Source organism: Bos indicus, chromosome 13, assembly GCF_029378745.1.
Source record: "Bos indicus isolate NIAB-ARS_2022 breed Sahiwal x Tharparkar chromosome 13, NIAB-ARS_B.indTharparkar_mat_pri_1.0, whole genome shotgun sequence".
Taxonomy (NCBI): Eukaryota; Metazoa; Chordata; class Mammalia; order Artiodactyla; family Bovidae; genus Bos; species Bos indicus.
This window is the reverse complement of record NC_091772.1, coordinates 78,224,986-78,296,169: the sequence shown is the minus strand read 5'-3', so window position 1 is coordinate 78,296,169 and position 71,184 is coordinate 78,224,986. Positions and strand designations below refer to the sequence as shown.

General features: G+C 52.5%; 1 protein-coding gene and 1 long non-coding RNA gene across 3 annotated transcripts in view; both read right to left on the bottom strand.

Annotated features, from left to right (window-relative positions):
* Positions 1-37,312: 37,312 nt before the first annotated feature.
* On the bottom strand, positions 37,313-43,776 carry LOC109567797 (uncharacterized). 2 transcript variants are annotated; one of them, XR_002182107.2, is made up of 3 exons: positions 42,121-43,776; positions 40,120-40,347; positions 37,313-37,602 (listed from the first exon to the last, which is right to left on the bottom strand). It is a non-coding gene; the product is annotated as an uncharacterized lncRNA (long non-coding RNA). The 2 variants fall into 2 exon arrangements; XR_011570279.1 differs by having other exon boundaries at positions 40,120-40,236.
* Positions 43,777-71,183: 27,407 nt separating this feature from the next.
* Position 71,184, bottom strand: part of CEBPB (CCAAT enhancer binding protein beta) — a 2,024-nt gene continuing 2,023 nt past the window's right edge. The window contains exon 1 of the mRNA XM_070801874.1: position 71,184. This exon is cut by the window's right edge and continues 2,023 nt beyond it. The gene's annotated coding sequence lies outside the window, so the exon portion shown is untranslated.

The window sequence follows — 71,184 nt, the reverse complement described above, 5'->3', positions numbered from 1 at the left end:
CAGTCTTCTTACCTGAGGAATCCCATGGACAGAGGACCCTAGCAGGCTACAGTCCATGGGGTCACAAAAAGTCAGATAAGACTGATTAAGCAATAACAAGAATACTGTATACACTGTATTTTCCTTGAAATTTTTCAGTTAAAAAATAAACCCTAGGGAGAAAAATGCCTGTGTAACTAAGAATGTTTAAAAACAAACAGAAAAGATTAGCCACACAAGGCACCTGGGAAAACCATGAGTCATTCTTTTTAACGGCTGCATGGTAGTCCATGGTGTGGCCAGACCAGAATGGACTCACCCATTTCTCCAAAACAAGGAATGATGAGTTTTCATTTTCATTCTTTTTTTTCCCTCCTTTTTTCCCTCACACACAGGATTTTATTTCACCCTCACTCCAATTCTAGGTTTTTGTTCCCATTCCTCAGGTGAGAAAACCAAGACCCAGAAAGAAGAAAGTCAAGAAGTGACTGAGCCAGAACTCAAAACCAGGACTATCTGGCCCCACAGCCACACAGCCCTGGGCCCACTGCTTGCCGGGGATACAGCAGGGAACAATACTGACCAAGGACCTGCCCCTGAGAGCTGGCAGCTCCCTCACTCTCACGAGGGAGAGAGATGAGAAGGAAGATGAACTGGTGACCTGTGTGCCCTGTCCCGGGCGTCAAGGTTACAGGAAGAAGAAAGGGAGGGACGGGGGAAGGGAATAGTTCAGTCAGGAAAGGCCTCGCCGGGAAGATCACCTGGGCAAAGGCCTGGAGCAGGTCAGAGAGAGTGAACCTTGCAGCTCTCATCCATCTGGGGGAACAGTGTTCAAACTGGAGGGAACAGCAAGTGCAAAGATCTGGAGACAGGGAGAGACAAGGAGCTGGGTATTGCTGGTGTGTGAAGGGAAAGAAGCAAGATCAGGCCACAGAGGGCTTGTAGACCCCCTGAGGAGGCTGGACTTTATTCTGGGAGTCATGGAAGATTTCGTAGCAAGACAGATTGGAAGTTAAATCTGGCTTGTGAAAAGCTCCCTCTGGCCTCTCTGGGTGGAGCAGGAAGACCAGGAGAGCATGTCAATGGTGGCTCAGGCAGGTAGGGGTTGTCATGGAGATGAAGATGGAGAAAAGCTGTCTGGGGCTGAGTGACTGGTCCAGCGGCCGGGGAGAGGCCCTGTCCACCTCCCCTCTACCTATGCATCCTTGAACTTACTCCCCCTTGGAGGAAGCCAGCTCCCTATTTCCCCAGAGAAAGTGCCAAGAGAGGAAGGAGAATTTTGCTGACTCACCGGCAGGGGCCTCCCAACTTCCCATGCGGAAGGATGGACAGGGGAATCTAAGTGCAGATGGTGGGGTGGGGAGCCTTGTGGGGGCTGAAAGCAAATAAATAATTACAACTGTGCTAAGTGATGGCAAATAGGGAGAACTTCCTGGTGGAGGCAGTTGTCTGGGCAAGACTCAGAAGAAGCAGTAGTTTAAGTAGGCCAAAGATAGAAGGAAGAGCATCCCAGATTACACTGCTGAGACTGGAGGCAGCCTAGTGAGTTCATGTTCCTGAAACGAGGCCTGGCGGGGCAGATACAGCCCTGCGTGCTGAGCTCAGGACAGACAGTGGCGTCAGCCAGGGAACATACCCAACCTGGTGCCACATGCGGTCAGCTCCCGGAAAAGGACCGCTCCTGCCGCCATGGAAACCATGTGGGTAAAGATCCGCCCGCCATAAACTTCTCTGAGCATCACCACAAGCCAATAAATAAGAAGAAGATTGGAAGACCAATAAAAGAAGTCCCTGAGATTGTTCTTCTCTTCGGAGAGACAAGAAGAACAGGGCCCAGGGAACAGCCAGGTTGTCGCCTTCGACGAGTCACTTGGTGAGAAGGTTGCTGAGAGCTTCCCTGCCCGGCACCAGGCTTCCTGGCTCCCTTATGTGCCTCGCAGGACTACAGGACAGACCAACTTTGTCACCCTTGGAGGGGGCCCCTTGGTGGTGCAGATGGCAGCTGGAAAAGCGGGAAAGCAACCTGCAACAGGAGCTGGCTTGCTGCCCGAGGAGGGGAGCTTCAGAGAGGACAGACAGAGATACCGAGAGAGACACAGGACAGAGACAGAACAAACAGAGAGAAGACAGACGAGAGGAGGGAGCGGAGGGGAGGAGAGGAAAGAAAAGGCAGAGAGCAGAGAGAGACAGAGAAGGGGAGCGATGAGACCACGGAGAGACAGAGAGAAGGGGAGAGGTGGCGGGAGGGAGGGGAACGAGACAGACAGACAGACGCTGAGACGGAGCAACAAAGAGGAAGACCCAGCGACGGAGGGAGACAGAGAGGGGCCCACCGAGCCGGGCTTGGGGAAGGGGGCAGAGGGACCCCAGAGCCCCTGAGTCTCCGTGCCTCCGAGTCTCCAACTCTCCACTGTGGGAGAGATTTTAAGAACCTTGCAAAGATTGCACGGTCTGACTTTACAGCACTAACGCTCACTCATTCGACAAGCACCCACTGAGCGCCTGCTGTATGCTGAGTGCCAAAAACCGTTCCAGGCACCGGGGTACAGCCCCCAGGCCCAGCTCCCCTCCTGGAGCGGATAGCCTGAGGGGACACAGGCATTCTTCACGTGAGCGGATCCATGGCTGTGTTTCTCCAAACTGAGATAAAGGGCTTGGAGGGTAGAGACAGGGAGCCGTGGGCAGGGCAGGTTGCTGGGGGCCAGCTGACCCCCAACCCGGAGCCCCAAGAAGGCGAGGTGGGGATGGTGGTGGGGGAGGCCTGCTCAGAGTGGCGACACGACCTGGTCACACCAGGCCTCACAGGACCTGGTGGAGCTTCCTAGTGAGGTGGGGTCCTGGGAGAGCGCTGAGCAGGGCAGGGACACGGACTGCCTCGGTTCCAAGGGGCACCTCTGGCTGCGGGTAGAGAACCAACCAAGGGGCCCAGGGTGGAAGCAGGGGACCCAGGGAAGGGGCGACCACCACGATCAGGGCAGGAGAGGATGGGGTGTGAACGATCAGGCGGAGTCTGTGGAGGTGGGGAGATGGGAAGGAGCCTGGAAGTCCCGCCCTGGTGACACAGGAGGGACTGCAGGGGGGACCGGGAGCCTGTTTTAGGGCTCAGCCTCAAGCGCCCTGAGAACCCCCCTTTCTGATACAATGAACTGCTCCTCCCCCCAGCCCCCACCCATATCATACACGCCAGAGGACTCACACGTTCTCAGTGTCCCTGAAACAAGACCTTCGGAATCTGGGTGCTTCCTTCTGCTGAAGAGTCTGCAGATAGAAAGAAGCGGGGTGGGTGGGGGGCGGGGAAGAGAAGGAAGCGGCACCTGCCCTCATCACAGACCCATGGACGCCCACCCCACACACTCACCTTCCAGAATCCCTAAGAATGATGGGGAAGGGACTTGCCTGGCAGTCCAGTGGCTAAGACTCCACACTTGCACCACAGAAGGTATGGATTTGATCCCTGGGGAACTAAGATCCCGAATGCCACTCCAAGCGACCAAAGAGGGAAAAACAACAACCAGAAAGAATGATGAGACAGAAGAAAGGCCTCCACCGGAGGTGCGAGCTGAGCCTCTGGTGGCAATCATTTTGAGATCTATAAGTATATCCAATCAACACACGAAAGTCACGCAGTCATGTCCGACTCTTGGCGACCCCAGAACTGTGGCCCTTCAGGCTCCTCTGGTGAATCAACACGGGATCGACACGGGGTTCACCTTAAATTTACCCGGTGTTATGGGTCAATGACACCGAAATGAAGCTGGAAAGAGAGAAGAAGAAGAAAGGCATGCCAGAGCTGGGCAAGGGCTCCAGGGTCCACTGCCTCTTTAGGAAACTTCAGGAGTAAGTGATTCACTCCTACCAGAAATGAGAAGAAGACATGATAATAATAGCAGTCACTGTTCCTGCATACCAACATGCCAACGGCTTCCCAGACATTACTTCTATTTTTATAAATTATTGTGTATTTGGATTACAAAACTAAGAGACTCACTATAAAAAAAAAAAAAAAAAAAAAACAATGAGAGAGGAGGAAGGGAAGGAAAGGAGGAAGAGAGGGAGGGGAGGAATTCGCACATCGCGGAAATACGTACCTCACTGTCCCCTGGTCACGCTGGCCTTCTCACTGCCTTGCAAGCACCCAGGCTGTGCCTGCCTCAGGGCCTTCGCACTTGCTGTCCTCTCTGTCTGGAATGCTCTTGAATCAGGGAGCCAGGCACACGGCTCTCTCCCTCCCTTCCCACAGCAGCACGTCCATCACGCCGACCGTTCTTCACAGAACTCAGTGCTGCCTGACCCTGTATTGTTTCGTGGTCCCTGAGCGGCCACCAGAAGGCCAGCTCCACGACGGCAGGGACTTTTGTCTGTTTTGTTTGCTGCTGTGTCCTCTGTCTTCTGAATAACTCCTGGCACACTGTGGGTGTTCAATGAATTGCAGTACAGGTGAATGAATAAGTAAATGAATGTGCGCATGAATGAAACAGCTCTCTCTTCACCTAGGCCAGGAAGAGGAGCTCTCTGAGGGCAGCAGCTAGAGCTCGTGTGTCCGGCACCCGGTAGGCATTTGTGGGTTGAACAGGTGGCGAATGCGGTCATTGGGAAATGGGAAGAAGGAAGGAAAGGAAATATTTATCCAGGCTCCCTGAGAGCCTACCCCGTCCTAAGCCCACCCCATGTGTTAGTCCACTTCAACACCACAACCACCCTATGAAGTTTATTTCAAGCCCATTCTCCAGATGAGGAAAAACTGAGGCTGAGGGAGAAGAAACCATTTCCTCCCCAGGTTCCACAGCCAGAAAGGACGGGCTGAAAGTCGATCCCGTCTGCCTCTAAAGCCAGGGTTCCAAGCCGAATGCATCTGGCCTGTTCATGTTTTCAGCGGTGGCTGAGCACCTGCTCCGTGCCAGGCACCGGGCTGAACCAGCTGGGGGATGCGAGTTCAGGGCTGCCAAGCTTTCAACCTTTGTAAGAGAACCTGGGTGTCCATGTTTTCCCGTGAAACCTTTTGCCCTTCAACGCTAGCTACCAAATCAAAATGTTAGAAAGCACTGTGCAGGCAAAAGAAAGCGTGTCTGAGAGCCCCTCGCTGGAGACCCCTAGTCTGGGCCCGGAATCTCCAAGAACAGGGACATCATTGACGGTGAAGTAGGCAGAGAAGGCTTCCTGGGAAAGGCAGCATCAGCCTGGTCCTGGGCTGGAGGAGGGTGGGGCTGCTGAGAGAAGGAAGCCTGCATGCGGAGAGGCGGGAGGGGCTTGGGCTGCCCTCAGGCCACGCTGGGGGTCAGGGCAGTCTCCTGTCCAAGACTCCCCTCTGAAGATGCCCAGCAGGTCGGACCAGACTGACACCAGGAACCCCTGGGGGTCAGAATGCCACGGCCGCCCGACTCCTCCCCGCACCCACGCCCCCTCTCCACCTTCCTCGGGCCCTCTGGGATCTGAGCCACCTAGCACATGCTTCCCTGAAGACTCTGTGTCCTTGCAAATTTCCCACCAGGCCGGCTGGAGGGAGACCCTGAGGACGGCCCAGCAGGGCGACTGGGTGGATGTGCCTGAGCTCTTTCATCTGTCTGTCCTCAGATACAGCAGAACTTCACGAAGAAAAAGTCTGAGATCCAAAATACTGTATTGGCTTCAAAGGAAGTCATGACATTGACGTGAAATGTCTTTGAAATATAATACTATATCAACCAGTCGAAAGGGTAAGACAATGTCTCTTCCTTTCTTTTTGGCTGTATATAAACGCTCTGTAACGGAAGATGTGGATGCACTTTATGCTTGACATGACTGAACCAGGGTTTGACACCGACTCCATCACTTACTGCGTGGGAGACTTTCAGCGAGATCCTGACTTGTCTGTGCCTCTAATACCTCGCTGGTAAAATGAGGTTGAGGGGAATAACTAGGGCCTGGGGCTGACAAGTAGCCTAAAGGAGATAATGCTCGTTATACACTTAGAAAGTAAGTAGCACATAGTAAGCACAAAGTAAATGGCACTGATGATTATCGTTATCAATATAGTGACTCATCGCTATTTCAAATCACATTGTAAAACACACTGGATTCTGGAGATATCAGTATGAACTCATGTCTAGTGAAATATAGATACAGCTGGTCACATGTAGAAATATTTGTAGATAAAATCATATACATGAGTTAGTAAATAGACACATATTTACACATATATTGGGTTGGTCAAAAAGTCCATTTGTATTTTCCTGTAAGCTGGTATGAAAAACACAAATGAACTTTTTGGCCAACTCAATGTTTTTTTTTTTCCTGTTACTTTTGAGAAGGCCTAAAAGAAATGCCACCCACTAGCAGTGGACACGCATGGCACCCAGATGAGACTTCCCTGGTGGCATCTTAGTTTCTAACACCACACTCCAGAGAGGAACAGGGGCTCCATGGAGAAATGACTGAGTCTAAGTTTGGAACAAGAAATACACAAGACGAGCCTCGCACACTGGTGGCACCGGAAGTCAGCAAATGCTCAGAGAAAGAAAGAAAGAAAAGAAAAGAAACCTACGCTGATGGGGGTCCATCAGTGGGCAAGGGAACCAACCCAAAGAACTTCTGCTGGCCAAAGCGGCAACAATTTGAATAACAAGATGAATTAGTATTGAATTATAACTCAGAGTATAAATGAAATAAATAGCCAGGAGTCCATGCTAATACGACTGAATAAACCGATATGTAAAAGAGAACAGACAGATGTGGGCAGAAGAACTCTGAATCATTTTTACAGCAGACAGTAACTGCCTACTCCTTGGGTGGAGGCTAACAGAGTGACTTCCTTCTTCCCTTTCTTCCCAGGTGGCTCAGTGGTTAAAGAATCCACCTGCCAATGCAGGAGACGCTGAAACACGGGTTCAGTCCCTGGTTGGGGAGATCCCCTGGAGGAGGAAATGGCAACCACTCCAGCATTCTTGCCTGGGAAACTCCCATGAACAGAGGAGCCTGGCGGGCTGCAGTCCCTGGGGTCACCAAAGAGCTGGACGTGGCTGAGCACAAGCACTTGCTTCCCAAGAGCACGATGTCGAGGCGGGCGGGGCTGGGGGAGAAGCATGACGTCACGGTGGAGAAACCTGACAAGCACAGCCTGAGCCCGGTGATCAAGGTCAGCATCAGCAGCAAGGAATCCTGTTGACAGTATGCACTCTTGATGGGATACGATAAAAATGGCACTTTACTGCTGAGAGCTTCCTCCTCAAAACCCATAACCCCCACCTAGCCGTGTCAAAAACAGCCAACCGGTTCTGCCCATAGAGGAGCAGCTACAGAAAAACGTCACAGGTATTCCTCAAAACTGTCACTTCACCGAAAAGAAGGCACGTCTGACAAACCGTCACAGCCGAGAGGAGCCTAAAGGACATGATAACAAAATGTGATGTGGAATCCTAAATGGGACTCTCAAACAGAGAAGAAAAAGACACTGGGTAAAAAACTTTTACAAACCTGAATAAATTGCGGACTTTAGTTAATAATAATGCATCAACACGGGTGCGTTCACCGTAACAGATGCGCTAGACGAACGTTAAAGTGTCCATCGTTGAAGAAGCTAGGTGTAGGGTGCTATCTTTTTCATTTTTCTGTAAATCTAAAATGGTTGTAAAAAATAAAGTCATCCTTAAAAACTAGTATCTTTTTCCAATATGGTCTCTTGCACATTCTTTTTTAAAATATTTATTTATTTATTTGGCTGGGCCAGATCCGAGTTGGGGCAGGCAGGATCTTTAGCTACAGTGTGTGAAATCGTAGTTCCCCGACCAGGGATGGAACCCAGGCCCCTGCATTGAGATCATAGAGTCTTAACCACTGGACTACCAGGGAAGTCCCTTATACACTCGTCTAAGTCATGGAATGACTTTGTCCAAACCCAACTGACGCTTTCTATAACAGGAGCTTTATTTTTCTATTTTACTATCCAACTTGTGAGCTTCAGACCTCACGGTTCCAGAACATGGCCTGTTCATCTCCACGTGACACCCTTTCTGTCTGGAAATTGCGCCTGAAACCAAAGGACCTGTCCTCCTGACCCGGGAGAAGTTCTTTGTTAATTCATCCTGTTGATGTCTGTGTTTAAGCTGAATACCCCGCAAATGCCGCTGTGGGTTGAACCCTCAGGAGTCATCACTAACTCTGAGTTAAACTGCTTTCTCTCCTCCCTCTTTCCAGTTCTATGACCTTAAGAGGCCCTCCCAGGACCCTGTGTCCAGCTGAGAAGTGGTCTGAAGGCTCCACTCGGGACATTCCCCACGACAGAGAATGATCTGCTTCAAATGTCAGCGGTGCTGCGGATGAGAAGCTCTGTGATCGAGTAAGGGTGGGCCCCGACCCCCGACCCCCGACCCCTGACCCCTCTGGACCCCTGCTCCCAGCGTCCCCCTCCCCTGCTCCCAGCTTTCCCCCTGGCCCCGAGGGCAGCTGACACTGTCTGGGAGGAAAGAGCAAAGGGGAAGCCCCTGGCAAGACACCCATTTCTCAGAAGCTCTGGGTTGGAAGTCAGGGGGCCTGGGTTCAAGTCCAGCGTCTGCCTCTGACTCATAACGTCACCTTTGGCCACTCACTTCCCCTCGTCTGGACCTCAGGTTCCTCATCGGGGAGTCAGGGGGTGGACCAGCTGGTCTGCCGAGCCTTCCCCATTTGACAGGCGCTGTTGAAATTGGGGCAGGTGATACCATTCCCCTTCCCAGCACCCCCGCTCCCGACTCTCCCAATAAGCGCCAAAGTCCAGAGACATTCCCAGCTGACAAACTCACATTCCCATCTAACAGACTGCGATGACCTGTCCCCTTTGTATTTCTTGAAAACAGAAAAGCTCAGGGAGGGGTGGGCAGGTGCTTTTCTCTAAGGTGCCAGTTCCAGAGGGCCCGGGCTCTGGGCTGGAAGTGAATCACCATGAGTTTGCACTTCGTATACTGTAGTCGCTCATAACTGCAGCCTTTGTTTATAATAATCACCGTTGGAATGAAATTCAGAGTCCTCCTGCCTCCGAGGCCCTGAAGGACCCACCCGCCTCCTCCTCCTCTGACCCTCTCCCTTTCCCTCGCTCTGACGCACCTTCCTGTACTTGGAGCCCCTAACTTGTTCCCACCTCAGGGCCCTGGCCTCTGGGGTTTGCTTCACCATCAATAGCCCTCTTTCAGGTCACAGCTGCTTCTTGGGGAGACACTCTCTGACCACCCTACTTCAGGAAGCCCCTGGCCACTGTCTGTCACACCAGCCTGCCGTGTTTCTCCTAAACGGGCACCACGGTCTGAAATGATGCTGTTCGCTCACTCACGCACTGTCTGTCCAAAGGCGGGGATTGTTTTGTCTGTTCTGTGATTGGACCGCGACCTCTTGCCCAGGACCTGATGCACAGTAGGGTCTCAGTACATCCTGGTGGAATGAATGAGCAAATGAAACACGAGTCATAGAACTCGTCGGCAGCGGAGTCTGCAGTCCAAAGAGCTGGCATTTGGTGAGCATCTACTGAAGCGCCAATACTCTGGCCACCTGATGCGAAGAACTGACTCCTTGGAAAAGACCCTGAAGCTGGGAAAGATTGAAGGCAAGAGCAGAAGGGGACGACAGAGGATGAGATGGTTGGATGGCGTCACCAACTTGATGGACATGGGTTTGAGCAAGCTCCCAGAGATGGTGATGGACAGGGAGGCCGGCATGCTGCAGTCCATGGGGTCACAAAGAGCCAGACACTACTGAGCAACTGAACTGAACTGTGTGCCAGTCACCACACTGCTGTCTCATCCTCCAACGGTGGCTTTATGGTGCCCATTTTGCAGTTAAGATCAGGAGTCCCAGGCTTTAGGGCCTTCAAAAGGACAGAGCTGGCCTTGAGCTCAGCCTGGGGCCCCAGTGCCTGGGCTCTGTCCTCTCCACTCAGCTCCCCACTGGTGAGAGAGCTGGGGGAGGGGAGCTGAGCCCCACAGTGCACACGCACCCCTTGTCTCAGACAGAGCCTCCTGAGGACCTCGCTGTCCCCGCCACCTGGTGGAGCCCTGGGAACCAAGCTGGGAGCCAGGTGTGCGGGCAGCCTGGCCTTACGCCTGTCGGTGCCGGGAACCAGCTAGGGGAGCAAAGAGTCTGGACCCGTCCCAGGGCCGCTGAAGGGGGCCACTGGCCCCAGGTGAGCTCCTGGGGGTCCCTGGGGCTCGGACAGCAGCAGTGGGCACAGGGTGCTTCTGGGGGCCCAGAGGCTCGGGTCCCACCTGCCTTCCCCTGAGGGCAGAGCTAACCTCTGGGGTTCTGAGTGGAGGAGGCAGGTAAGCAGGGGCCAACAGGCAGCCTGTAAATGCCCAGGGCAGACCCCCTCCTGCGCTTGCTAGCTGTGTGTCCTTGGGCAGGTCTCTTCACCTCTCTGGGCCTCCATCTCTGGCGAGCGGGTGGTGCGACTGATTCTAATGGAGCCACTATATTTAAGGTCTGCTCGGGCAACAGGGAGGAAAGAAGACAGCTGAGGGGTTGGAGGACAGGCTCCTGCTCAGGTCGAGGAAGCCCCCCCTCCAGTCCACCTCCCACCCCCGGAGGAGGAGTCTGCCCAGCCAGACCTGGAACAGGGAGTGGGAGTTTGGCGCAGAGAAGTAGAGAGAAGGGCGCTCCGGGCAGAAGGCACAGCCTGGGCAGACAGCGGGCATTCTGCCCGGGGAGCCTCCTTCCTTGCTCAGGTCTCAGCTCAAACGCCACCTCCTCAGAGGGGCCTCCTGCTATCTCCAAGGGAGGGAGCCTCCCCGCCTGCCTGCCATCAGAGCAGCTTCCTTTCCTCCTCGCACTTAGGGCCGTCTCAAGCGTTAGTTTATTACTTGTGTGCCCTGCCAACTCCGCCCGGACAGGGACGCGTCTGTCCTGCTTGCCGCTCTGCCCGGGGGCCCAGCACAGCAGCTGGCACATGGCAGACACCGGCCCCCGCTCCGTGCCTCGCTCTCCTCGCCCGCGAAATGAGCGCCATGACAGCACACCCCTTACTGCGGTGTTGTAAGAACTCAATAGTTCGCATTTATGGAGCCCTTAGAAAATCCAGGCCCCCAGGAGGTGCTCTGCATAAGTGTATAAATTAAAAATACCGTCACTGCCTTAAGACAATCAGGGATGTGTAGATTAGAAAGTCATAATACTGAAGATCCCCAAAGCTGTGTAACCCAATATGCTACAGTTTATGTTTAATTCCAGGCTCTATTTTACCTTTTGCCCAGCTTTTTATTTTGACAAATTTTAAATGCATAGGAAATAAATAAATAAATAAAAAGAAAACATGGGGCCATGAAAGCCTACAATCTCACCAGTCAATTGACGTGGCTCAGATGGTAATGAATCCACCCACGATGTGAGAGACATGGGTTCGATCCCTGGGTCGGGAAGATCCCCTGGAGGAGGGCATGGCAACCCACTCCAGTATCCTTGCCTGGAGAAGCCCCTGGACAGAGGAGCCTGGTGGGCTACAGTCCATGGGGTCACAAAGAGTCAGGCACGACTGAGTGGTTAACGCTTTCAACACTGACTCCCTCTCACTAGATAGAACGAGAAAGATGGATATTTATACTTTTATTTTCTTGTCTTATTCTTCCTTTCTGACCCATATGGGAGCCAGTTGAAGACACCAAGATAATTTATGCCTAAATTCTTCAGCTGTTGTAATTTTTTTTTTTAATCTCTTGCTCAAAGAATGTATGAATTCTCTGGAACCAATTGTAACCAATTCCCTTACATATTTGTAATTCTGCAAACCTGCTAACATGTGAATCCTTGAACCTGGGAACATTTGGTTCTAGAAACCATCATCTGCGGCTTCTTGGAGTCCACGCATGCTTGAGGCTGTACCTCTTGCTCCCCTGGGATTCCCGGAGCCCTGCCGCTGTGGTTCAGGAAATCTGCAAGGCGTCTGATGCCTCTGAAGCCAGATTCCCACTTCCCAGAAGCCAATGCCCGGGACTGAGCAAGGGGAAAACCCAGCCAGCCCTGACACGATGCCAAGCCCCAGGGATGTCAAGTGGCACAGGGCCTGGGTCACAAGCCCAGGGGTGAGACCCCGACCTGGCCGCACCCACTAGCCCTGCAGAGCCTCCCCGGGGTGCTCAGGCCTCCTCAGGCCAGCCTGGTGAGGGGCAGATGGGCGGCCCCCACCCCCGCCCTGCTCATGGAGCAATCTTCTGAGTCACCCCCACCTCATGACTGGCCTGCCCGCCACCACGGAGGCCTGTAATTAGCCTCCTCCGAGGCTGGGTCTTATCGGCCCATCGGGGCAGACCAGGGAGGGGACGCCCCAGAGGTCCCCACAGACGCGGCCTGTCCCGGGGCTTGGTGGCACGCAATCCGGGTGTCAGCCAGTCCCACGTCCAGAGGCCCACTTCAGGCTCCCAGCATACCCCCAAGTCTGTTCCCCAAAACTCGGCCTCAATTTCCACCATTCAAGCCATGTTCCTGCAAAATGTACATGGATCACTCATGTGTCAGAGAGATTTTGCCAAAGCCCACCTAAAGAACCATAGCCGTTAAGCACCTGAGGGGTCAAGGAAGACCCACTGGGGAGCTGCCTGGGGTCGTGACTGTCAGGCAGCCCTTGCAGGGGGTGCTGGAGAAGAGAGGAAAGAAAGGATGTCTCCTTCCCTCCTCCCCTGGTTGGAGGCCCTAACCCTGGTGCCTATTCTACAGATGAGGAGACTGAGGTCCAGAGACGCTCCAGACCAACTCCCACCTGCCGGGGTGTGCTAATGTTGAGGGAGTGGATAGGGGCCTCTTCCAGGGAAGGGGGAGCCCTCTACTCCCAGCAGAGAGGACAGCAAGGGCAGTCAGGCTGCGACCCAACACGCTGAGTACAAATCCACTTAAACCTTTGTGCCTCAGTTTCTTCAACAGCGTCAGCTGCAGATAAAAACACCATCCTCCTCGTGTGACGCTGTGAGAATTAAATCTGGCGCAGACTGAGGCTCCTCCTGAAGACCCAGAGTGGGCTTTGTCCTGCCTCCTCTTGAGACTGGCAGACCCCTCCTAACTTGGGCTGAAGGGAGGCAGGGAGGCCGAAGTGTGCCTCAACCCAGGGAGGCTAACTGTGTCCCCCGTCACCTCACCTCCCACACACGTCCCCGGAGACTGCAGCTGATCCCCAGATTGTCCCCCACTCCAGGATGGGGCTCCCTAGAGTTAGCACCCCAGCCCCACACCTGCACAGACACACACAGACACATCTCCAGGCCTGCAGCAGGGCAGGTTGCTTTGCGTTTATTAATAATTTCCTCCCTCCATCCCTCCCCCAGACCTGCTCAACCAGTCTCCCCACAGGCAGCAGAGCTGGCCTGACATTTGAACCGACTATTATTCTCTCACTTGTGGGAGAAGCCAGAGGGAACATGGGCGCTGTGTCCTGAATCCTGGGGTGGGGGAGCACCCAGGCCATCCACAGGTCCCCCTCCACCCCGAGGTCCTGGGCACAGCATTCAAGTTGCCCAGGGCAAGGGGTTCATTGACCCTGAAGACCAGGTAAGACAGAGAGATTAAGCCCCTGGCAAGGGGCAGACTGGAAAACCCTCTTGAACGGGGCCAGGAATGTGGCGTGGTTAAGAGTCAAACTCAGCATCAGGATTCACATCCTGGCTCTGCCTTTGACTTGCTGTGTGGCCTGAAACAAGTCACTTGCACTCTCTGATCCTCTGTTTTCTCCTTTGTAAAATAGGGATGGTGAATCCCCACATTGGAGGGTCAGTGAAATTTACAAAGCCCCAGGACCAGAGCCCACCTGGTTCCCTGGGGCCAGGGTCTGCTCACTGTCTTTCTTCCTGGGAGCCCAGGGAGGCTGCACCCAAGTGTGACCCCTGAGACAGAGCCCTGAGGCCTGGGGCCACTAAACCTTAAGATCTGGGCCCACCTCCAGCTATCTCTGAACTCCACCAGTGGGAGCAGGCCGGGGTACGTGTCCCCCTGACGACTCCCTTGCTCCATAATTAGCATTCGTGGCTTCTTCCTGATAGTTAGGCAGCGCCTGCAGAACCCAGCACACAGGGCCAGACCCAGCAAGGCCCTGTGCTGCCCACGGCAACCACGCTGGCTGGAAGAACAGAGGATGGCTCGGCACAGCGAGTCCTGGGGCCGTGGGGAACCACCGAAGGCCTCTGAGGAGGGGCGAGACCTGAGCTGGGCGGGTCAGATGGTCGAAGCTGAAAATTCAGGGCCTCCCAGCTGTTCCTCTCAACCTGTGGAATAGCAGAATAGCCAAGGGTGCAAGCTGCCTGGATTCAAATCCACTCAATACCTGGAGCGTTGTGGCCATGAGCAAGTCACGGTGCCTGCATCTCCGTTTCCATCGGTCGAAGAGGGGTGGTAACAGTCTATAGGAGGGGGTTTATGTGCAGCAACGACTCATGCGTGCACACAGTAGGTGATTCATGTGCGCACAGTAGGTGATTCATGCGCACAGTAGGTGATCACTAAATAGGAGCCGGGGGCCGTTTCTGCACCCAGCCACTGTCACTCTTCATGTTGTCCCCTCTGCCCAGGAGGCCCTTCTCCATTTGTCTCATATGAGCTCCCGTGCATCCCTATCCTGCTGCTGCCGCTAAGTCGCTTCAGTCCTGTCCGACTCTGTGCGACCCCATAGACGGCAGCCCACCAGGCTCCCCCACCCCTGGGATTCTCCAGGCAAGAACACTGGAGTGGGTTGCCATTTCCTTCTCCAGTGCATGAAAGTGAAAAGTGAAAGGGAAGTCACTCAGTCATGTCCGACTCTCAGCGATCCCATGGACTACAGCCTACCAGGCTCCTCCGTCCATGGGATTTTCCAGGCAAGAGTACTGGAGTGGGGTGCCATCACCTTCTCTGTGCATCCCTATGGCCCCATCTAAATATTCCCTCCTCAGAGGAGCCATCCCTGACCCCCTACACACACACACACACACACACACACGCATAGGAATCTTCTCTTCTGGGCTCTCTGGTGCCACATTTGGTGCCTCCTTCAGCAGCTTGGCCACACTCCGGGTAGATGAGCTGATGCTCTGGGGTTCACCATGGATCACCATCACTTGACATGCAGGGATTGTGGGTGGAAGGAGTCCTCTCTTTCTCTCTCTCTCATTCACTCTCTCTCTCTCCCTCTCTTCTTATTTCTTTTATAATTTCAATCAAAACAGACTCAAAGCATCCCTGCAGATGTGGGAAAAGCTTATAGTTTCCAGGCAAACTGAAAAACTTTTCTCTGACCACCTCTGGAGAAAAGGAGAGCAAAGATTTCCAAAAGGTAAATTTGAGATTGAAAAGCCCTGTAATGAAATGTGTTATAGATTTGGAAAAAAAAAAAAAAAGAAATACCATGTGGAAAGATAAGAAGAATAGAGTAGATCTGTGTGTGCCAATCCGGAACAGGGTCCAAGATAAGCTGTCAAATAAAACAAAAATAGAATGAGGGGCAGACTGATGTATGCAAGACATTGGCTACCATTTGTGTGGGTAGGAGGGAGACAGGAAAGGACAATTTATAAATTTGTTTGTATTATGTAAATTAGCTCTGGGGGAAAAATTAGTAAACAGTGGCTGCTTCTTGGGGGAGAAAGTTGGAAATTGGGGGTCAAGAAGAGTGGGGACTTATTTTTCACTCCGTATTCTTTTGTACTTTCTGGAGTTTGTACCTTTCACTTACAGGAGCTATTTAAAAGTAAGCATGTGAATAAAGTTTCGGGCTTTGGAAACACACACTCCAGCACCAGGCCCCACCTGATGCAGGAACACTCTTCAGCACCCCTGACAGGCTCTCCTGCCTTGAACACTCCCAGTGATGGGGAGCTCAGTAACTCACTAGCCAGTTAATCCATCCTAGGGTGGCTTGGAAGGGTGGGGTTGGGCTCAAGGAAAGAAGGCAGAAATGTGCGTCTGGGGCTGCAAATAGATGCCTCTCTCGTGTCCCCGAAAGTGGATAGAAATGTGACTTTCCAACTTAGGGACCTGCTCCAAGGGCCTGTCTGTCCCGAGGCCCAGGAGGGAGGTGGGCAGGGTGGCAGGGCGTGCTCTACTGTGACTCAGGCCCCACGGGTGCCCGGGGCACAGACAGCTTCCCAGGGCACAGGGCTGTGACTCAGGGCCACACAGCAGGGCCAGCCCAGGTGGCAGCTGGCGGGCCACCAGCACACCCGCGCCCTTTTCAGCCTCGAACCCCAGCAGGGCTTCTGTCCCCGGGCACTTGGCACCTGGCTCAGCGCTGGCCCCCAGCAGAGGGTGGGATGGGGAGAAGAAGGCTCTGGCACCAGGCGGCCTGGGTTTAAACCCTGCCTCAGTTTCTCCCTCTGTACAGGAGAGAGCCCCATCGCCCTGCCTCCTCACAAGGCTAGTACAGAGATGCTCTGAATTCATCACGTCCACACCAGAAGCAGCCCCAGTACGGAGCCAGCACTCAGTAAACGTCTGCCACCACTGCTATGGGTGCCCAAACTGTTGTGAGGGTCACTGACCCTGGAGCCTCGCAGGGAAGCCTGGGCACCCCACGGTCACCCTGCATGGCCCGGTGAGCAGGCCCCGAAGGAGCAGGCCTCTGGGGCACCCGGAAACCCTGAGGGGCTCCTAGGTCCTCCCCCACAGGTTGGAGGAGGGCAGAAGTTTCCTCTTTCATCAGCTGTGCCCCATGCTTGGCGTGGTATCTGGCACACAGTCAGGGTGGGCTTCGTGGGCGTGTGACCAGGCCCCTCCCACGGGGCCCCACGTTCAGACGCTCCCTTGCTGGCACCATCTTGAAATTTTTCCTTTTGAATAAGAGGCGCTGCATTTAATTTTGCACAGGGCACCCCCCACATTCTATAACTAGTCACGTACGTAGTCAACACCCTGTGTGGATTCCGGACTTCCCTGGTGGCTCAGAGGGTGAAGAGTCTGCCTGCAACGCAGAAGACCCGGGTTCAATCCCTGGGTTCAGACGATCCGCTGGAGGAGGAAATGGCAGCTCACTCCAGCATTCTTGCCTGGAGAATTCCATGGACAGAGGAGCCCGGCGGGTCATAGTCCATGGAGTCGCAAAGAGTCAGACAGGACTGGGCAGCTAACACAGCAGCATGGACTTCTGAGTAAACGAGCGGCCGGATGAATGTTGCCCGTGGCATCACCTTGTACCTTTCACCCCGAGAGTCGTGGATTCCAAGGCTCCTTTTACCGACAGGGAAACAGGCTCATGGAGGTGAAGAGATGCACCCCAAACCACCCAGAACTAGAACCCTAAAGCCCTGGTGCCCATGGCAACCTCAAGCGCGGCAGGCTGGGTGACGGGAGGACAGAGACCCAAGGATCTCGGGGGAAACTGAGGCCCGGCTCAAGGTGGGAGCTGGCCCCGCTTGGCGCGAGTGCCTGCCCAGGAGGCGGCCTGGCCAGGTGCCTGGTCAGGAGGCGGGAACCTCTGTGAATCGCTCCTCAGTCCCCGCGACCACAAGCGGGTTGGGTGAAAGGCGGCGGCTCCCTGCCTGCTTCCCCGCCGACGTGGGCCCAGACAATGGGCCTTTGTGCCCGGCGTGGGCGGGTTGTCAAGGTGCGCGGCCCTGGCCCGGAGCCCTGGCCTCAGCCTCCACGTGGGCCAGGGGGCCGGAAAATCCAGGAGACAAGGAAGCAAGGCCTCTTCCCGAGACAATCACAGCCAAGGAGATGGGGGCACAGAGCAGGTGTGCCAGGCCCCCAGGGCCACACAGGCACGGCGTCAGAGGCCGGGCAGCAGCCTGCGATGCCAGCCTCCCGGTCACATGGCTGGGGGTGCCCACCCCACAGCCGGGGCTTGGACTGCCCCGCTGCTCAAACCCACCCTCGGACAGTCGGCAGAGCCGGGACCCCCTCCCTCTCTCCTCTCACTGCCCCTCTCACGTCCCTGTCCCAGAGGAGCTCAACTGGAAGTGACAAGCCCCCCCATCTCTCGGAGTTCCCCTCTAGACTGCCACAGCCACAGCCCTGCTAGGAAATCATGACCCCTGGGGGCTCCATCAGACCTGCTCTAGAGCTCTTTATCCTTTTGAGACCACATGCCTGGTGGGGAACCGCCTGGTCCGGCCAGCACTGCCAGGAGCTCCACTTTAGAAGAGAAAACAGAGGCTCTGATATGGGGCTGAGCTCTCCCAAGGGCCCCCAGAATGCAGCAATAACGTGTAGCTGGACTCCAAATATTTCCACTGACCTCCAGAGAAAGATGGGGGCAAAAGATGGGAGCCTGGCCCTCCCAGCACCTACCAGCTGGTGGGAAAGACAGAAGTCAACAAGAGGGACAGTGATAATAAAGAGTAGCTACCAGTTATTGAGCATTCAATAAGTGCTTTATGCACAGAATCGCATTTCACTGTTGCAAAATCATGGGGAGGCGGGTATTATTCTTGTCCCCATTTTATACAGATGAGGAAACTGAGAGGTTCAGAAGAGGCAATTTACCCAAAGTCAGTCAGCTAACGGATGGATCCAAACCCTGATCCCTGAATGTCTCTGCTCACTCAGCCCCTGCCAGGCAGGGCGAATGGTGCCCAATTACCGATGAGGACGCTGAGGCTCTGGGCAGCAACGTGACACGCCCAAGGTCACACAGCCAGAGAGTGTGAGGGGGGCTTCAGCCCCGGGCTTCTGGCCCCCAGAATCCAGGTCTGGGTTCCTTCCTCCTCTACCTCAACCAAGTCTGTGAAACGTCCCTCGGAGCCATCTGCACCAGCGGCCCCTCCTCCTCGTCTCCCACCTGACTGGATGCAGCCGCCCCTCCGCCCCCATCCCCTCTGGCCTCTCCCTACACAGAACAGATGCTTATGAAAATCCGGAAAGAGCATCCCAGTCGGGAGCAAGCTAAACGTCCATGCGGAGAGCTTGCAGGAGAGCACTGTGGTCTGTCCGCAGGACAGATCCTATACCAAAAATAAATAGATGCGCCCGAGCCGCTGTACCGATGGGGATGGAGCTTGAGAACAGAACCCTGAGTGGGGAAAAAGCAAGTTGCAGAAGCAAACGTGACACCATCTGTTGAATCACACCACAACCAAACAGTGCCCCAGCCCTCTAGGGTGTGCGTGTGTGTGCGTGACCCACAACCAAACAGTGCCCCGCTCTCTAGGGGTGTGCGTGTGTGTGCGTGTGTAAAAGCATAAAGAAACAGTACCCCAGCTCTCTAGGGTGTGCGCGTGTGTGCGTGCCCACAACCAAAACAGTACCCCAGCCCTCTAGGGGTGTGCGCGTGTGTGCGTGCCCACAACCAAAACAGCACCCCGCTCTCTAGGGGTGTGCGTGTGTGTGCGTGTGTAAAAGCATAAAGAAACAGTACCCCAGCTCTCTAGGGGTGTGCGTGTGTGTGCGTGCCCACAACCAAAACAGTACCCCAGCTCTCTAGGGGTGTGCGCGTGTGTGCGTGCCCACAACCAAAACAGTACCCCAGCTCTAAGGGTGTGCGTGTGTGTGCGTGTGTAAAAGCATAAAGAAACAGTACCCCAGCTCTCTAAGGGGGTGTGTGTGTGTGCGTGTGTAAAAGCATAAAGATGTTGGACAACCGCTTTGGGAAATTGGCCATAGCTACAAGGACTAAATGTGTGCATCTACAGCCTCACTCTTGAACATACACTAAAAGAACTGTGTTCTTAGGTCTGCCAAAAGATATGCATGAGAATGTTCGTAACAGCGCTATTTGAGATACTGGAAACAAGGGGGAAAAAATGTACATCTCCATGGACAGTACAGCGATTATATGAACTGTGGTCTGTTTACCCAGTGGACTACTGCACAAGGAAGGAACCAGAGACACAAACACGCATCCATCCCACTAGGGTGAGAGAAAGCGCCAGAGACAGACGAGCACTCACAGAGTGACTCCATCTGTATGCAGTTGGAGAAGAGCAAAACCAAAGGCCCGGAGCGGCCCGTGACAGGATCCAGGTAGTGATCCCACGGGCCATCAGATTACACAGTTGAGACTGGTGTATTGTACTGTGTGTACGTTATACCTCCATCAAACAAACAATAGAAGGACAAAGACGTCGGTGGAATCACGAGCACCAAGCCAGGCCCGCAGTAGCTTCTAGGAGAAATGCAGCCGGGAAGGGACAGGGGCCAGAGGCACCGTCTCCCCTGGGCTGTTTTCTTCTTCAGCCGAGTGACAGCTGCATAAAAGCTGACTGTATGATCTTTCAAATGTTTTTCTGATTGTCTGAAATATAACACTGAAAAAGCAAACCAAAACCGAAAACCATTTCCAAGGCTTCTGCTACTCCGGAAGGCACGCTGGTTCCCCACTGCCTACAGGTTGAGGCCCACCCTCGTTTTCATGCCATTCAAGGTCTCCTGGGCCTCAACCTGTCTTTCCAGCCTCCTCTCTCACTCCTCCCCACCAGCCAAGCTGGTCTCTGCACTCTTTCCCTAACACACCTTAAACATTCCCAGCTCCACGCCTTTCCTCCCACCTGGAATGCCCTCCCCATTCCTGTCTACTTGCTCTGTGCCAATTATGCCGAGTGCTTTAAGCTATTAACTCCTGAAATCAGAGGCTGAGCCCTGGGGAGATTGGAGCACTGCTCTCAGCCCAAAACAATCTCCATCGTCACCCCCCAAAAGCGATCCCAGAGAATCCAAGCACAAAGAGTGGTTCTGCTTTGCCACAGTTCCCAGGTGTTCCTCCCACACCCCATTTCCGGAGTCCCCCCGCCCCACACCAATAGAGGAATTCTGGCCCACTACCGATTTCATCTTCACTCATCCCTAAGGGTTGGGTCTGTATCATTCTCATTTTACACTGGGGGAAGCAAAGGCTCAGAGTGTGCAAGTGACTCGTTCAAAACACTCAGCGAAGACTGTCTGGTTCCTGAGACCTTTGCATCCCCTGAAAGCTTGCAATCATGACTGGCTCCAAGCTTGCTCCTGCCTCATGACGTCTACATGTGCTGTTCCCGCTCCTGGAATGCCCTTTTCCTAGATCTTTCTGTGCCAGCTCCTTCTCATCATTCTGGTTTCTGAATTCAGAGCAGCCCTTTCCAGATCCCACTCCCCGCAACCAGGGCAAAGCACAAGCGTGCTAAGTCACTTCAGTCGTGTCTGACTCTTTGTGGCCCTGTAGACTGTAGCCCGCCAGGCTCCTCTGTCAATGGAATTCTCCAGGCAAGAATACTGGAGTGGGTAGACATTCCCTTCTCTGGGGGATCTTCCCGACCCAAGGGTGGAACCCGCGTCTCTTCCGTCTTCTGCACTGGCAGGCAGGTTCTTTACTACTAGCGCTGCCTGGGAAGCCCCGGGGCAAAGTAGTCCCAGCCTTATTTTACTCTAGTCCCATCACTTGGCATTATCTGAAATTGCTCTGAGTATTTATTCCCTCACTTCTCTTCTATCTGCCACACGCATAGCCCCTAGGACAGAAGTGCCACATGCAGGGTTTCTGCCATTCAGTGTGGTGTACCGGGATCCGACACTGCGGGCGCTCAGTGAATGAGCGAGACCACCGCCAATGACTGGCGGTGCCTGCCGGGATCACACACTGAGGGTGCGACAGAGAAGGGGCTCCGCGACCGCGCAGGACCAGAGTCTCTGCTCCTCAGCCCTCAGCTCTACCCGGGGCCAAGGCCACATATGGGCCAAAGAGGCGGGAACGAAAGGTGACAATGCTCTGGGCCGGGCATCCTGGCAGACCCCATCCCAACCACCAAGCAGGCTGAAGGGCCCCACGTCCCACTGAAAACATGTATTTTTTTGCTCTTGATATTTCTGACTTTGTTTAATTGTACAATTTTGCCCTCATATTGTTGTTAATTTTTAGTTTGGGGTTTCTTTGTCTTGTAGCCCCATTTCCCCAGGTTTTTAGCATTTTCATAGATGCTTATAAAGCCTGTATGGCCCCCATAGGGTAAAGATAAAAAGAGAGAAACACTAAGAAATGGGGAGAAAGAGACAGAAATGAAAGAAGGGACACAGAGGCAGAATAAAGAGAAATAGGTGGACATGGAGAGACAGGTACAGAGAAAGACAGAAGAAGGATGATGAGACAGAGGAGAGACACCAAGAGGCAGACGGAGCAAGGGCCCGACGGCCGCGTCTCCTCTGTAGGACGTGCGCCTCGCCAACAACTGCAGCGCTTACTGCACACTTCCCTCCTGCAAGCACATGCCACGCACGGTTATGTGAAAAACCATGAGGTGAGTGTTACTCTCACCCCTGTTGTAGAGGCGGGACACAGCGGGGCCCCCAGCTCATGCCCGGTCACACAGCCAGCCCACGTGAAGCCAGCTCTAAGCGGCAGGTCTGCCCCAGACAGAAGGCCGAGCCACCTCCTCTAGTAACGGATCTTGGGGTTTCTAGATTTGTTTTAGGGCAGCTCTTTGCAAACTTGGCTGCGCCAGCCAAAGATGGCACGAGTCCTGATTCGACAGGGCCGGCGCGGGGCCCAGGATGGCATTTCTTTCAGCCTCTCAGGTGGGCCCGACTGACACTGTGGACCCAGATCACATTCGACCAGCACAAGTGTAGAGGCCTCTGTCAGCCTGAGGATCTGATCGGCAGCCTCGGATCCTCATCCAGGCCGCAGGCCCTGGGGCTCCCTCAGCCCCTTTGGGTCAGTCTTCTGTTCTCAGCGCTTCCTGTTGCTCTGCCTTCAGATGCCTGGGAATTCCCCATAAGCCAACTGCTGCGGCACACAAAGACAGCTGCACAAAGATGTCCATTGTGGCATCACTTATGGGAAAGATGCACTGGAACCACCTAAGTGTCCACCAGCTGGGGACTGTTCAATTACACCGGGATCCATGCAGCCATTAAAAATGGGGGCAGAGCAAAGCTGAAAACATGCATGACACCTGACCCACAGTTCCACTTCTAGGAATACATCCTCCAGACTCGCACATGGACACACAGAGGCTTGCACAAGGCTGTCTGTTGCAATTTGTAGTGGTGAAAGCCTGCAAGCAACTTGATGTCCCTGAATAAGGAACTGGTTCACTAAACAGTTCATTTCTATAAGGGCCTACCCAATGGGCTTTAAAAAAAAAGCAAAAAGGACAGTCCTTTATGCACCTATGTGGACCTTCTCCGAGGTCTACGGTTCCGTGAAAATAACAAGGCATAGAAACAGTGTGTAGGGTCTTCTAATATCTATAAGGAAAACAAGAAGAAAGAAATGATATGTTTTTGTTTATCTATGTGTAGGACTCTTCTGGAAAGCAAAACAAGAAAACATCTCGGCGAGGAGCTGAGGGAACAGGGACAGGCGGGACACAGGCTTTACTGAACTACTTGTACCTCTGGGATTTGGCACCATATAAATGCATCATCGATCAATAAAAATTAATAAATGTTTAAAGAAGTTTAAATGAGAGAAGAGTGCTACATTTGGGGGTGTGGGGAAATGCTTCTGATGAACTGTTGAGGGGAGAAAAAGGAGACGACCCGATCTTTATAATACAGTGTTCACATATACCCATGCGTGTAGGTACAGAGAGAAATGTCTGTCAGGAAACTGTTAACAGAGTCGCTGCTGTTGACGCGCTCTGTTAGTTCATTAATCCTCACAAAGGTGGGGGGAGGAGGACGGGCTGGTGTTGACCCCATTTCACAGGTGGGGAGACTGAGGCCCAAGAAGGGCAGTCTCCTGGCCAAGGTCTCATGGTCAGGGCAGGCAGAGTGAGATGAGCCATGGTCACTGGGCCACAGGGCCCCCTCAATTCCACTTGGGTGATTTTTAATTTTTGCTTTGAATTTTTCAGCGTTGCTGGAATCTAAAACAATGAACCTGCCTATCTGTCTGTCTGTCTCTCTCTTTCTCTCCCTCCCTTCCTCTCCTTTTAAACAAAGTTTTTAAGAAAAGGCCTTCAGAACACCCATGTTCCCACATTAGCCATCCCCCTCGCCTAGCACACATGTACCCCTGGGACTTGCCTTTGAGCCCCAGGTATGAAGAATCCCGGGGACAGCTTTTAAGAAGAGCACATTTTAAGACTTCCCTGGTAGTCATATTAGGTCTTCCCTGATAGCTCAGTTGGTAAAGAATCCGCCTGCAATGCAGGAGACCCCAGTTCGATTCCTGGGTCAGGAAGATCCCCTGGAGAAGGGATAGCTACCCACTCCAGTGTTCTTGGGCTTTCCTTGTGGCTCAGCTGGGAGACCTGGGTTCAATCCCTGGGTTGGGAAGATCCCCTGGAGAAGGGCAAGGCTACCCATTCCAGTATTCTGGCCTGGAGAATCCCATGGACAGTCCATGGGGTCACAGAGAGTCGGACTCGACCGAGCGACTTTCACTTTCAGACTGGTGCTCCAGAGGATGGGGAGTCCGCCTGCCAATGCAGGAGACACTGGTTCAATCCCTGGTCCAGGAGGATTCCACACACTGCGGAACCACTAAAGCCTGTGGGCCGCAACTACTGAGCCCACAGGCTGCACCTCCTGAGGCCCGAGCACCGAGCACCTGCGCTCCACACGAGAGAAGCCACCACAGTGAGAAACCCACGCACCGCAACAAGAGGCAGCCCCCACTCGCTGAGACTAGAGAAAGCCCGTGTGCAGCAAGGAAGACCCTGTGCGATCAAAAAAAAAATTAAGTATATTATATATCAAGCCAGGGCAGAGAGAATGTTCTGGATAAAAGGAGACCAAAGAGATCCTACCAAATGCAGGGCCTGATCCTTGACTAAAGTCCAGACAAGAAAGATAAACACACACACACACACACACAGAGCTATTGAGGACACTTTGGAGCAACCTCAGTAATTTGGACACAGACTGGATACTAGGTAACGTGACCAGACCAATGCTAACTTTCTTGGACGTGATCATGGCACTGGGGTTGGGCCTGGGAATGCCTGCGCTCTTCAGAGGTGCTTGCTGAAGTATTTAGGGTGAAGGGTCAGGATGTGTGCAACCTACAAACATGTCAGCAAAAAATCATGCAGAGAGAGACCCAGAACGCCCATGGGGCCAAGTGTTGAGTGCTGACAGCTGGGGCATCTGGATGAAGGCACTTCAGCGGTTCTGTGTAAGGTTTTTGCACGTTTATAGAAAGACTGAAAATCTTCAAAATAAAAATCTGGGGGAGATCACCGGTTGTCCACACGTGGTGGTATTGAAAGAGACTGACCACAGAGGCGCACCAAGGAACCTTCTGGAGCGATGGAAATCTGTGTCTTGATCACGGCGGTGGTTATGCAACGAAATTCGCAAAACTGTGCACCAAAAAAGAGTGACCTCTGTTGTCAGTTAATAAAGTGACCTTTATAGAATTATACTTCCCAAAAGGTGACTTTAAAAAAGAAAACTTGGAGAAGGCAAACAGCCAGCTAGGCCCCAACCCACACAGACTCTGCGAACACAGTGGGTCCTGCCTTGGGCCCGCCATGCCTGAGCATGTGCTGCTGCGGACCCCGGGACTCAGAAATGCACAGAGGCTGGCTCTCCAGATACTGGGACCTGCAGCCTGGCCTCGAGGAGCACCCAGGCACCAATGAGACGCCTCCTGCCTCACCGCGTCGGCCTGACTGCAGGGCCTCAGTCTCCCCAGGACCGGTATCGGCATACTGAATAACTAACTCCCTGTGTCCCAGAGAAAGCGGGTCTGGGTGCCCCTCGTAGGAGTGAGTGACCACTCATCTTCACCACTTGGTCCACCCCGCCATCACTGGGTACAGCCGGATCTACAGGGGCCCAGAGGAGGGAAGCAACTTGCCCAAAGTCACACAGCAAGTCAGGTCGCTCTGTCTGGGATGGATCATTCCTAAAGCTTTGAGCCTGAGGTCGTCACATCCAAGCACCCCCATTTCTCAGATTGGAGGCCCGAGGCCAGAGAAAGTGTCAGCGTACAGGTGAGCCATGTCTTGGGAACCCCAGACCCTGCTGCCCTGGCCCTATTTGGTGTGGTTCCCAGATGCAGACTCCTCGCGGGGTTGCTGGGGAGGTGGAGTGTGAGTCTCCAGTCCTGACCACCATCCTTTGTCATTCCTGCAGTCCCCTCCCGGGCGTCCTCTGCCCCCACCCCACAGGGGCAGAGGGAGGAGGCAGGGGTCCCACGCCCGCCCCCCACCGCCCCAGGGAGTGCCCACATGGCAGAGAGCCACGGATTCTGCCCAGCCCACGAAACTCACCTCACCCAGAACCTGTTTCAACTCCTCCAGCTCTCCTTGGCAGCTGTGGAGGCCTCATTAAGTGATGCCAGTGCCTCCCACACACACCTGAAGAAGGGGAGGGGGCACACACCACGATGGAGCCCTAGGCCACCTTCCCCAGAGACCCCCAGGCCCCCGGAGGGCAGAGACAGCCCAGCATCCTGCCAGCCGGGGCCTGGGTATCAGTGGCCTCGCTGCGAAATGGCCAGGCCACCTTCTCCCCAGGCAGGCCTGCGTGGGTCCTCTGAGCTGTTTAACCTCCTTAATTAACTGGCAGTGATTAAGAGGCCACCTTGGAAGGCCCCCAGGGCTTCAGGGAAGGCTGGGGGCAGGGCCCCCCCAGCCATGGCAGACTCAGAGGCTCCCCGCTCGGCAAAACAGAGAAGAAGCCCCCATCCCACACCAGAGAGCTGAGGGAAAAATAGCCCATCAGCACCCCCCACACCCCCATCAGCTGTGTGATGCTGAGAAAGTGGCCTCGCTTCTCTGGGCCTCGGTTTCCACTGAGAGGAAGGCAGGGTGGCGGTGAGACCTGATTAATGACTGTTTGTGAAAAGGTCCCAGTGATGCTGCTGATAACAGGCCCAGCTATTATTCTGGGAAAGGCATCGAGGAGTGTCTGAGCCCATAATTACCAAGAGGATGAAAACAGTAAGGAACAAGGAGGCCTCGCCCAGTCCTGCCTGCCCCTCATGCCTGCCCTCCTGCCCCGGCAGGCTCCTCCCAGTACACAGGGACCTTGGGAAAGAAGGTGTCAGACCCCAGCCTGGGCCCTGAGACTTCTGTTCCTCTTCTCAGCACTGAGAGTACTCAACTGTGTCCATCCATTTCTTCACTCATTCATTCGTTCACAAATGTTTATCAAGGAGGGCATGGCAACCCACTCCAGTATCCTTGCCTGGAGAATCCCCTGGGCTGAGGAGCCTGGCAGGCTGGAGTCCCCGGGTGGCAGAGTCAGACACGACTGGAGCGACTGAGCACACAAGCACCCAGATGTCACTCAGTACAGCAGCAAACGAGATAGACGTGGTCATGCCCACGAGAGCTCATTCTACTAGAGGAAATAAATGATAAACAAATAAGAATCCTAGAGGAGTAGGGCATTTTTTTAAGCTGATGTGATAGGGAACAACTGATCTCAAGGGCTTAAGGAGGACTTCTCTGGAGCTGTGACATTAGCGCTGGAAACCAAAGGATGAGATGGAGCTGCCACGGGAAGAGGGTTCCAAGCAGAGTGCAGTGTGTGTGCAAAGGCCCTGGGGTGAGAAACTGGCCTGTTGGAGGAAGCTGGAGCAGGGAGGAAGAAGGGGAGAGTGGTGGGAGGCGACGTCAGAGAGGTGGGCAGGGTGGGGAGCGGACCAGGCAGGCCCTGATGCAAGCGTGAGCCTGGATTGCATCCTCGGGTCAGCGGGCAGCTGCAGGAGAAGTTTAAGAGGAGGAGGGAAGGAGTGGGATCAGCTCACCGTGCAACGTGGAGGGCCTGCTCAGTGCACACGAGCATGTGAAGTTAGCATCCAGACGGCTGAAGACCCCGAAGATGACGGCCTTGCCCGTCTGTAGAACCCTTTCCCACTGGGGAGTCAGAGCTTGGCTCTACCACTCCCTGCCTCTGTGACCTCAGGCCTCAGTTCCCTCTCCTGTAAAACAAAGATAACAGGTTCTTCCTTTGAAATGGGGACAGGCCCCCCCAACTCACATGGAGAGGATGATCTAAACCCCCAGACACTGACACAGCACGAGTTTCCTGAGCACCTACTATGTGGAGTGAGGATCTGCAGGATGGACCTGCCAGGAGGACTTTGAAGGGGACGCTCAGTCCTCCTGAGGGCTCTGGAGCATCAGTGCCCGAGTTCAGATTCCAGCTGTGCCCCTGAGAAGCTGTGTGCCTGACTTCCCTGGGGGCTCAGTGGACAGGAATCTGCCCGACAATGAAGGGGACATGGGTTCAATCCCTGGTCCAGGAAGATCTCACATGCCACAGAGCAACGAACCCCATGCCACAACTACTGAGCCTGTGTGCCTAAAGCCTGTGCTCCACAACGAGAGAAGCCGCTGCAATGAGAAGCCCGTTCGCTGGAACAGAGTAGCCCCCACTCACCCCAACCAGAGAAAGCCAGTGCACTGCAGAGAAGGCCCAGCGCAACCAAAAATAAATAAGTATTATAAACAAGAGGGTTCCTTTAAAAAAAGAAGCAGCAGCTGTGTGCCTTGGGCAAATGTCTTGACCTCTCTGAGCCTCAGTTTCCTCATCTACAAAATAAAGTTAATAATAGTAATAGCTACCTCATGCGGTTGTTGGAAGGATTAAATTAGTTAATATATATTATATATCGGGCTCAGCAGGTAAAGAGTCCACCTGTGATGCAGGAGACACAGGAGACGTGGGTTCAATCCCTGGGTTGGGAAGATCCCCTAGAAGAGGAAATGGCAACCCACTCCAGTATTTTCGCCTGAAAAACTCCCGTGAACAGAGGAGCCTGGGGGCTACAGCCCACAGTGTCGCAAAGAGTTGGACACGACTAAGCGACTAAGCAAACAATTGTGTATTATCCATTTCTTAAATCCTTCTTTAAGCAAGCTCCCCACCTCTTCGCCCCACCACCAACTTCCCAGTGCTGGATTTCTTGGCTCAGTCACTGCCCAACAAGTCCAGTCTCACCTCTAGACTGTTTCCTCCCAGCGACAGGAGGGATCCTTTAAATCACGTTCTGTGGAGTATTACTCAGCCATTAAAAAGAATACATTTGAATCAGTTCTAATGAGGTGGATGAAACTGGAGCCTATTATACAGAGTGAAGTAAGCCAGAAGGAAAAACATAAATACAGTATACTAACGCACATATATGGAACTTAGAAAGATGGTAATAATAACCCGGTGTACGAGACAGCAAAAGAGACACTGATGTATAGAACAGTCTTATGGACTCTGTGGGAGAGGGAGAGGGTGGGAAGATTTGGGAGAATGGCAATGAAACATGTAAAATATCATGTAGGAAAAACAAAAAAAAACAAACAAACAAAAAAATAAATCACGTTCTGCAGAGGACTTCCTCGGTGCCACTGTGGCTCCCCACTGCCCCCAGGCCAGGCGACCTCAAGCAGACAGTGCATGTTCCCGGCCACCTCTTATCCCACCCTCATCTTCCCATCGTGCCCCCGGCCTGAGCAACTTCCGGTTCTCTGAACGCCCTGCCTCCGGCCCTTTGCACATGCTGTGCCTTTTGCTGGAATGTCCTTCCTCCCAGTATTCTGCCGGAACGAACTCTTCCTCCTATGGGAAGGCATCTGGGGCTCCCAGGGGCTGCCCCATGCTGCCCACTTAGCACCCCGTGCTCTCCCATCATAGCACCTGTTGAGGGACATGTCAGCTAGACTGGGAGGATGCTGGCAGCCGGAACTGAGTCTGGGGCCTCTCTCTTCTGCGAGGCCAGAAGGCTATCTGTGAAGGGGGGCGTGGCAAATGGAGTGAGTGTTTGAGGTGCCTGAGGTGGGTGACCTGAGCCAAGTTGAGCTGAGGGGAGTTAAATCAAGTTTCGACAAGGTGAGTTGAGGAAATGAGGTGAAGTTGAGCTGAGTTGAGCATTAAATTGAGTTGAATTGACTTGAGTGAATTGAAGTGGGTGAAACTGAGGTGAACTGAAGTAAATTAAACTGAGTTGTACTGCGAGAAACTGAACTGAGTTGAGGGAAGGGGAGTTAAGTTAGGATGAGTTGACTTAAATCAAATTCAAGTGGGTTTTAAACTGAATTGAGGAGCACAGAGTTAATGTATGCTGACTCAAAATGAATTGAGATGAGAGGAATTAAACTGTGTGAGTTTAGACTGCCGTGAGTTTTGTTGAGTTGAGTTGAGGGGTTCAGTCAAATCAAGTTTAGGTGAGTTTTAAACTGAATTGAGTTAAACCAAAGTTAACTCTTTTTAATTGCTGCCCCAACAGCATTTGTATGGACTTCCCCAATGGCTAAGCAGGTATAGAATCTGTCTCTAATGCAGGAGACACAGGAGACTCGGGTTCGATCTCTGGGTTGTGAAGATGCCCTGGAGGAGGAAATGGCAAGCCATTCCAGTATTCTCGCCTGAAAAATCCTATGGACAAAAGAGCCCGGCAGGCTACAGTCTATGGGGTCTCAAAGAGTTGGACACGACTGAGTGCCTAAGCATGCTTTCATGCATGCAAGGAGCATATTTAGACAGTTTTTTTTTTTCCTGTCTCCCTGTGAAGTTTTGATGCCTATCTTCTAATGTACTATTGTATATCTGTTTTGTTTTTTTTTTTTTTGTATGCATATCTGTGCTTTAGACATAAAAACATTAAGAGATTTTCACCCCACAAGAATCAATTTCCATCCTCTTGGGGGCAGTATCATCCCCATCACTGCCATCCCATTGCCCTTGAGAATGTTAAGTTAGCCTGAGCTGAGGTGAACACAGTTGCAGCTCTTGGAAGGGCTCCATCTTGTCTTCCTGAAGGTAGAAGTTTCTGGGACAAGGGTTGAGACTCCTGCAAGACTGAGGCAGAGGCCAGGCCAACCTCAGTCCCAACTCCCCTTCTGCCCTGCCTAGTTCCCTTCAGCCCATTCCCTCAGCTGTGTAAAAGAAGGAAAAGGAAGCACACAGCCCTGAAGCAGAGATGAGCTCGAAGTGTTGAGCTTAGATGAGGGAGGCCCACGTGACCGGAAAAGTGAGGAGGAGATGACTCGGGGGTGGTGAGGTTCTTGTGGGACATTGGGATAATTGTGGCTTTTATCCTAAGGCAATGTGGAGCCATGGAAGATTCTGAGCAGGAGAGAGACTTGACCTGCCTGGAACTAGAGTCTGGATAGAGGCAGAATGGACTCCCTCCGGGTCCAGGATGGTGCATCTGATTGGCCAAGCCCAGTCACATGTCTATGCTCTAGCTGCAAGGGAGGCTGGAAACCTAGCTTCATATTCCCAGCATCCTTTGTGGAAAGTAGAATCTGCTCACAGAGCTGGGAATTCTCCAAACGTCAGAAGGAGATTCAGATTCTGGACAGTTGAAATAAGTGGCCCAAAGTGACCAATAGTAACAAAATAAATAAATAGAATGCAATGAGGCTGGTTGGGTGGGAGGCGAAAGGTCAGGCTAAACCTGGTAGGACCTGCGCCCGTCCCAAGACCCTGAGCCAGCCCTCAGATACACAAAGCCGCTTCCTGGTCCCCAGCCTGGGACAAGGACCCTGGGAACACACCGCTGGATCTTGGAATCTTGGGCCAAGAGTTGCTACTTGCACTGCTTTATTTAGCTTTTAAAGGCTGTTCCATCTGTAGCCATGGTGGCCCTAAGGGACCCAGTGGGACATATATCAGTAATGCATGCTCCCAGAGACATCCCCGCCTACAAGAAGACAGGCTCCAGAGCTGAGCAGACTGAAGGTCCAACCTCTGGCTAACAACTTTACGCCCCTGAGTCTCAGTTTCCTCACTGTGAGAGCAGTAGGAACATCCCACCTCAAAAGGGAAGTCACCTCCCCCCGGGATGTCAGGATGGTCTCACACTGGTCATCGGGCACGCAAAGATCCTAATTTCATCCCCCCTGACCACGCACCTACTAAGTGCCAAGCGCCAGACTGGACATCTCACACCTCCAGTCCTAAGCCCCACAGCAAGCCACAGAGGCAGGGCGGAGACTCAGCCCCGGGCTGTGGGACACTGCACTGCGCTACCAAGTCTGTGCTTCAGCTGTGTGCCTGGCCCTGCTCTAGACACTTAATCGGTGTCGGCTCACTTAGTCCTCGCCACCCTCAATGAGTGGAATGCTATGGTTATTATCTCACTTTCTAAGTGAGGCTCAGAGAGAGCGATGGGAACTTGACCATGTTCACCTACTGGGAAAGGGGGCAGAGAGGAGGTTCAAGCCCAGCTGAGCTGACCCCAACAACCAGCCCTTCATCTCCCCTCTGCACACCTGGCTCGACACACACCTCCTCCACGAAGTGTCTCCAAACCCAGTCGCCCCCACCACTGCATGCCCACTGGCGCTCGTTTGGCTTTTCCTGTAGTTGTTTGCCATGACTGTGAGCGCCATCGTTCCTAGAGTTTTTCCCTTGATATCCCTCCTCCACCCCAGGTCCCCACCAGCCTGCCCCCGCATACCGCACAGGGGGCCTTGGACCAGCAGAGCCCCACCTGCTCCATAACGATTAATGAAACCCCAAACTGTGGCCTGCACTCTTGGTCCAAGCCTCGTGCCTAGTGATCTCAGCTGGCGTGGTGAGGGTGGGAGGGATGAGGAAGCAGTGGAAACATTCGTGGGATGAAGGGGTCTCCCTGCCCCACCCGCCACTCCCTGAGAGGACCTTTGGCAATCAGACAAGGCAGTAGGTTTACCAAGAAAAGGAGGAAGAAGAAAATGCAGGCAGAAGGCAAGAAGCGCATGGCAAGGGTGAATCAACACCCAGTGGGCGGTGGGTGCCTGGATACCAGCCTCTGGGGAGCGGCTGACCGAAGAGGGGATCCACAGCCCAGGAGGAGGGCCAAAGTCAAAAAGAACCAAGCAGAGAGAGGAGGGGTCCCTGAGCTCTGAGCACCGTGTGCGGCTGTTGTCCACTCAGACCTCCGTAACTCTGCCTAGCAGCCCTGCAAGGCAGGTATCCACACCCCAATTTAATGTAGCAAGACACGGAAGATCAGAAAGGTAAAGTGACTTGCCCCAGGTCACACAGCATCTAAGTGCTGGAGCTGAGACACAACCCGTGTTGATGTCAGAAAAGGAGTTAAGACAAAAGCCTTCGCGTCGCACCTGGATTCCAGCGTGGGCTTCCCTGCTTGTGACTGTGTGGCCTTGGCCATGGCCCAGCTCCTCTCTAGGCCTCGACTTCCCAGCACAATGGACAGGGCAACACCCCCAAACTCATTCACTGTCGGTGACATCTGTGAGCTGGCACAAAGTCTGCCTCAAATCAGAGACGGGTACCGTGGGGCTGGTGGTGTGCACCCTATTTGAATGCCCCCATTACTGGGGAGCCCAGTCCCTTACAGAAGTGATTTTCCCCTTAAAACTTCTCCTTATTTTGAGCTAAATAAAACCTGCCTTTCCCAGGACCATTCCAGGCTGGCTGTGGAGCCCTCAGTACCCTCCACTCCTCCTTTGACAAAATTAAACGAGACCGCTGACCTTGCAGAGAGGGCTCAGTCACTTGACAAGCATTTACTGGGCCCCTACTGTGTGCCAAGCCTTGGTCTTGGCACTAGGGCACAGAAGTAAACAAGACCGAGAAAGTCTCTGATATCACAGGGCTGGTGTTCTATGGAGAAGAGACAGACACTAACCCTAGGAACCCTCAGGAAATACAACCACTGGGTCAGTATTCACTGGGGAAATCTAAAGACAAGACGCATCCAAACAACAGAGAACATTTTGAATTTATTATTCTGATCACCCAATTTTTAAACGACGTCATTGTATGAATGAGATGATATTCCTTCTTGGCTCAAAACCTTTCTGTGGCTCCCACTGTCTTCAGGATCGAGTCTAGACGCTGTACAAGCAACCAGTAGGGTTCCAAATGATCTGGCCCCTGTGGACCTCTCTGATTTTACCCCCTTGCTTACTCCACTCAAGCCACACTAGGCTTCTCCCTGCTCCTGGAATGTGCCAAGCTCTTTCAGCTCTCAGGGCTGCCGTGAGCAGCAAGCTGTCCCCTCCACCTGAAGCTCTGCCTCTCCTTCTCCAACTGGCCGACTCCTCCAACAGTTGCCATCCTGCACCCCAGGGAGACGCATCTGGATTCATTCTTGCCTCTGTGTTTGGCTCACTTGGCCTCCCTCCCCCTGCCCCTACGAAAATCCACGCAAAACGGAAAGAAAAATAGCCAGGAAAGAGCGTGAGTCATTTGTTTACAGGCTAATTAATTACTAAGCTCAAAAACTTGATTTCCATTCTTCCTTTTTTTCCCCTCTCTGCCCTTTGAGAATGTTTGGAATCCACATTGTTTCCCAACGCAAAAGTATGTCAAGTGTATTTTTAGCAAACGCACATGATGGCTCGGACTGTTATTCATCCCCCCCGCGTCAGTAAGGAGCCACTCCGCAGAGCGTGCGGGCAGCTGAATGCTCTTCACATGTGGCTCCGGGAGGCCAGCAGGTCTGCCATAGCCTTGATGGCCCTGGGCTCAGTGAGACCTGAGCAGGGTCCAGGACTGAAGGGCTGGGGATAGACGTTCCCGGCTGCAGTTTCTCCTCCTGACCAGGGCTGGCGCTGTGGTGCCGGGGTGGGAGGAGCGATGTCTCCCAAGCTGGCTGAGCAAATGCCTTTTTCCTGGACTAGCAAGGGGGGTAACTTGGGTATTCTGGTGACTTGTCCCTCCACTTTTTGTCTTTTGGAAAGGAGTGGGAGCAGCCTGGTTCAGTGAGGATGGACAAGCCCTCCTATTCTGTCTAGCTGATACTCCTGTGCCTTCTCTGCCCACTTCCCCACCACACACCCTCACTCCCACCCTCCACGCCTGTCAGCCGACCCTGTCACCCACTCCTGCTCTCTGAGAGCCCAGATTGGAAAGTAGGGGCGGCCTTGTAGTGGGAACTCTTCCAAGGGTTTCCTTCCAAGATGGCTGCTTCCACTTCCTGTCCCAAGATGGAGTCCAGCAGCTATGAAAAATCTACTTCCAGCTACTTCAAGGGAATAAGAAAGGACCTGTCTCCAACAGATACCGTTACCCAGCAATAAAGATGGCATTACGGCCGTGGAGAGCAGGAGACTGTTACCTCTAGAAGGCGGGATGATATCTGTCACACTCTAGTGGTTAGGGTTAGTGTGTCCCTGGGCCTGGCATACAGCAGGCACTCAGTAAAGACTCAGTAAAGGATTTGTGACCTGAGGTCTGGGCTCACGGTGCAATATTAGTTAAGTCACGCGCTCTTTCTGAGCCTCAGTGTCCCATCTCGCAAATGGGTAACTGACCTCTAACCCTACAGCTGGGGTCACAAACTCAGCTGCCCGCAAGAGTCAGGGAGAGACACAAAAGTGAAACAGGTTGGGGGCAGCTGTGGCCGGGTAGGGCCCTTGGTGGCAGCCATTCCTCGGCTCCAACACACAGCATTTACGAACCCGGGGTTCCTGGATCCTCTCGTTTCTCAAGGGAAGCCAGAAGTGTGGCTGTTTCTGTGCAATGTCCTTAATTTTTAGGGTTGGCAACTCATTTCAACTTTCAGCAAAAGCACAGCATGGGCCAAACCCAATGTGCCTCGAGGCCGAGCAGGCCCTTGGGCCACCAGCTTGAGCCCTTGGTGGTTAGCGCTCGTGGTTCGGGAGGCCTTGAACAGGCCTGTCCCGCCCAAGCCTGGGACAGGGGTTTGGGATGGAGGAGGCGGTGGAAGCCTCGCCCCATGTGGGAGTAGCTATTATCCCGGCTTACGGGCAGGCTGGGCTGGACTCGGTGGGCATTGCCCGCAGAGCTCTGCCTTCCACTTAATTAAGGAAGCTGATAATAATCTAGGTGGAGCGTGGAGATAGGTCGAGAATGAGTTAGCAAACTACGGTCGGTTGATTGTATCTATTGTAAAAAGCCCAGATATAATACCAGATTAGTACACTTTGTGTGCCGTTTATAACACCGTGTCATTACGGGACAGACGTGCTATAATTAAGGCCCCAGCGGGCCCCCTTCTCTCCCTGACTCGGCAGGTCCGGGCACCGTGTCTCCACTTAACTCCTTCCTGGCCAGTGTGCTCTGCTCGCGGGGTTTGTAACACAAATCTGGATCAGCCAGGCCCTGACACATCCCACAGGGTGCCAGACTCCTTGCTGGGCACTGGGGGGCAGCGGGAGAACCAAGGCAGCCATGGGTCTGTTCTCACAGAGCTCCGAGGCTGGGGGAAGGAGGGCTGAGAGTAGATATAGACACAAACAAAACAGGTCAAGTTCATGGTAAGTGCTGTCAGGGGGCTGGATAGGGGGCCCCAGGGGGAGTCGGGCAGTCGAGGAACCATCTGACAGGCTGGCCAGGGAACCGTCTCCAAATACAAGCTGAAGAGGGCAAAGCATGTTCACTGGCCCTGGTGAGGTTCACTGAGGTGTAGTCTAGGCCGACATGGCCCTTCCTGCCCACCCGTGCCCCGATTCAGCAAGACTTTGTGGTGCACCTACTGCGCGCCAGGAGCTTCCCAGGTAGCTCGGTGGTAGACAGTCTGCCCGCCAATGCAGGAGATGCAGGAGACGAAGTTTCGATCCCTGAATCGGGAAGATGCCCTAGAGGAGGAAACGGCAACCCACCCTGGTATTCTTGCCTGGAGAAGGAGGACAAGAAGAGACGTGGACAGAGGAGCCTGGTGGGCTACAGTTCATGGGGTCACAAAGAGTCAGACATGACTGAGCATACAGGCACACACGCGCTACGGGTCAGGCCTGGGCTGAGCACCAGGGAAGGACTGTGAGCAGAACAGACAACAGTCCCTGCCCTGAGGAAGGAGACACGGATTAAACAAATAAAAATATAATATGACAGCGAGTCAGGAAGAAAGAGGGGCTGAGGGTGACACTGGAGGTGGCGCTTCAGCAGGGTAGCCAGGGGAGGCGTCCCAGAGACACTGAGATGAGCTCTGAATGGTGCGCGGGATGCAGCTAGGCGACAGAGCTGGGGGAAGAGCATTCCAGATGCATGGAACAAGGGCAAAGCCCTGGGGTTAGACCACACCCGGTGTGTTGGAGAGACCGCAAGGAGGCAACTGGAGTGGAGAAAAGTGAGCTAGGAAGGGAGAGTGGTGATGCGGAGGTCAGAAAGGCAACGGGGCCGACGAGGCAGGGCCCTGCGGGCCTCGGGAAGACTTTGGCTTGTGTTCTGGACGTGAGCCATGGAGGGTTCTAAGCAGAAGGACAAGATCTGACTTAGGATCCACCTGGGTTTAGCAGGATCCTTTGGGCTGTGCGGAGAATGGCGAGATCAGCAGGGAGGTGCTTTGAATCCAGGTGTGGAAGGGGGCAACCTGGTTGGGTCTGGATGTGTTTCAAGGGCAGGGCTGACAGAATCTCCTGCCAACTATTGGGTGTGGGGCAAGAGATGAAACTAGTGACCCCAAGGTTTGAGCCTGAGCACCTGGAAGGGTGGAGCCATCATTTCCTGAGAGTGGAGAGCTGTGGGTGGGCCCAGTGGCCACGTCTGCCCTCTGCCCACTCCCTGAAAGCCCCCTGCTGACTCCCAGCCCACCCCAGCCTCTGCTGGGTCAGGGCACGGAGGGAGAGAGTGAGAACTCGGCTCCACCCAGGCCTCCAGGCAGGAAAGGGGCACCCGGGGCCTGGCCGCAGGGTGACACAACAGTTAATAATTTTGCCGCTGAGAGTTTTGCAATGGGCACTCTTTATCGACTGCTAAAGCGAGGGGGATTTTGCAACCATCCCAACGGGTGATACGGCTAATGCCAGGCCAGAGGGACACGGGACCAAGCCACGGGCATCTCCTTGACCCACAGGGACTGACGCTCCAACAGGCCATCCAGGGCTGAGCCATCATGGCACCACGAAGGGCTGGCAGCGAGCTTTGGCTTCTGGATCACGAGATTCCAATCTCAGCTCGTCCACTTGGCCGGGGACCTTGGGCAAGTCACTTCCCCTCTCTGGACCTCAGCTCTTCCTTTGTAAAAAAGAGAGCAATTAAAGGGATTGTTTTCAAATTACTTTAAAACTATTACCCAACCTACCATTTAACCTTTATTGAACATTGACTGTGTACCAAGACCCATGCTTAGGCACTTCCTCTACATCATCTCATTTAATCCTCATGTCTTTTAAATCTTTTAAACTGCCGTTTTCCTATTTTACAAATGGGGAAACTGAGGCTGAGAGAGAGGGGGTGACTGCCCCCAGGTCAGCCAACCTGTGAGGAGCAGGGGCTCAGACCCAGCCTGTCTGAGTCCAAACCCCAGCTCTGTCTTAGGAAGTCACTGCGGGCCTCTGAGGCTGTTTCCTCATCAGCACACTAGGAAGCACAGAGTGAGTAGAATCGAGCAGTGTTGCCCTCAGTGGGTTAGTGTCCAGTGCTTGGGCCGCCCTGAGAACACAAGGGCCATTGGCATTATCACTAGGATTGCTGTGAGCACCACCCCTCAAGGTGCCCAGCAGCTGGGATGCCCCTCCTCCCTGCTCCATTCAGCCCTGCGGGGCACAGACAGGGCACAGGCTTTAGAATCACAGCCAAGATCCCTCCTGCCCTCTTGCTGTGACCCTGGACACATCCCCCCGTCCCCTAGGGCAATAATTCCCAACCATTCCAGGCCATTTACAGGCCAAAAGAGGCCACTGAGGCAATGATAATCCTGGTGTGATGGGCCTGCCGAGCAGTCCTATGGAAAGGGGTCGTTTACCCCGTCCAGCAGAGGAGAACACCAAGGCTCAGGCTGGCACATGACTGGCCCAGGACAGCTATACAAGGAGAAGGGGCAGAGATGCTGCTCCACCACGACAGGGCCTCGGCCTGCTAGGGCGCTGATGCAGAAGCCTTCCTGCAAAGTCTCTCTCTGTTTCTCTCCCCTTCTGTATCTCCCTGCCTTTCTCTTTCCTCTGTCTCTCCCCCATCTCTCTGTCTCACCCTCAGTGTCTCTCTCTCCCCCATGTCTCTGTCTCTCCCCGTCTCTCTGTCTCTCCCCCGTCTGTCTCTCCCCGTCTCTCTGTCTCTCCCTCAGTGTCTCTGTCTCTCCCCCATGTCTCTGTCTCTCCCTCAGTGTCTCTGTCTCTCCCTCATATCTCTCTGTCTCTCCCCCATCTGTCTCTCCCCGTCTCTCTGTCTCTCCCTCATATCTGTCTCTCCCTCAGTGTCTCTATCTCTCCCCCATGTCTCTGTCTCTCCCCGTCTCTCTGTCTCTCCCTCATGTTTCTGTCTCTCCCTCAGTGTCTCTCTCTCTCATATCTCTCTGTCTCTCCCTCATGTCTCTGTCTCTCCCTCTGTCTCTCTGTCTCTCCCTCATATCTCTCTGTCTCTCCCCATCTCTCTGTCTCTCCCCCGTCTGTCTCTCCCCGCCTCTCTGTCTCTCCCTCATGACTCTGTCTCTCCCCCGTGTCGCTCTGTCTCTCCCTCAGTGTCTCCACCTCTCCATCGTTTCTCTCTGGCCCTCCCTCAGTATCTCTGGCCCAGGATCCCTCTTCCCTACATTCGCTCTGGGCCCGCCCACCCCTGCTCCATTCCTGGCGCTATCAATATTTACTGAGGTGAAGGCGTCTGGCCATCTAATTTGCCTGACACCCTCACCCAGCCATACCTTTCCTCTCACAGACACCACCCAAGGGCTCCCTAGAGAGGGAAGGCAGGGTGGGGGACCCACAGCCTCAGTGATGCTCAGAATGCCCCCAGTTCAGAGTCCACAGCTCTGGCCCCAGACCTGGCCCCAGCTGCATTCTCTCTTATAAGTCAAGGGCAGGCTCTGCCCACAGTGCCCTGGGGGGCGAAGGCTGATTGGCCCAAGCCAAACGTGACCCTCTCTCTCCCCTTGCATTGATTGGCTGAGGTTAGTCGTGGAGTGTATCTGTGGCCAGTGAGATGGGGAATTCTGCCAAGGGACTTCTGGGAACAATTTCTTCATTCTTAAGAGGATGTATGAAGGCCTTTGCCTGCCTTGACCATAGCCACGTGAGGAAGAGATGGCAGGAGCTTTGGCAGCCATCATGGAGCTATAAGGAACTGGGCTGAGAAGAGAGGACAGAACCACGATGTAGGAAGAACCTGCGCCCTCAGTCATGTCCAGCCCACCCCAACCTCCAGCTCACCAAACCATTATTCATTCTCTCATTCGACAAATCTTAATGTTAGTGTGTGTCGAGCCCTGTGATGGGCACTGGGAATAGAGCAGGAAACAGAACTGACACGGTTCCTGCCTTGCATTCCGGAGTAGGGAATAGACCTCCACTGAATCATCGACTGAGCAAGTGTAACCATACGGCCATATGATGGCTGCAAGGAGAGATCCACGGAGATGAGACCAGAAGGGGCAGGGAGGAAAGCACTCTAGCAGAGAGCATGAGAGGGAGAGTGGCAGGAGCCTGGGGGGAACGTCAGGCGGCACCTTCGGCTTGTGATTAGAAGGTTAATCCTTATTCTGAGGGCAGTGGGAACCACGGAGACTGTTGAGCAAAGTTGCTGCACGCGGATCCTGCTTACGTTTCCTAAGGCTCCATCGGGCAGCACGTGGAGAGGAGATGTAGGGGTGAGACGGGAGCAGGAGAGCGATCGTCCAGCCTGAACGGTGCCGGGGCGGGAGACCCTGAGCAGTGGGGACTGGAAAAGGCAAGACTTCAGCAGGTGGCAGTAACGGTCTTTACTGATTGCTTCCCACCATCAGGTACGGTTCCAAGCGCCTCACAGACAGTATCCCATGTAAGCAGGTCCCTGTGAAGTAGAAACTCTTACGGTCCCTGCTTCACAAGGAGGAAACTGAGGCCATCGTGGGATCAGTGTCCAAGAAATAGCTTAGAGCCTCGCTTGCCAGCACTTTCTGCCTCCACTTCAGTGGGCCTCAGGAAACCTCTGGCATCCAGGGTTCCTTTGGGCTGTCAGTCACCCTGGACTCTCCCCGCCCCCATGGGGTCACATGGGGATCTTGCCATGTGTCACCCCTTCCCTATTTCACTCTCCTTGAGAAGTCACTTCTGTCACATCCAAGGTCTCCCAGCCACAGACCCTATTTCCCCCTCGCCCCTCACTCTCTTCTACGGGGCAGGACCCCACCCCCTGTGACTTGCAACCCGGCGGAGCTCAGGGACTTGCCCGAGGCCACCTAGCATGTCCTCCATGCAGGTGCCTACAGCTGAGGTGAGGCCACCAGGGCCTGTGCTGTTATCTGCGGCCAGAGGCCAGAGCCCAGTGGGATGGCTGGGGCCCCTGATACGGTGGCCTGTGGTCCCAGCCCCCTCGATGTCAGGCAGGCCAGGCACAGCCCAGAGATAATCAGGACCGGATTCTGGCCAGTGATTCATTACAACATCACAGCCATGGCCGCCCTGCAGCTGTGAAGACTCAGACGCAGGATCTTCTGAGGCTGGAACTGCAGGAGGAGCGGGGATGGTGCAGGGAGACCCAGGGGTTCCTCTCAGATCCCTTCCTAGGAGGAATCCACACATCAGAAAATGTCCAGCTGCTTCCTGATGGTCGCTGGCTGGCTCACAGCGGGACACAGCGGTGACCAAGCAGAGCTGGTGCCTGTCCTCAGAAAGCTAACACTTGCGTGGAGGAAGCAGGCATCAGAGCTGGAGTCCCGTTAAAAGGAAGGAAGAAGAGGGACTTCCCTGGTGTTCCCGTAGTTAACACTCTATGCTTCCAGTGCAGGGGGTGTGGGTTCAATCCCTGGTCAGGGAACTAAGGTACCACACACCACGTGGCTCGGTGAAAAAAGCAAAAAAAAAAAGGAGAAGAAGAAGAAAAGGAAGGAGAGGTGCAGGAGAGGCCTCCTGGTGAGGCGACTTTGAGCTGAGGGCTGAAGCACATGTAGGACAGAGCTCTGGGAAGAAGAAGAGGAAGAGAATCCCAGGAGCATGTGCGAAGGTCCTGCTGTGGGCCCAGCGTGGACCATCCGGGGTGAAAGCATAGAAAGGGAGGGTCAGGGTGATGAGGCAGGGCCAGAAACAGATCAACAGGCACCTCTAGGCCAAGGTAAGGGGCTGGGATTTTAGTTTATGGGCCACTGGGAGCCATGGAGGGCTGCAGGCAGGGCTTAGGATAGATGTGCTCAGACCAGGAGTCCAGGGCATTAGATTTGCAGGACGGCCTGGGGGCGCTGAGTAATGTCAGGTTCTCAGACCTGAGGCTCCAGGCCTCCGGAGCCCTCCTCGGTCCGACATTCAGGGCTCTGGCAGCCTGCATCAGAGGCCCAACGGAGCCATCCCAGGGACCCACAGGCAGTTCCAGGCAGCGATTATCTCAGTTTTGAGCAGTAATTAGCCCAGTTTCACCTCAGGCCTCCCCACCTCTGCTCTGAGAGGCAGCCTCCAGGTACAAGGTCCCGAGGGAAGGCTGGAGGGGCAAGAGAAGGGGCCCCCTGAGCCAGTTCCCAGAAACACGCAGAACTGCAACTGCAACCCCGAGGCGTGGAGGCAGCCTGGCTAGCGAGGCCTGCAGCAGGCTCTGCCCCGTGCCCACACCCTCCCACCCCCAAGCTCCCTGTACCTCGGGCGGCCCCAGGCTCCTGGCCACCCACACTCCTGCTCCGAGATCCCCACTGTGTCTCTCCTGCTGTCTCTGGTTCTTCACCTCTCTCAGCGGCACCTGGCTGTGTGTGTGTGTGTGTGTGTGTGTGTGTGTGTACACGCGTGCGCACGCGCCCGTGAGTGTGTGTGTGTGTGTGTGTGTGTGTGTCTCCTGCTCTCTGTCCTCTCTCTCTCTGTCTCTCCCCGTCTCCTTGCCCTCTAGCCCCAGCTTAAAGCCCAGGCACTCTCCCCTTCCCTGCTGGTCTCCAGCCCGAAGCCCCGGGTCAGGTCGAGGGAAGCCCTTCGGGTCGCAGCCCCTCGGGGGCACAGGGTGGGAGTGAGTGACGCTGAGAGGCCCTAGGCAGAGGAGTGAAGACCGTGTCTGCACTGACTGCTCCAACCCTGCCGGTTTTTCCAGCTCAGCTCCGCCCTGCGGAGCCACCCCCTCCCCAGGGACCCACCCTCCTTGCGCCAAGTGGGGCCTGACCCGGAGCGTCCTGGAAAACAGAAGGGGAGGCAGGATCAGCTCGCCTGGGCCCTCCAGCCAGCCCAGGCTAGGGCTGGAAACTTAACAACCCTAGAAGCACGTGGGGGAAACTGCGACTCAGAGAGCCTTAGGGCCACACAGCTGAATAGGGTCAGACTTTGAACCCAGGACCCAGGAAGGGATGCAGATGTAAACAAAGGTCCCCCTCTTGCTCCTGGACCCCGGGTCTCCTTCCCCAGAGGTCACCCCGGTCCCAGTTTCTTGGGTGTCCTTCCAGAATCATCCAGGCATATCCACATGTCTCTTCTTTTATGAATGTTTTAACATAAGTGGTGGAACAATAGACACTGTTCTGCACCTGCTTTTTCACTTAGCCGTATCTGGGAGATCTTGTCTTATCAAAGCCTTCTTCCTTATTTCTAACGCCTGCTGTGTCCTCCAGGGAGCAGAACAGCCCCAGCGAACTTGCCCCCCAACTAATGGACATCCTGGTTGCTTCCAGTCCTTTCGCATCCTCCCAACACACACGTGTATCCGCACAGGTTCGCACACTCTCTGGGCTGCTGACCTGTAGGATCCAGTTGTCTAGGAAGGTGGCAGTGACTGTAACCCGGGGATAAGCTCAGAAATCATCACAATTGCAGACTTCTGGATGCTCCAAAGCACCCGAAGTGGGAGCTTGGGTGAAGGACCCTAGAATCTGCGTGTTTAGCAAATACCTCCCAGAGAAGAGGAACTCATCGAGCTGAGAGGCTGTGGCAAAATAGTGGACTGTCTAGCTGTGTTTTCCAGCTGTGTTTCCAGCTCTCAGGGCCCAGGGGGACACCCTGCCCTCCCATCTCAGAGTCTCCCTTTTGTTCCATTCATGTGAGGCTCTGGAAACATCGGTGGGGGTGGTAAAAAGGACTCTGCACGGTGAAACGTAAGCAATAATGAAAGCTGAAAAAAATCAATAAAAGGGGAAACAGAGGCAAAGAGAGGCAATTGGACAAGGCTAAGATTCCACTGGCCCTCATGTTGATATGCAGCCAGGCTGAACTTGAACCAAGGTCTCCCAACCCTTAGGCCACGAGTTTTCTCTTGCATGCCACACACCCTGGTCCAATCTCCTGTCAGTTAGCCAGCACTGATCCCCCCACCCACCCAGTGATCTGCCTACCAGCCCGCCCCTCCTCCTCCTCCTGTTCACTGTTCACATCATCACGCAGACCACCCTACCCATCCATCCATCTATCCATCTAGCTCCCTGTTCACAGACCCTCATCCAGCCAACCACCTCCCAACCTCCATGCAGGATTCGGAGCACCTACCAAGTACCAGGTGCCGTTCTAAGCGCTGGCAGCCCAGGATCCACAAGACAGACCGGTTCCTGCCCCAGGATCTCAGCGCCTACGGAAGAGAGTGACCGCAGATAGACAATCACACACATCCGGACCCTGAACGGGGTCCTGGCTGTGAAGACCATGCACAGGGGTGGAAGGGAGCACATGGAGGGTCAGGGAAGTCCTCTTTGGGTGAGGACCCTCTCCAGTGAGGGTCAAGTCAGGAGTAGGCATGAACCTGGGGGAGAGGGGAGGGAAAGGCATTTGTCAACAAGGCAGCACCATGGGCCGAGAGCAAGAGACAGAGGAGCAGCAAGCTGGGGGCTGGAGGAGCGGCCCTCCAAAGAGGAGAGAGGGTGGGAGGTGAGGAGGGGTGAGGCGTAGGTGTGAGCAAGGACATGGTGTGAGCTGGCTGATGGGAGAGCCAGCTACAGGGCGTGCGGGAGAGGGATGCTGAGAGGCCTGGGGTAGGAGCCACAGAGCAGAGGACACCAGCCAGAAATCAGGCTCCCCGGAAGCCATACAGAAGAGGCCCCGGGGAGCGGTGGGGCGCCTCAGGGGACACGGTCTGCTTCCTGCCTCTACCGCCAGAGAACCAGTCACTGCGCTGCCAGCGCCCCCGCCAGCTCCCGGCTCCCTGCCAGCCCCGGCCTGGCCCCTCCTCCCACTCACCAGCCACTCCTGCCCCACCGCAGGGGGTCTTCCCCTGCCTCCCCACCACCCAGTTCATCAGGGGGCACCAAGCCTTCCGTAAGGGGTCCCCTCGGGCCTCACCCAACCTGCAAGGACTCCATTAAAGCTTAGCAGGTCACTCCATTCAAAGCCTCCACAGTACCGTGATGCTATTTATTGAGTGCCTACTGTGTACCAGGCCCTGGACTCAGCACTTCCACCGTTCTTTCATTCCAGTCTCTCCTCTCCTTGGCTGCCACCACCCATAACCCTGGGGGGAGAAATTGAATCATATCCCCCTCTGCTCAGAATGCCACGTCTCCATGACCGCATCCACGCACCACCTTCCAGCGCCTCTCCTCCTTCTCCCCGTCACTCCCAGCAGCCCCCAAGCAGCCTCCCTGCCGCTCCCCCACAGGGGAGGCCTGACCCCACCCCAGGCCCTTTGCACGTGCTGGTCCCTGTCCCACTCTCCCTCCTCCTCCAGGCCTTTGCTTAAATACAGCCTCTCTCACTGAGGCCCTTCCTGACCTCTGTAGTTAAATGCAATGTCACACACACACACACACATACACACACACCAGCATTCCTTCTCTCTTTTTATAATCAAAGTGTTTTTTTTTATTTAAAAAAAATTATTTTGGCCACACTGCAAGGCTTTCAGGATCTTAGTTCCTCGACCAGGGATCAAACCCAGGCCCTTGGCAATGAAAGCATGGGGTCTCAAACCCTGGACCACCTGAGAATTCCCTCTCCTTCCTCTTCTGAGGACTTCCCCAGTGGCTTAGGCAATGTGGGAGACCTGGGTTTGATCCCTGGGTTGGGAAAATCCCCTGGAGAAGGGCACGGCAACCCACTCCAGTATTCTTGCCTGGAGAGTCCTCATGGACAGAGGAGCCTGGAGGGCTGCAGGCTCTTCTTTATTTTTCTTCACAGCGCTCACCATCTGACTGGCTGTATCTCCCGTCACGAGGGTGCAAACGCCATGAAGACTCGGTCTGGGGCTGTCTTGCTTTCTGCTGTATTCGGGGGCTTAGCCCAGGTTGTGCTCATTCCTGGAGCACATCCTTGAGAGTCTGCTGTGCGCCAGACACGGGGTCACAGACACAGCAGAGAACAACAGGGAAACGTGGAGAGCGGCATCAGAGGCTCTGGGTCCAGGACGCCGTGCGGTCACTTCCCAGCTGTGGGACCTCCGAAGAATCCTGGAGCCCTGGGGTTCAGCTGATCTCAGAGACTGGTGCCCCCCCCGACCCAACGGCATCCCGTCAGCTCATCCAAGGACCCCGTGACACCCACAGTGTTATTCTTCTCTGGAAAACGCCTCGCTCAGCTGCTGGATGGTCTGTGCTTTCAGAGCTTTCACAACAGATGCCAGTTAACCAAAAGCCACCCCGACGGGGCCCTCAGTGACCCAGAGCTGGGTTTTGCTGTTGTTTGTTTTTTCCTTTTGTTTCCGTGAGTTCATCTACCAACCACTTACTTATTGGGCACCAAGTGTGCGGCTATTACGGAGGATCACGGATGCTCCACTTACAGACAGGACTGATACACGAGGACTCAGGAACAGAGAGACGGGCTGGAAAATGGGGAGGAGGTGGGAAGCCACAAGAAGACACGCCCACAGAGTGGGCTTTGGGTGGATGAGGTTGGTGAAAATGTACCATCTCTTTTGAACCCAGGTTATACTTCCATAAAAGATTTACCTTTTAAAAAGTATAACAGGAGAAAAGAAAGGAAGGAAAAGACACATTGCGAAAGTGTAAGTCGCTCAGATGTGTCTGACTCTTTGTGACCCCATGGACAACAGTCCACCAGGCTCATCTGTCCATGGAATCCTCTAGGCAAGAACACCGGAGTGGGTAGCCATTCCCATTTCCAGGGATTTCCAACCCAGGGATCAAACCCAAGTCTCCTGCATTGCAGGCAGATCCTTTACCATCTGGGCCACCAGAGAAGCTCTATGAGTATGTGTGTGTGTGTGTGTTAGTCACTCAGTTATCTGACTCTTTTCAATCCCATGGACTATAGCCTGCCAGGCTCCTCTGCCCATGGAATTGCCAGACAACAATACTAGAGTGGGTCGGGGATCAAACCCAAGTCTCCTGCATTGCAGGCAGAATCTTTACCATCTGAGCCATGAGGGAAGCCCCCAAAGTGAAAGTGTTAGTCGCTCAGCTGTGTCCAACTCTTTGTGACCCCATGGCCTGTAGCGCACCAGGCTCCTCTGTCCGTGGAATGAAAGGCACATTGACACACACCTGTTTTTGGGGGGGCTGCACCACACAGCATGCAGGATCTTAGTTCCCCAACCAGGGACAGAACCTGGACCCCCTGCAGTGGAAGCACAGATTATTAACCAGTGGGCTGCCAGGGAAGCCCACGTTGGCACACAGATTGAAGTAATGCATAGACCAAGGTCTGGAAGTTTGCACCCCCAAATCATAAAACCCTCCAAGGAGGGTGAGGAAGGGATTGGCTCTGGGGCAGGTGAGCCTCATCAGAAATGTTTTCACGTCTTAAGAGAATGAATGCATGTCTTACTAGCATCATTTGAAATAAAAGGCAAAGAGGTCACTCAGGGCATCAATGAGCAACTTGTATCTACTAAGCACCTACTGTGTGCTCCAGGGGCACACGGTTAGTCCCCCCCAAGCCCTAATCTTCCTGAGTTTCACCTTAGCTCAGCCACTGATGGCAGCTGGGAACCAGAACATGGAGTTCCTCTCCTGTCTCCCTTAGCCCTGCACAAAGTACTTCTACTTCCCAGGTGAGGAAAACCGAGGTCAGCAAGGTTAGTGATGGTGATACCCACACGCAAAGAACGTTCCTGAACGTCTAAGGAGAAGCTCAGGTGAAAGTGCTCAGTGACCTCGCTGGATGCCACAAGCCCGGCTCCATGAAAATGAGGAGACCCAGCTTCTGAAACCACTAAGAATCTCAAGACGCAACAGCAGAGCATTAAACCAAGTCCGGGGCCCTCCTGAGCACAGGGCCCTGAGCGCCTGCCCGGGACGCAGGCTGGCGAAGCCCGTGCTGGTCTCGCCTTAGCTTACCAAGAACTTTCTCAAAACTCAGAGTGATCCGTCCACTGGTACAGAGTGAAGTAAGTCAGAAAGAGAAAAACAAATATTGCATATTAACGCATATATAAGGAATCCAGAAAACTGGTACTGATAAACCGATTTGCAGGGCAGGAACAGAGACGCAGATGTGGAGAACAGGCTTGTGAGCTCATCGGGGAAGCAGAGGGTGGGACAAGCCGAGCGGGAGCGTTGAAATATATACATATATTACCATACGTAAAACAGAGCTGCTGGGAAGTTAGTATATAACAGTGCTCCCTGGTAGCTCAGCTGGTAAAGAATCCATCTGCAATACAGGAGACCCCAGTTTGATTCCTGGGTCAGGAAGATCCGCTAGAGAAGGGATAGAGAAGGGATACCCATTCCAGTATTCTTGGGCTTCCCTGGTGGCTCAGATAGTAAAGAATCCGCTTGCAATGTGAGAGACCTGGGTTCGATTCCTGGGTGGGGAAGATTCCCTGGAGGAGGGCATGGCAACCCACGCCAGTATTCTTGCCTGGAAAATGCCCTGGCGGGCTCCAGTCCATGGGGTTGCAGAGAGTCAGACACGACTGAGCAACTAAGCACAGCACAGTGACAACCTAGAGGGGTGGGATGCAGGCAGGATGAGATGGGGGTGGAAGGGAGGGGATATATGTATATTTTTGGCTGATTGACACTGTTGTATGGCAAAAAGCAACACAGCATGGTAAAGCAGTTATCCTCCAATTAAGAATAAATTTTTTTAAAAACCTCAGAGTGGGAAATAAGTGAGTTTTCTGAGTAATCTTCAGGCGGTCTAAATCAAGCTCCTTTCTTCAGAACTTTCCATCCCATGCCAGCTGCCTTACCACACTGGTGTTCCTGGGTCTAAGGGCAACACAGACTCCCTCCTTCCTGCAAGTAGCAATAAGACCAACAACAGCTGCGGATCCAGTGCTTGGGACGGGCGGGCGTGGTATTGAGATCTGCACACGCTGAACTCCTCGAGTCTGCTCATCGGTGCTATATGAGCTAGGTGCTCTTGTGGGCAGGCTCTGGAAGTGGAAACTGAGGCACAAAGTGGGGAGCTGCTCAGCCCTGGTCGCACCAGCAGATGAGGGCAGAGCTGGGATTGGCACCAGAGCCCACACACTGGCTTAGGAAGGAAGGCAAAGGCCGGGAGGACGTGGGCGGAGATTGGCAGGGCCACCCCGGGCCAGAGAACCAGGCTCCTGGGATGGAGTTGCAGGCGGGGTTGCCCTCTGTCCCACTGCCTCCCCTCCACACTTGGAGCCCTGAGTCTGAGCTCTGGGCTGGAACAGCCTTTGCCAGGCAGAGGTTTCATCATCCCCCACCAGGCCCCCGGGGAGCCTGTGGGAGCCCAGCAGGGCTGTCCAGCCCGCTGAGTCCAGGCCAGAGCACTGGGTAAGGAGCACACTCCAGGGCCCCCCAGACCCGGGTTCAAATCCTGCCTCTGCCACACTCACCAGGCAAGGTCGTCTCTACCTCTGAGCTCTTGCGGATTTTTTTGGTTGTTGTTTTCCCTTTTCAACCTCAAGGACCAAGAAGGCCAGGTTATCCGAGTGGACTCCTCAGTTCACAGTGGTGTCTTCATTGTCCACACAAGGCTCCTCTCTGGTTTCATTTTTTATTCCCCTTAACCCCACTCTCCACTCCCTGCCCACCTCATTCTCCTATGTCCAATATACGTCTTTAATTTTTTTATTCTTTTACTTTTGAGTTTAACTTACGTAGGATAATGTGCAGAAAAGGAACTTCTCTCAACAAACTTTTGTCAATGAATTCTTATCTCAGCACCTATTTATTTATGTATAAATGCATGTGACCACCAGCCAGATCAAGACATGGAACTTCTGCAGCAGCCGGGAAGGCTGATCCATGCCCCTTCTCAGATGCTACCTCTGCCCACAAAAGGAACCAGTATTTTGACTTCTAGATTTGTCTGACCAATTCTCAAACTTCGTATCGGAGGAATCACACACAGTACGTGGGCTTCGGTGTCTGCCTTGCTTCCCTCCACAAGATGCTTTTCAGATTCATCCATAACATGCATGAATCCACAGCTCGCTCCACACCATCGCTGAATTACATTCCATTTACAGGTGGATTACAATCTGTTGCTCTTCTCACTTGCTAAAAAGCATCTGAGTTGTTTCCAGTCTGGGGCTCCTATAAACAAAACTGCTGGGAATATGCTTACAGGTCTTTTCGTGGACATGCATTTTCATTTCTCTTGGGTATACTGAAGGTCAGCTGTTTATATTTGTTTTTAAACTTATTTTGGTGTAAGTTTGGTGTAAGTTATTATGGTGTAACTCATAAAAAATGACAAGAGTTACAGGGACTCCTCAGTCAAGCTATAACATCATTCACCCAGATTGTTTATATTTTGTCCCACTTACTTTATCACTTCCCCTCTATTTATATTTCTCTCTTATCCTGAGTCATTTGAGAGCCAGTTGTAGACACTGCTGTTTAGTCACTAAGTCGTGTCCAACTCTTTCGAGACCCCCTGGACTGTAGCCTACCAGGCCCCTCTGTCCATGGGATTATCCAGGCAAGAATCCTGGAGTGGGCTGCCGTTTCCTCCTCCAGGGGATCTTCCCGACCCAGGGATGGAACCCACGTCTCCTGCGTCTTCTGCATTGGCAGGAGGATTCTTTACCACTGTGCAACCGGAGAAACCCAGTTATAGACATGCTGTCTTTTTATTCCTAAACCTCCAGCCTTATCGCCTAACCGTCTCCCCTCTCCCCGCCTCCCCATTACACACCCAGTATTACTATCAGATTCAGGACACAGCATCAATGCAGCATGACTATCAAATCCACACACCAATTCAATATGCTATAATCATCCTCTTAAGAGTCTTTATGGTCCTTTTTCTGGTCCAGAATGGTTCCTAGCTTCCCTCAGTTGTATGTAGGTCTTTCAATAGTTCCTCAGCTTCTCTGGGATGTTCTCGTCCTGCTTTTGAGGATGACAGGCTAACTCTTTTGTAATACGTCCTTCACTCTGGATTTGCTCCGTGCTCCCTCCTAGTTAGATTCAGGCTATGCATCTTTGCAGGGGCATAATAGAAGTGATGCTGTATTCTTCCTGTGTGTCCTGTTACGCAGCACACAATCGTGATTTGTCCTATTGCTGGAAAATAAAGATAATAAAAGTCCCTCCTCCTAGAGGTATTAAAAGGATTAAAGGAGACACAACCTAAGGCCTGATTTTGTAATTATTCTCTCTCCTGCCATTGGAGGGAGGGCCAGACATGGCCTAGAAGAACAAACACAGGGCTATCCCCACCCAGATCTGTCTCCTGGGCTCTAATCCTCACCTTACCTCCTGGAACTTGCAACCAAGATGCACAGAGAGATGGGAGTACCCAGGAGCCCAGAATTCTAGTCAGACCAGACTGGAGGCCCCTTTGTGCTGGTTCAGCCTGATCCTGAGGGATGGGACCCAAGGCCCTGAGTGTGCAGAGGACTTCTCCAGTGTCACACGGCAAGCCAGTGGGGACTCTGCCCGCCTCTGCACCCTCCACACCAGGGGCTTTAACCCTGGGTGGTTTTGCTTGGCAATGTCTGGAGACATTTTTGGTTGTCACAGCTGGGGACAGGGATGCTACTAGGCATCTAGTGGGGGAGGCCGGGGATGCTGCAATACCCAAGACTGTGCCCCACAACAAAGAATGATCCCGCCTCGCATGCCAACACTGCCAAGGTTGAGAAACCCTGGTCCACACTCAACTCGTGGCAGCAGGCACCACGTGAGCCCGGCCAACTTACGCTGCCTACTTTCTCCCAGGAACCAACTGACTGCAAAGAAAGGGCAGTTTGGACCTTCAGCTATGTCTAGGGCTTAAAAAGAGGAGTCCCCGTTGCACAAATGAAGGTTTGCTGCCTGAGTCCGATTTTCCCTGAGTTCACAAGGGTTCAAGCTTCCCAGGTGGCACTAGTGATGAAGAATCTGCCTGCCAATGCGGGAGTTGTAAGAGACACAGGTTTGATCCCTGGGTCCAGAAAATCCCCTGGAGAAGGAAATGGCAACCGCCTCCAGTATTCTTGCCTGGAGAATCCCATGGACAGAGGAGCCCCGCAGGCTACAGTCCATGGACTCACAAAAGAGTCGAACACAACTTAGCATCCGAGCAGCGTGAGGGTGCAGATCAGTGCTGTTGGAGAAGGTCTGAGGCTGTCACAGCGTCTGAGGAGCTGGGTGGTGGGGGCTTACAGGGCATCAGCCACATTGCTAGGTGGGGGTGGTTACACCCTGAGATCATGTCATCATTTCTGGGCTCTGATTTTATAGACTCTGAGTGAGCTCCAGGTGGCTCTAGTTGTTGGCAGAAAGAGACAACTAACCCTGGCATGTAGCAGATTCTCAGTAAACGATTTGTTGGCAAAATTACTTGTGATAATAACTGATCTTTCCCGAACAGGTACCATGTGCACTGCTCGAAGCAGTTTGCCTGTATCATCTCATCTAATGTCACCGAGCCTGGGTACTATTATTCCCATTTTACAGAAGAAAAACTGAGGCACAGAGAAGTTAAGTCACTTGTCCAAAGTCACAAGCTGTTAAAAGAAACATAAATGAATGAATGGATGAATGAATGAAAGGAATACCCATCCCCATCTAGATGAGCACTTTTGCTTCAAACGTTACTGAATTGAAAGTCTGGTTACAACACTTCTTGGCATCATAACAACCCCAGTTCAACACCCCTGACTCCCTGGTCCTCCCCCTCTCACTGCCTTGAGGGACTGTGTCCCCAGATCTGAGCCTGAGGCAGAGATTTATGCCACAAAGATCTGGGCACCCTAATTTAAGGGGACCCTTTTGTTTATCACACACACATATGTGTGGGGAAGGAAATGGCACCCCACTCCAGTACTCTTGCCTGGAGAATCCCATGGACGGAGGAGCCTGGCGGGCTACAGTCCGTGGGGTCGCAAAGAGTCGGACACGACTGAGTGACTTCACTTTCACTTTCACTGTTGTTTATCCAGGGCTTACTTTCCACCAAGCCTCATGCTACACAACAGGCAGGAATGTGAAAGACCCATCGCACGGATGAGGAGACGGAGGCTTAGAAGGGGGAGGGCGTTTATTCCAGGTCAAACATCTAAGTGACAAACACCGAGTGAGCCACACCCACCCGAGTCGTGAGCCCCACGGGGAGTCAGCAGAAGAAAGGGCAATGAGAAAAACTGGCAGTGGCAAGGGGACCACAGAGGGTCAGCCTCAGTTCACACTAGTTTCCAGAGAGTCCCAGCCTGCCTTCCCAGGTCCCCAGAGGCTTGCCCCTCTCCAGACTATTTGAGAAATAACCCAATTGTATCGAGTTCATCTTTCCTCTCCGCCCCCGCCCCCCCCCGGAATAAAGTCAACAGTTATAGCACACAGTTCAGTCAGTTCAGTCGCTCAGTCGTGTCCGACTCTTTGCGACCCCGTGAATCACAGCACGCCAGGCCTCCCTGTCCATCACCAACTCCCAGAGTTCACTCAGACTCACGTCCATCGAGTCAGTGATGCCATCCAGCCATCTCAGCCTCTGTCGTCCCCTTCTCCTTCTGCCCCCAATCCCTCCCAGCATCAGAGTCTTTTCCAATGAGTCAACTCTTCACATGAGGTGGCCAAAGTACTGGAGTTTCAGCTTGAGCATCATTCCTTCCAAAGAAATCCCAGGGCTGATCTCCTTCAGAATGGACTGGTTGGATCTCATTGCAGTCCAAGGGACTCTCAAGAGTCTTCTCCAACACCACAGTTCAAAAGCATCAATTCTTTGGCGCTCAGCTTTCTTCACAGTCCAACTCTCACATCCATATATGACCACAGGAAAAACCATAGCCTTCACAAGCATCACTATGAACAAAGCTAGTGGAGGTGATGGAATTCCAGTTGAGCTATTCCAAATCCTGAAAGATGATGCTGTGCAAGTGCTGCACTCAATATGCCAGCAAATTTGGAAAACTCAGCAGTGGCCATAGGACTGGGAAATGTCAGTCTTCATTCCAATCCCAAAGAAAGGCAATGCCAAAGAATGCTCAAACTACTGCACAATTGCACTCATCTCACACGCTAGTAAAGTAATGCTTAAAATTCTCCAAGCCAGGCTTCAGCAATATGTGAACCGTGAACTTCCTGATGTTCAAGCTGGTTTTAGAAAAGGCAGAAGAACCAGAGATCAAATTGCCAACATCTGCTGGATCATGGAAAAAGCAAGAGAGTTCCAGAAAAACATCTATTTCTGCTTTATTGACTATGCCAAAGCCTTTGACTCTGTGGATCACAATAAACTGTGGAAAATTCTTCAAGAGATGGGAATACCAGACCACCTGACCTGCCTCTTGAGAAATTTGTATGCAGGTCAGGAAGCAACAATTAGAACTGGACATGGAACAACAGACTGGTTCCAAATAGGAAAAGGAGTTCATCAAGGCTGTATGTTGTCACCCTGTTTATTTAACTTATATGCAGAGTACATCATGTGAAACGCTGGGCTGGAAGAAGCACAAGCTGGAATCAAGATTGCCGGGAGAAATATCAATAACCTCAGATATGCAGATGACACCACCCTTATGGCAGAAAGTGAAGAGGAACTAAAAAGCCTCTTGATGAAAGTGAAAGTGGAGAGTGAAAAAGTTGGCTTAAAGCTCAACATTCAGAAGATGAAGATCATGGCATCTGGTCCCATTGCTTCATGGGAAATAGATGGGGAAACAGTGTCAGACATTATTTTCTGGGCTCCAAAATCACTGCAGATGGTGACTGCAACCATGAAATTAAAAGATGCTTACTCCTTGGAAGGAAAGTTATAACCAACCTAGATAGCATATTCAAAAGCAGAGACATTACTTTGCCAACAAAGGTCTAGTCAAGGCTATGGTTTTTCCTGTGGTCATGTATGGATGTGAGAGTTGGACTGTGAAGAAGGCTGAGCGCCGAAGAATTGATGCTTTTGAACTGTGGTGTTGGAGAAGACTCTTGAGAGTCCCTTGGACTGCAAGGAGATCCAACCAGTCCATTCTGAAGGAGATCAGCCCTGGGATTTCTTTGGAAGGAATGGTGCTCAAGCTGAAGCTCCAGTACTTTGGCCACCTCATGCAAAGAGTTGACTCATTGGAAAAGACTCTGATGCTGGGAGGGATTGAGAAGGGGACGACAGAGGCTGAGATGGCTGGATGGCATCACTGACTTGATGGACGTGAGTCTGAGTGAACTCTGGGAGTTGGTGATGGACAGGGAGGCCTGGCGTGCTGTGATTCATAGGGTCGCAAAGAGTCGAACACGACTGAGCGACTGATCTGATCTGACCTGACTAGACAGACCTTTGTTGGCAAAGTAATGTCTCTGCTTTTGAATATGCTATCTAGGTTGGTCATAACTTTTCTTCCAAGGAGTAAGTGTCTTTTAATTTCATGGCTGCAGTCACCATCTGCAGTGATTTTGGAGCCCAGAAAATAAAGTCTGACACTGTTTCCACTGTTTCCCCATCTATTTCCCATGAAGCAATGGGACCAGATGCCATGATCTTCATCTTCTGAATGTTGAGCTTTAAGCCAACTTTTTCACTCTCCACTTTTACTTTCATCAAGAGGCTTTTGAGTTCCTCTTCACTTTCTGCCATAAGGGTGGTGTCATCTGCATATCTGAGGTTATTGATATTTCTCTCGGCAATCTTGATTCCAGCTTCTTCCAGCCCAGCATTTCTCATGATGTACTCTGCACATAAGTTAAATAAACAGGGTGACAATATACAGCCTTGACGTACTCCTTCTCCTATTTGGAACCAGTCTGTTGTTCCATGGCCAGTTCTAACTGTTGTTTCCTGACCTGCATATAGGTTTCTCAAGAGGCAGATCAGGTGGTCTGGTATTCCCATCTCTTTCAGAATTTTCCACAGTTTATTGTGATCCACACAGTCAAAGGCTTTGGCATAGTCAATAAAGCAGAAATAGATGTTTTTCTGGAACTCTCTTGCTTTTTCCATGATCCAGCGGATGTTGGCAATTTGATCTCTGGTTCCTCTGCCTTTTCTAAAACCAGCTTGAACATCTGGAATTTCATGCTTCACATACTGTTGAAGCCTGGCTTGGATAATTTTGAGCATTACTTTGCTAGCGTGTGAGATGAGTGCAACTGTACGGTAGTTTGAGCATTCTTTGGCATTGCCTTTCTTTGGGATACACACATACACAAAATCCCTCGATCAGTCACCCCAAACTCCATCTCAGCATTCAGACAATCCACCGTGCACAGAGGCACATTCAAGGACATCATTACAGTGTTTGTGGCTTTGGGGACTTGGAAGCTGTATCAGTGTCCATCATAAGGGGGAGGGCACATTAAAATGCGGCCGACACACCACAAGAATGGTATGCATCTGAGCAAAAGGCAGTGAAGGGACCAGTGCAGCATGGAGACGTCTCTAAAACATCGTCTGCCAGAACAGATTGGAAATGGTTGTCCGTTGAAGTATCGTCTGAGCTAGAGGAAGGTGGAGACAACTTGAATCTCCATCAAAAGAGGACAGGCTACATGACTGTGGTGCATCCATGCAATGGGGTACTGTGTGATCACTAAAAAGATCGAGGCATCTCTACATTGCTGATATGATACAGAGCTGGATGAGAAAAGCAAAGCACAGCCCACAATGGCAAGCGGTGTGATATGATGTGTGATGTGAACACGGGGTGCACTCCAGCTCACACAGCCATCTGAAACAAGAAACACTGCTGGGAGCTGCAGTGGCCTCTGGGGAAGGGAACTTAGAGTGTGAGGGCTGAAGTGGAAGGAGGACCAGCTCTTCACTGCAAACTTTTTCATATCCTTTGAATAATGAGCATATGTTATATATTCATATATAGAGAGAGTTTTGCCAAGAAAATGCACTGGTCATAACAAACACCCTCTTCCAACAACACAAGAGAAGACTCTATACATGGACATCACCAGATGGTCAACACCGAAATCAGATTGATTATATTCTTTGCAGCCAAAGATGGAGAAGCTCTACACAGTCAGCAAAAACAAGACCAGGAGCTGACTGTGGCTCAGACCATGAACTCCTTATTGCCAAATTCAGACTTAAATTGAAGAAGGTAGGGAAAACCACTAGACCATTCAGGTATGACTTAAATCAAATCCCTTATGATTATACAGTGGAAGTGAGAAATAGATTTAAGGGCCTAGATCTGATAGACAGAGTGCCTGATGAACTATGGAATGAGGTTCATAACATTGTACAGGAGACAGGGATCAAGACCATCCCCATGGAAAAGAAATGCAAAAGAGCAAAATGGCTGTCTGGGGAGGCCTTACAAATAGCTGTGAAAAGAAGAGAAGCGAAAAGCAAAGGAGAAAAGGAAACATATAAACATCTGAATGCAGAGTTCCAAAGAATAGCAAGAAGAGATAAGAAAGCCTTCTTCAGCGATCAATGCAAAGAAATAGAGGAAAACAACAGAATGAGAAAGACTAGAGATCTCTTCAAGAAAATCAGAGATAGCAAAGGAACATTTCATGCAAAGATGGGCTCGATAAAGGACAGAAATGATATGGACCTAACAGAAGCAGAAGATATTAACAAGAGATGGCAAGAATACACAGAAGAACTGTACAAAAAAGATCTTCATGACCCAGATAATGACGATGGTGTGATCAGTGACCTAGAGCCAGACATCCTGGAATGTGAAGTCAAGTGGGCCTTAGAAAGCATCACTACGAACAAAGCTAGTGGAGGTGATAGAATTCCAGTTGAGCTATTCCAAATCCTGAAAGATGATGCTGTGCAAGTGCTGCACTCAATATGCCAGCAAATTTGGAAAATTCAGCAGTGGCCATAGGACTGGGAAATGTCAGTCTTCATTCCAATCCCAAAGAAAGGCAATGCCAAAGAATGCTCAAACTACTGCACAATTGCACTCATCTCACACGCTAGTAAAGTAATGCTCAAAATTCTCCAAGCCAGGCTTCAGCAATATGTGAACCGTGAACTTCCTGATGTTCAAGCTGGTTTTAGAAAAGGCAGAAGAACCAGAGATCAAATTGCCAACATCTGCTGGATCATGGAAAAAGCAAGAGAGTTCCAGAAAAACATCTATTTCTGCTTTATTGACTATGCCAAAGCCTTTGACTCTGTGGATCACAATAAACTGTGGAAAATTCTTCAAGAGATGGGAATACCAGACCACCTGACCTGCCTCTTGAGAAATTTGTATGCAGGTCAGGAAGCAACAGTTAGAACTGAACATGGAACAACAGACTGGTTCCAAATAGGAAAAGGAGTACATCAAGGTTGTATATTGTCACCCTGCTTATTTAACTTATATGCAGAGTACATCATGAGAAATGCTGGACTGGAAGAAACAAGCTGGAATCAGATTGCCGGGAGAAATATTAATAACCTCAGATATGCAGATGACACCACCCTTATGGCAGAAAGTGAAGAGGAACTAAAAAGCCTCTTGATGAAAGTGAAAGTGGAGAGTGAAAAAGTTGGCTTAAAGCTCAACATTCAGAAGACGAAGATCATGGCATCCGATCCCATCACTTCATGGGAAATAGATGGGGAAACAGTGTCAGACTTTATTTTTGGGGGGCTCCAAAATCACTGCAGATGGTGACTGCAGCCATGAAATTAAAAGATGCTTCCTCCTTGGAAGGAAAGTTATGACCAACCTAGATAGCATATTCAAAAGCAGAGACATTACTTTGCCAACAAAGGTCTGTCTAGTCAAGGCTATGGTTTTTCCTGTGGTCATGTATGGATGTGAGAGTTGGACTGTGAAGAAGGCTGAGCGCCAAAGAATTGATGCTTTTGAACTGTGGTGTTGGAGAAGACTCTTGAGAGTCCCTTGGACTGCAAGGAGATCCAACCAGTCCATTCTGAAGGAGATCAGCCCTGGGATTTCTTTGGAAGGAATGATGCTAAAGCTGAAACTCCGGTACTTTGGCCACCTCATGTGAAGAGTTGACTCATTGGAAAAGACTCTGATGCTGGGAGGGATTGGGGGCAAGAGGAGAAGGGGACGACAGAGGCTGAGATGGCTGGATGGCATCACTGACTCGATGGACATGAATCTGAGTGAACTCTGGGAGTTGGTGATGGACAAGGAGACCTGGCGTGCTGCTATTCATGGGGTCACGAAGAGTCGGACATGACTGAGCAACTGATCTGATCTGATCTGATCTATATATTCAGATTAAATAAAAATTAAAAAGAAAAATGCATAAAGAACATGAGGGAATGGAACTGAAATCATCCACAAGATAGGTGACACGGTGAAGGGCCAGAGGAGGCATCCAAATGGGGCATGTAGGGTGGCGGCGGAGGGCGGTGTGCAGAGATAGGAAGTCGGTGACATGCAGGGGGCCGTCAAATAAGGAGATATACTGAGGGTAATGGGAGCCAATTTTCTCCCTGTTGAAAAGAGAGTTCCCAGTTCGAGAGAGACAAACAGAATCAGTGTTGTGGTGCTGGAGTGGAACTAGAGTTATCAGTTGGAAACTCATAGTCTTCTAATAGATGATAGCCGATGATGATGATAGACAGGTGCAGAAATAGTGATAATATGTATGTAAATGTATGTCTATATACATACATAAGAATGTAAATATACATATGTGTGTGTGTGTATATTTATAGACACACAGCCCTAAGACAGCCTGGGAGTAGACAGACTCCAGCAGCGATAAGCACACTTCCTGCCAAGATATTGGCTTCTACTGTTCGTTACAAAAAGGAGCCCAGGATCCTTGGAGAAATGGCTGATTCCAGGGCTGGAGCAGGGAAAGCACTATCCGAATCCGGAACACCTCCTGCTAACAAGGCTAGTTCAGTTCAGTTCAGTTCAGTCGCTCGTGTCCGACTCTGTGCGACCCCATAGACGGCAGCCCACCAGGCTCCTGGGATTCTCCAGGCAAGAACACTGGAGTGGGTTGCCATTTCCTTCTCCAGTGGCTACAAGGCTGGGGAAGTGCTTAAAGAATGGTGCCAACAGGTGAAAAGGGCAAGAAACTAACAAAAATAAATTAGTAATTGACAGCTTGATGAGCAATGGGATAGTTACATGGTTTCAAAGTGCCTCCCCTCAAACAATTATCAATGGCAAAGGGGAAAAAAAGTAACTTCACAGACATTCATTGTCACACATAATCTCTTCAAGTGATGGAAGTAAGCACCACCATCCTCACCACAAGGAAAAAAATGTTATAGCCATGTGAGGGGAGGGGTGTTAACTTACTGTAGTGATCATTTTATAATATATGGATGTATCAAATCATTCTGTTGTACACCTTTAACTTCAGTTCAGTCACTCAGTTGTGTCCGACTCTTTGCAACCCCATGGACTCATCACCAGCTTCCGGAGCTTACTCAAACTCATGTCCATTGAGTCAGTGATGCCATCCAACCATCTCGTCCTCTGTCATCCCCTTCTCCTCCCACCTTCAATCTTTCCCAGCATCAGGGTCTTTTCCAATGAGTCAGCTCTTCGCATCAGGTGGCCAAAGTATTGGAGCTTCAGCTTCAGCATCAGTCCTTGCAATGAATATTCAGGGTTGATTTCCTTTAGGATTGACTGGGTGGATCTCCTTGCAATCCAAGGGACTCTTAAGAGTCTTGTCCAACACCACAGTTCAAAAGCATCAAACCTTTAACTTATACAATGCCATCCATCAATTATTTCTCGGTAAAAGTGGGGGCAAGGGCAGGGAGTAAATACCATCAACCATAGGACAAAGAAAAGAACACAGCATCACTACCGTGATTTCTCTGCATGGTGTGAAGAGGCATGACCTGACTCTAACTACAAGGAAACAAGAGACAAACCCAAGGTGAAGGATATGCTACAAAACAGCTGGCCTGTCAACCTCAAGAGAGTCAAGGTCATGAGAATCGAGAAAAGACTGAGGAGCTGTTCTAGATTAAAGGAGACTAAAGAGACATGGCAGCTAAATACAGCATGTGCTCTGAACTGCATCCTCATACTGCACGTTATTAGGACATCTGGTGAAACCTGAGTGGGTCCGAGGGCCTGGCAGTAATGCAGAATGTTAATTTCCTAATTTTGATGGTTAAATGGTGGTTATATAGAAAATGTCCTGTTTGTAGGAACTATACATCAAAGTATCAAGGGGTGATCAGGCAATAGGTCAACAATCAATTCTCAAATAATTCAGGGAGGAAAAATGTTCTTTTACCATATTGGTAACTTTTCTATAAATGTGAGATCTTTTTTCAAAGTAAAAAGTGCTATAAATTCATGCATGGAACAACCCACTCCAGTCTTTTGCCTGGAGAATCCCAGGGAGGCTAGTGGGCTTCCGTCTGTGGGATCACACAGAGTCAGACACGACTGAAGTGACTTAGCAGCAGCAGCAGGTATTTAGAGGGAGGGCCTTGAGGAGGTGATTAGGTCCCTTTAGGAATGAGATTAGCACCTGTGAGGACCCAGACTCTAGGAATCAGGACCTCACCAGACACCAGATCTGCCGGCAACTTGAACTTCTCAGCATCCAGAACTGTGAGAGAGAGATTTCTCCTGTTTAGAGGTCACTCAGCCTATGGTATTCTGTTATGGCAACCAAACCGACCAAGACAGAAAGTATTTTTAAAACAGAAAAAAAAAAAAAAGAGAGAGAGAGAGTTAAGAAATGGAATCAGAACTAGGACTGAATATGACTACCAGGAATTAAAGCACATACTCATAGCATTTCCTATGACTCAGCAAGGAACTCCTGGGTATATGCCCAGCTGAAATATGCACACATGCTCACCAAAAGACATGTATTCTAGAATGTTCACCACAGCCTCAATCCTGAAGACCTAAAAGCTGGAAACAACCCCAATGTCCCTCAGCAATAAAATGGGTAAAGACGTCGTGATATTTGGTGTCCATGCAGTAACAAAAAGGAACAAACGCCAATACACACAGAAACTTGGATCAATGTTGCAGATACAATACAGAAAGGAGTCAGACACTGGGGCTTCCCTGGTGGCTCAGCCACAGAGAAAGAATCTACCTGCCAATGCAGGAGACAGCGGTTTGGTGTCTGATCCAGGAAAATACTAGTTGCCGAGAACCAGCTAAGCCCGTGCACCACAACTATGGTGCCTGAGCTTGGCCACAAGAGAAGCCACCACAGTAAGAAGCCCGCACATCGCAACTTGAGAGTAGCCCCCGCTCGCCACAACTAGAGAAAAGCCCGCACAGCAACCAAGACCCAGCACAGCCAAAAATAAATGAACAAATTGCTTAAGAAAGAAATCACACACACACACACACAGAAAGAAGTCAGACACAAAAGAAGGCATATTGTGTGATCCCGTTTATATGAAGTGCAGAAGCAGGCAAAATTAGCGTTTGCTGTTAGAGAGCAGGACGATGATTGCCCACAGGTGGTGGAGGTGACGGGCGTTCTGGGCAAGCCGTCTGGGGGTCTCCATGCTGGTCACACACGGGTCCGCACGGGGAAAGCCCACTGAGCTGCGAACCTGTGTCGTGTGTACTTTCCCGTATGTGTATATTTCACTAGGAAGAAAAGACATGAGATGATGAGATGCATGAATAAGGATAGATATTAACCACATTAGGTGGGGGTGGGGGGGGAGGTGTGCGTTGAGAAGTGGGTAGAATGGATGCGGGGAAGCCAGGATGGAGGCAGAAAATGAAACACAATGCCCTGCAGAGCTGGAAGGGACTGACGGCAATCTCACCCCAAGAACCGGGAAGCGTGACTAGCTAATGTGCTACACCGGAGTTTGAAGACGAAAGGAAAAAAAGACATCACCTGTGTGTCCCTCCCCAACCGGCAAGCGATCTTGATGACTGGCCCCACTTGGCACGAGAGGCCCGAGGCCTGGCTTGCGTAAGGCGGCCCGGGCGGCCCGACTCCTCGCCCAATTCTGTCTCCTCCACAGCCTACTGACCCCCACCCACTGGTCTCTCCGGGGGGCTCGCCTCCTCCCCGGCCACCTCCCACCTCCAGGGCTCCGCAGGCCAGGGCCCGTGGGGCAGGAGTCTGGGGACAGCTACAAAAGTCAAAGCTCGCCCGCCCAGCTCCGTGGCCTACGGACTCACCTCGCAGAGACCCCAGCCGGGCCGGCCCCGGGCGGGCTGGCTGAAGTGCCTTTCGGCCCTGGCGGACCACAGGTTCAGTGGGGCAGGCAGGGGCGGCCGCTCGGGGCAGAGGGGTTGTTTGGGGTGGTGTGGGGTGTCTGGCCCCAGCGCAGCTGCCGGCAGGCTCTGTGAGCTGCAGCGGGGGGCTGGCCCTCTCCGTTTCCAAACAGAGGGCCTCCTGGTGGCTCATGTGAGGACAGCGTGGAGCCGGGTGTGAGCTCACTGGGTTCAGTGGAAGAGACTCCGTCCATTCCCAGGTCCCGATTCAAGCCTGTCCGAACAGGCGCTGAGGTTCAGAGTCTCAGGGGAGGCACCTGAGGCTGGGAGAACACTTTCCTGACCGATTCCTTCATGTGTTACTTCCGCAACTGAAACGAATCGAAAGAAACCCTGCCACCCCATTGTCTGCTGTTCAGTTGCTAAGTCATATCCAACATTTTTTGTGACCCCATGGACAGTAGCCTCGCCAGGCTCCTCTATTCATAGGATTTCCCAGGCAAGAATACTGGAGTGGGTTGCCATTTCCTTCTCCAGGGGATCTTCCTGTCTCAGGGATTGAACCCCTGTCTCTGGCATTAGCAGGGATTCTTTACCACTGAACCACTTAAGAAGCCCCACAATTTAGGAAAGTGCAGTTTATTCTATTCCAGTTATAAACCAATAAAGCTGTTAAGAGAGAAAATGGTTCCACATAAAAATCTGGATCTCCCATTTCTTTGGGAAAATCAACCAACGCTATATTGACACAACCATCTCCCACTTTCCGTGTCTTGGTAGGGGCAAGCTTGCCGCCATAGCACCTGAAATTGGGGAACAATTAAGTCCATGCCTACCGAAACACTGGCTGGGTCACGGACCCATCCAAGACCACAGAGAATCCCCCACATTGCACGGAGATTATTCTTTCTAAGCAAAGAGCAACCCCTGCTTTGAGATCATGTGCAATAGAATGTTCTCAGACAAGGAAACACTGGGGCATCACTAAGAAATTCAAGAAATGCAGGTCACAAACAGCCCACACAGGTTGATTCCGTTTTGGCAAACGTATCAGTTAGAAATAGATTCAGCTGCTGGTAATGGGAGGCCAAAATGTCAGGGACCTCAATAAGCACAGATTTATTTTCCAATCATGTAAACAAGTCCAGAGCGAGGCAGGCAAGGACTGGTGTGGCTGCTGCGTTACCATCAAGAACCCAGATGTCTTTTATCTTTTGGTTTCACCACTCTCAGCGTGTGTCTCCCAGGCTTCAATGTTTGCCTCGTGTTCAAAGTGGTCCTTGAAGCTCCAGCTATCACATCTGAGTTCTAGGCAGGAAGCAGAAAGAAATGGGAGTTGGAGGTAAAAGGGGAGGTGTCTCAAAGCTGAGTCAGCCCACTTTAAGTCTTCCTGGAAACCTCACCCACGATCTCTGTTTATATCTTATTGGTCATCCCTAACTGCAAAAGAAGCTGGGAAATGTAGTCTTAGTAAGGCCACTTGCCCCTAGCAATAGAGGTCCCACTGTTAAGGAAGAAAGGGAGGCGGTGCACATCAAACAGACATTTGCTATATTGAAGAAACAATACACACAGAACAAAAATTCTGGAAGAAAATAACTGCTGCGTACAGAAGTCTCTATCTACAAACACCCTGCACAAATTAACCTGTTAAAACTTTACAAAACGCTATAAAGAATATTATCCTCTTGTGACAGATGGGGAAACAGACACAGCGAGATACAGTCACTTGCTCCAAGTCACACAACCAGGAAACCGTGATTTTGGAACTAGAATTTTGTTGTTGTTCAGTCGCAAAGTCAAATCCGACTCTTTGTGACCCCATGGACTGCAGCACGCCAGGCTCCTCTGTCCTCCACTCTCCCACAGCTTGTTCAGATTCATGTCCATTGAGTCAGTGATGCCATCCAATCATCTCATCCTCTGCCACCCCCTTCTCCTTTTGCCTCCAGTTTTTTCCAGCATCAAGGTCTTTTCCAGTGAGTTGACTCTTGGTCTCAGATGGCCAAAGTATTGGAGCTTCAGCTTCAGCACCTGTCCTTCCAATTAATATTCAGGGTTGATTTCCTTTAAGATTGACTGGTTAGTCAATTGATCGACTCCTTGCAGCCTAAGGGACTCTTAAGAGTCTTCACCAGTACCACAATTGAAAGCATCAGTTCTTCAGTGCTCAGCCTTCTTAATGGTCCTAATCTCACATCCATACATGACCATTGGAAAAACCATAGCTTTGACTAGACGGATGTTTGTCAGCTGGGTGGTATCTCTGCTTTTTAAAAGACAGTCTAGATTTCTCATAGCTTTTCTTCCAAGGAGCAAGCGTCTTTTAATTTCATGGCTGCTGTCACCTCCACAATGATTTTGGAGCCCAAGAAAATAAAGTCTGTCACTGCTTCCACTTTTTCCCCTTCTATTTGCCATGAAATGATGGGACCAGAAGCCATGACATTAGGTTTCTTAATGTTGAATTTCAAGCCAGCTTTTTCACTCTTCTCTTTCACCCTCATCAAGAGGCTCTTTAGTTCCTCTTCACTTTCTGCCATAAGAGTGGTGTCATCTGCATACCTGAGATTGTTGATATTTCTCCCCACCATCTTGATTCCAGCTGTGATTTATCCAGTCTGGCATTTTGCATGATATACTCTGCACATAAGTTAAATCAGCAGGGCAACAAAATACTGTCTTGTCATACTCCTTTCCCAATTTCCAACCAGTCAGTTGTTCCATGTCCAGTTCTAACTTCTGCTTCTTGACCTGCATACATGTTTTTCAGGAGACAGGTAAGGGAGTCTGGGATTCCCTGGTGGCTCAGACAGTAAAGCATCTGCCTGCAATGCAGGAGACCTGGGTTCAAGCCCTGGGTCAGGAAGATGCCCTGGAGAATGGAAATGGCACCCCACTCCAGTACTCTTGCCTGGAAAATCCCATGGACAGAGGAGCCTGGCAGGCTACAGTCCGTGAGGTTGCAAAGAGTTGGACACGACTGAATGACTTCACAAGAGGGTCTGGTACTCCGAACTAGAATACAGGGGCCAAATTCTAGCATCTGGGCTCTTCACCCACCGAGACGGTAATGATGTTATAAATAACACCATTGTTATTGTTAGTGATGATGGCTATTTCTGACTGTGTGCTGGCACCGTTCTAAATATGCTGCGTGGATTAACTCATTTAACTCTCGCCACAACTTTACGTGACAGGTGCTATTATTATTCCGTTCTATAAACAAGAAAACAGAGGCTCAGAGAGGTAAACTAAATCCCCCACGGCCACACAGCAAGTGTCAAAAGGGTCTGTATTTCTGGGTAGGAGAATGACGGGTGCTTTGTATTCCCTTCTCCTACTGACACTCTGTGTGCTCCAACCCTCCTACCACGATCATATGCTACTTAGGAAATCAAGTAAGAAAACACTCCTCCTGGAGTCCAGCTCTCGCCTCCCCTCTGACCGCCTACTGCCCCCCCGGGCCGCTGGGAGGCCTGCCCACCCCCCGCCATCAGCGCCCTCTCCCCTGCTCTCACCGCTTCCCAGAGAACTCTCCCTCTCTTGGCTGCCTGCCTCCGCTCCTCCCAAGCCCCACTCCTGGCATGGCCTTCCCCTCATTCCTGCCTGCTGAACAGCTCCCAGTGGCTTCAGGCCCTGGGTCAGAGGCTCCACACCAGCAAGGTCTCCCGGGCCCCGGCACACAGCCTCCGTGCGCCCTTCACCCACTGCACGTTGCCTCACCCAGAGGCCGAGGGACATGTCTCATTCCACCAACAAACTTGTCAAGAGCTTTCCAGGTGCCAGGCCCTGACGGGAACATCTAGCTGTTCATCCCCAGACAAGCCCTCTGAGCCTCACTCCACGGCACTGCGTGAGGGACCCAGCCACCCCCGTCTCCCCCGCCCCACCACACCCCTGGCTACCTCCACGCCAGCCATACAGGCTTGTCACTGTTTCCCTAACACACTGAGCTTGGTCCTGTCTCAGGGCCTTCGCACCTGCCGCTCCTTCTGCCTGGAATGCCCTGTAAACAGTCTCCCCGGTCACCCTCTACCACTTTCCCCCAGGTCTTCATCGTGCTCTGAAATTAGCCTGCTAACCCATCAACCAGCTCCCCCAGCAGAAGGTCAGCCCCAGGGGCACAGGACCTGCCTTGGGCTCACTGGGGGCTGGCTGAGTACATGAACCACACTGGTACTACTCTCTGTTCACGGGGGAGGAGGCCCCAACCCACAATGGTTGAGCATCTTGCAGGAGGTCACCCAGCAAATAAGGGACAAAACTTGGAGGCTTTTTTCTCCCCCTGCCTCTTACTCAAAGATGGGCTAGAGAGTACAAAACCGAGGTCTGCCCATCTGTTCCCCCACATACAGCAAATAACTCACCACAAAGTCGCTTAGCCTGGGTCTCAGACAGACATGGATTCAAATTCTAACTTCACTGCTTTTGGGCAAGTGATGTCCCTTCTCAAAGCGTCAGCTCCCCACTCTTTGACGTAGGACTCCTACCTCTTGGCCTCAGTAGGCACCTGGGAGGGGCTCCAACTCCAGTAGGCTGGAGCCTCAGGAACTCCCCGATTCCCCAGCCCTCTCTAGCCCCCATCACCCCACTATACGTGGCCATGGTCAGTACAAGGTTGAAAACCCCTAAGGAGGGGCGGCTAGCAAACTAGCCAGCTGGGGCCACTGGGACTCCACCACTGGTCATCCAGGTGGTCAGCCAGGCTGAGAGAAGACTAAGTTTGTGGGGGGGCAGGTGTCAGGAGAAGAAAAGAGCAGAGGAAAGCTTTGGGGCAGGGAGAGGGAAGCAGGAGAAGACTTCATGCTATCACTTCCCAGCCACAGGGCCAGTGCCTTCGCCTCTCTGGGCCTGTTTGTCCAACCAGAGAAGGGGTTGTTAAGCAGCACCCGAGTCATTGGATTAGCGCAGATAAAAGGCACAGGTGGTAATGCCTGGAGTAGGGCGAGGGCTCTGAAAACCGAGGCTCTTCCCGCCCCCCATGCCCCACCTGACCCTGGCCTCTGCGGATGCCTCCTCCCAGGAGAGGCCTTCCCGGATGCCCCCACGCCGCCCTGCCCTACCTGCCTTCCCTCTGAGCCCTTGTCCCCATCTGTCATTATCTTGTCCTCGCTGTCTGCCGCCCGTCCCCAAAACTCATCATCTCCGTTTTGGGAATGTGTCCCCAGCACCCAGCATAGGGCCTGGCACAGAGCAGGTGCTCAATAAATGCTTAAGGAATAAGTGAAAAAAATAAAAATAAAACTAGTGTCTCAGAAACAGGGACAAAACAGTCCCAGAGAAGTCTAGATAGGATTTAGGGGGAGGACACATTCCTTAGGTGTTTAGATGGGGAAGTCCCCCTTCCCTTTCCCATCCTGACTGTCACGATCCTTAGCTGTGCAACCTTGGACAGGTCACCTCCCCTCTCTGAGCCAGCTTGATTGGCAGGAAAATGCCAGTAACAAAAGCCAGGGCCTCCAAGAGGCTGATAAGCCAGTACGTGGTGAGCAGAGGGTCCGGCGCCCACCAGTGTCTCCAGCTTCAATTTCTGACACTCACTTCTATCCCTGGTAAAAATCGCCCGGCTGTGGGGCAACTGCCTAAGATTACAAGGCACCAGTGTATTCTGTCAACTCTCCTGTCCTAAGCAAACATTGGTGAGGGTTTCCAGCTAGCCTCAGTGGTCAACCCCACTAAATGGGTCTGTGGTTAACGTGACCAGGCAGCTGGGAGAAACCAGCAAATCCATCTGTGCGTAGGTCTTGCTCACTCTAAGTACGAGTGTGCACCCACTGTGATTCCCGCTCTTTGAGGCACACCCCTGGCCTCCTCCTGCTTCACCCCATCCTGTTCTCTCTGTCTCTCTCTCTCGTTTCCCAGCTTTTGAACAGACCCTCCCTCTTCCCTGTGAGCCTGCAGCCTGGCGATGCACACGCATACAGTGGGTGTCCCCCATTTATGACATCCCCAAGTCCTCTGGGCACAGCTCTGTCCACAGTGCCCTCATGTGCCGCCTGGAGCACCATCAGAGCCCTCAACCTGTTAACTGTTTCTCCAAGCCCTCTTCAAGGGCCGTCAGATGGCTCGGGTTTAAATTCCTTTAATGCTGCTTCCGAACTGTGAAACCATAAGCAAGTCACTAAACTCCGGCATTCGAGGTGCATGAGCTTGGGGGCAAGGATTCCTCCAGGCAGGGCCCAGGACTTGGGTGGGGGCTGAGGTTACCAACCAGGCTTTCATCCCCAAGCTTTCCCCAGAGACTTCGGAGCCGAACTTGGCTAACTGGCTCCACCCTTGTTCTTCCTGAGCAGTAACCCCGCTACCATAGGCCTCAGTTTACTTTTGTCAAACCAGTGTAGCCCCTTCCCCGGGTGCTTGTGTCAATGATAGGAGGGTCTGAGTGTGTGAACAGTGACACTCCACACTCGCTGTGCAGCAGCGCTCAGGAAACAGGAGCTTGGGGCCACTCTCTGCCCAGACTTCTTGCCTCTCACCTCCTTTGCATCCTCTGGTGACAAAAAATGGGTGAGAAGTGGCAGTAACCAGCCAACTCTTCACGAATGAAGGAGCGAGGATTGGAGAGGTTCCCTCCTAAATGGCGACTTCCTCCCCCCACCCCCCGAGCCAAAGACTGAGCTACCTCATTCCCGAGGTCAGCCCCCCACCCACTCTGCCCCTCAGCAGGTAAATCCCAGAGGCAGGAGCTGATGTGCTGGTGCTGGTACTGAGCGGACTTTGACACTGCGGCTTCCCATCAGTCTTCCGGCTGCCCAGGGCCTAAGTTACGTGTGCCCAGCGCCCAGGCGACAAGCGGGGTTAGGGCTGCCCAGGGCCTAAGTTACGTGTGCCCAGTGCCCAGGCGACAAGCGGGGCTAGGGAGGTGGCGTTTGCTTTGGTCCTTGGCTCCGTAACGGTGGGGGCTGAGTGTCTGTTTCCCACAGGCTTCCACGGGGAGGGGGGGAAACATCCAGGCACCCAAAGGGCAATGGAGAGGAAGCACATTGCCCCTTCTCAAACCACGGTATCACCAACTGCTCCTGAGATCCCAGGTCCTCAGCAAACTCATCTACAAAGCCCCCCTATTCCACCCTCCCTCAACCCCTGAATTCCTAAAGCAGGGCTCCCCCCACAAACATATTTCTCACCCTTACGGGTGTGACAGCCAAAAGGCAGATTCACAGCTCTGAAAGCAGGCCATGTAATGGTAGCAACCTCTTTGAAGGTGGCTGTGAGATTTAAATGAGATGGGCAGGTCCAGGGCTTACTGGACACTGGCCCCTGGCGAGCGCTGGCCACACTCGCGCTGCGCTGAAGATTCAAGTGCCAAATGCCAGGAGCCTCCCAGCGAAAAATAATAACAAGAGCAAACGCTTATATAACACCTCCTGCATGCCAGGCACCGTGGGACGCTGTACGGGTATCCACAAACCCCTCCGTCTACATCCTCAACTCTCAGGAATGCCATCCAGGGCTGGAACGGGGGTGGAGGAGCCATGCAAAGGGGCAGGCAGGAGTGTAGCAGGGGGCAGGGAAGACGCAGCCTTGCCCGGGGCCATTTCTGTCACAGGGAATCAGGGACGGCAGTCCTGGGTTCACACCTGGGCTCAGCGTCCTTGAGCAGGTAAGCCTGGGCCTCAGTGTCCACCGTAGGTACAAGCAGGACAGGTGGTGCTAGGAAAAGGAGTGAACGTATAGGAACCCTTCCCCCGCCTCCCCAACAGAGCTCGATTCTGGATTCTCCCCTCCCTCTGGCCAGAACACACAAACACAAGCTCACCCACACACCCAGGCTACTCTCTTAAAAATATACATACGCACACACACTATTTTCTAAACACCCTGCCCGGCTTCACTTTCGAAATAGTCTGCTCCGACTTGGGTTCAGTAGGACCAAGACCTGTACCCCTTCTCTTTCAGAGTCACAGTCCCGTGGACTGGGTCCCCAAGCACTGTGCAGAGACCAGAACCCGCCAAGCCCCTCCAAACCCAAGCCCTGCACTCAGGACCAGCCGGAGGCCCTGCAGGCCCTCCCCAAGCAGGGCTCCTAGTCACTCCTCCCCAGCACTCAGCGGGACTGAGTCACCCTGAAAGCCTGACCCAGCACTCCTCTGCCCCTCCCCCGAGCCAGGCCTGATACCCCGATCTCCAAGCACAGGCCCTGGGGGTGGGGCTGGGGGGCGGGAGTAGCAGAGGAGAATAAGCAGCTGCAACACCCCCACCCAACCACCTAAAATGCCAAAAATAATAGCAGCTCTCTCTCTCTCTCTCACACACACACAACAACAACAACAACCCCACACAACAGAAAGGCAACTATAAATCCAAAATAAAGGGGAAGAAAAAAAAAAAAAAAAGCCAACTACTGCCCCCAAAAGGCTTTTTAAACAATCT